Here is a 72,089-nt window from a genome sequence, read left to right on the forward strand (position 1 = left end):
CATCTTGGTTGTGACTGCATCACCTGCTTGTACTGAAAAAAAAAAAGGCCAGTGCTCTATTAGTGACAGTCTTATTCCTGAAGATCTGTGATTATGAATGACCCAAACAAAGAAACGTTGGAAGGCCTGAGGGCTACGGCACACAGTCCACACCAGCACTCAGCATCTAGCCTCTGAGCACCCGTCCTTGAATTCTTGGTTTGAAACCAGCAAAAGACAGAAAGGATGAATAGTGTCCAAATTTTGAATAAGCTCAAGTCCATTTCTGCCAATGCATGTAGTATTTATGTTTAGAATGACCATATTTTGTATAATTGAAATAACTAACTAACTAACTAACTAACTAACTAACTAACTAACTAACTAAATAGAGCACTTGTAAAAATTGCCAGTGACTAGCTGAGATTTGATCTCGTATTAGTATACCGTGTAATCGTATTGCTTCTGTGCACTTAAACATTGCCTTCTTAGCACTCCTATTGGGTGTTCCCCAGGCACGTTACACTAAGGATTTGTTATGTGACTTGGTCATGGTCTCTGACATATGCTTTAATAGCCAATATCATATCTAATAATTAGCCGACTTTACAGAACTCATTCTTCTGTAGGCAGACTGTTTATGTCCAATCCCGCTTCAGCTTCCCTAGTGATGGTATTAAAGGTATTAAAGGTGTTACCATACCTTACCATACACGGCTCATAGGATGAGCCAAAGGTTTCCTGATCACGTTCTATCGTAGTGTTTATAATTTCCACTTTCCTCGGCTTAGTATTGCTTTCTCTTCTATTATTTTGATACATTTTTCTTTGTCTTTACTTATGACCTTTGACCAATGAGATATGTTTGAGAGTTAATTAAGAGATATCAAATAGCAAAGACTATATATTTCTTCATTTTACTTGCAGCTATCAAATATTTTATTAATAATTATTCCAATTATATATGTATATATATCATAGTATTATAATTTGGTCTGTTAACATCCCATTTAAAAGGCATTGTATCCTGTATCTCAAATAGTTGAAAACATAATTTTAAGTAAATATGTGACTACAGTTGAATCCATGTCACCTGAGATCCTTTCATGAATTTAGTTTTGATACAGATTGTTATTTAAGATGGTATGCATGTCTCTTCGGATGTTTATGCCATTAGTTTGCAATACGAGGATGCTATTAGTAATACAGTGTCTTCCAAACATAATCAAATTAACTTTAAAATCTTAATGTTTTCTCGCATTGCTCTTAACTGCAGATCCTCTTGTTCGGCTTCCTCTAGCTCGCTCTTGGTGAACAGCTCTATAAGAGACCATTATTAGAAACTGACTAAACTCTCAATGACTTACATGATACCAAGAAACACAATAAAGAAGAATGACTAGCAGGGATCTTAGAAACTATAGGTTTACAGTAAAGACAGATATTTTATTAAGTATTTTATTAATACTTTATGTTTCTTTGCCCTCTTCAAGTTAGGTGTGGCCATGTAACAAGTGGTAGTCAATGACAGTTTAGCTGGTGCTACATCTTAAATATGCTAGCTATGCCACCACCACCATCAGCACCAAACCCATCCATTTCTCAGTTTCCTTCATCACCACTCTGGCAATTGGTGATGCTTTGTGGTAGGGCTGATGTACGTGCAACACGATAAGGCCTCTGTTATCTGGGGTCTCTGAGGATCTGTGTGGAGTACAATTCCTGTTGATCTGTGTGGAACACATAGGAAGAGTGGAGATTAAACCCATGTCATTAGATTTTTAAATAATAATAATGATTATTTTTATACAGTGGATTATAGGGTCTTGAGCTCTCTAGGCAGGCGCTACCACTTATCTATATCCCCAGGCTTCTGGTTATTACTACAACAGCTTAGTGCTGTGGGTTCTAATACCCGGTCAAGAGCAGCATTCTTGCTGCCTCCCCGCATCCGTGAGCACCGTATCTGGTAAGTGGGCGGTGGAGTGTTATTGGTTCCTTTTTTGACTTTACTTCCACCCACAGAAGTCACCGTCTGTGTGTTCTATCACCAAAATGTAAATCCCCAAATCTGTTTGTTTCTAGTAATCTTTATCGTGTTTTTACACCAACAACATGCTGTTAGCACCTTCTTCCAATAACTTACCGGTCATTCTGCATCCCCTTTTGCTTTGTAATGATTTAATTCCCACACACTAGTCCAATAGAACTTGTCCAATTGTAATCTGATATGTTTCTTTCCTTCTTACGACACCGCATACTTCTTATTATACTCAGAATGACCACATAGATCTCACTCACCCCTGCCACCTTTAGTCTTCTTGCAGCATGAAGCAAAAATATAGTTGGTGGTAATTTTTTTTATTGCATTTGCCTTTTACTTCCTCCTTGTCTTTAAGTATGATATGCACCAGAGCAGCTAGTTTTTCTGTTTTGTTCATTTCCATATTCTCAGAAGAACTGAAACAGCATTTGGTGCAGAGTTGAAATTGAATAGCCATGGGAAGAATGATAACTTTAAAGAGGAAGATGTCTAGAGCATGTTTAATAGCCTTAATGTAATATTTCTTTTTACTTATTTTTGTTTTTAATGTTTTCTTTCAAATATATAACTAGAAAATTAAAGTTTACTATAGCCAAACTCCAGAGCCTAGGTAATATTTAGTGTAGCATCTCTTTAGCTAGAAAGGAAGAATAAATGAAGTGAAGATGTTTTGTTGTATCATTTTCCTGAGAGTGCTCGTAAGAGTAGAGTCACCCCATGAAGCTATTTTTTGTATCAGTTATTGCTGCAAAAATATGTAGTTCTTTTGTAGACTGTGGATGTCCTTAAAATGGCCACTAACTCTAAACTTTTATTAAGTATTCCGTTCCACATAGTTAGGTTAAAAATGCGCAAAACCTTGCGATGTAGGACAGCAAACTGTTATTATCATGTGACAGTGATGAGAGCGTGGATGGGGAAGCATTGTATTAGTGTTAGGCTTATAATTAGGGTCCCCTCAACACTGAAGATGCTCCCAAGAAGTTACTTTATCTCTTTACTGAGTTAGGAAGTTTTCCAGGACCTGACAGAATGGCCTTCTGAGCAAGCTGCACCCGTGAGGACCATTTAGGTAACATTTCCTTTTCATTTCCTCTCTTAGTTGTTCTCTCAAAATATAGGCTTCTTTGTGGTACCATATAAGGCATAATTAAGGAATTATTCTCATCTTGATTGGTATATGTTAAACTTTTTATGGCATCTTTAATTCATGGGAGAATAAAACATTTCCCCCGAAAGTTCTCCTCTGAGATATGAAACGGCTCCACTTCAGTTTCCCACAATACAAGAAGAGGATTCAGCAGTCCTCATTACATGGCGTATGCCAGACAGACTGACTGCATTTTAAGGATAGATGCTGCTCATTGGGTCCAATTATGTATGTTCTACTTCCAATAAAATATGGAAACAGCTATTTATCTCAAAGAATGAATCAGCAGGCAAACAAAAGCCTGAGAAAGCAAAATGCTGTTATTACCCAAAGAACCCACAATTAGGAACTCTCTTAAGGCTGTTGAGGGTAAATGGACTTTTTATGCTGCAGATTAAATCAATGAGTGCTCTTCTCACACACATTATCAAAAATATAAGTGGAGTTATTAGAAGTCAATCACAATTGTTAATTTAGTAACCAATAATTATATATGCCTATCAGCTGAGATGGGAATTAGACTGAATAGAAAGCCTGTTCTATCTTGGCATAAGATATCAACAGTTTATAAAGCCGGAAAAACAAAACACACACACACACACACACACACACACACACACACACACACACAATTTGAATGTTAAGATGACAGCTTAAGGGGACAGCTTATATGTGCCCATGTAACAATTACAGATTATTAATATTTATTTATTTTTCTCTTAATCTAATTCTATGCCCTAAAATTGAAGGGAGTTATCCCCAACACAGAATGTGCATTTGCTTCACAAATCATGTTTCAAAACTCTTAATGTCTTCTAACTGCCTCTTGTGGGTAACCATGTGTCCTTAAATTTGATTGAAGAGAAATTAATGGCAAATATTTTCTGAGAAAAAGAAATTAAATTCAATTTTCTTATAAAGCTCTCATTAATAAGAACAGATCTATGGGCTAATGCAATTTGAAAATCCCTTTTGCTTAAGACAATTAAAAGTTTTGGAAATTGTGATGTCAATAGTTGTATCAACTTATAACAACACTGTCGATGGCGATCATGTTTACTTCGCAAAATGCCAAGTTTAGGGTTATGTAGCATTTATTCATGTAAGGTTATTGTATTTGATTAAACAATACCAGAGTTGTTTATGGGCAGTATTATTTTTAAGCTCCTTTTGCAATGTATGTTTTTGAGCCTCACTTTCTTGCAATACAGTCTGGCACCAACTCCCTATGTACCTGAAGATGACTTTGAACTCATGATGTTCCTTCATCCGCTTCCCCAAGTGCTGAGGTTCTCTGTGTGTATATAATGCCTGGTATGCTGTATTTTTCTCCTTGGGAAAAAAAGTCTAAAAAAGTTCTCTTTTGGAAAATGGAAGCTGAAAGTCAACTCTACAAAAGTAAACATAGGAAGTCGGAGGCTGACAGAATTTTTATGTGGTGTATGAGCAGACCTGTACATACGGAAGTTCTGGGCAACGGAGAGGCCATTAAAATGTTTCTTAATTGAGGTTTTTAAAAATGTAGACTCACATTGTGATGAGGCCCTTGCTAGCTCCATTGAAATGTCTTTTGGCACTTCAAACTCAGTCTAAAACACCTGTACATACTAGGTGCTCAGGAACATTTACTGAAGGAGTAGATGAACATATTGTTTCCAAGCCTCCTGAAATTCTTTTCTTTGTACTATCTTCCTTTCTTTGTTTCTTTGTTTCTCTCTGTTTCCTTGTTTCTTTGTCTCTCTGTTTCCTTCTTTCTTGGCAGGGTCTCATTACATAGCTTGAACTAGTGTCAAACATTTTATATAATGGAGACTGGTCTTGAACTTGTGATTCCTGTGCTCCAGTTTCATAAGTAGGAGGATTACAGATGTGCTTTACTACATCTGGTTTTCCAATTTTTCTTTTACAGAACTGTTCTCAAATCTCAAAACCATCCTTTGCATTAACAAACAGTTCCATAAATCACACACACACACACACACACACACACAGAGAGAGAGAGAGAGAGAGAGAGAGAGAGAGAGAGAGAGAGAGAGCTAGATAGTACTTCTCAACTCTGAATCACTTACCCAACTATGTTTTATTTCTTGTATGTTACTTGTTACAAAAAGGAGCACCATAGTTCATGGACAGATGTGACTTTTTGTAGGAAACCTGAAGGTGGCTGGGTGTAAAATTAACTCAAACAAATTAGTAGCCTTCCTCTACTCAAAGGATAAACAGGCTGAGAAAGAAATTAGGAAATGACATCCTTCACAATAGTCCCAAATAACATAAAATACCTCGGTGTGACTCTAACCAAGCCAGTGAAAAATCTATCTGAAAAGAACTTCAAGTCTCTGAAGAAAGAAATCAAAGATCTCAGAAGATGGAAAGACCTCCCATGCTCACGTATTGACAGGATTAATATAGTAAAAATGGCCATAAGCAATCTACAGATTCAATGAAATCCCCATCAAATTCCAACTTGATTCTTCATAGAATTAGAAAGAGCGATTTGCAAATTCATTTGCAATAACAAAAAACTCAGAACAGTGAAAACTATTCTCAAGAATAAAAGAACTTCTGGGGGAATCACCATCCCTGACCTCAAGCAGTATTCAGAGCAATAGTGATAAAAACTGCATGGTATTGGTACAGTGACAGGCAGGTAGATCAGTGGAACAGAATTGAAGACCCAGAAATGAACCCACACACCTATGGTCACCTGATCTTTGACAAAGGAGCTAAAACCATCCAATAGAACAAAAGATAGCATTTTCAACAAATGGTGCTGGTTCAACTGGAGGTCAGCATGTAGAAGAATGCAGATCGATCCATGCTTATCACCCTGTACAAAGCCTAAGTCCAAGTGCATCAAGGACCTCCACATCAAACCAGATCCACTCAAACTAATAGAAGAAAAACTAGGGAAGCATCTGGAACACATGGGCACTGGAGAAAATTTCCTGAACAAAACACCAATGGCTTACGCTCTAAGATCAAGAATCGACAAATGGGATCTCATAAAACTGCAAAGCTTCTGTAAGGCAAAGGACACTGTGGTTAGGACAAAACGGCAACCAACAGATTGGGAAAAGATCTTTACCAACCATACATTTGATAGGGGGCTAATATCCAAAATATACAAAGAACTCAAGAAGTTAGACTTCAGAGAGCCAAATAACCCTATTAAAAAATGGGATACAGAGCTAAACAAAGACTTATCAGCTGAGGATTATTGAATGGCTGAGTAGTACTTAAAGAAATGCTCAACATTCTTAGTCATAAGGGAAATGCAAATCAAAACAACCCTGAGAATCCACCTCACAACAGTCAGAATAGCTAAGTTCAAAAACTCAGGTGACAGCAGATTCTATCGAGGATGTGGAGAAGGAAGAACACTCTTCCATTGTTGGTGGGATTACAAACTGGTATGACCACTCTGGAAATCAGTCTGGAGGTTCCTCAGAAAACTGAATATTGCACTCTCTGAGGATCCAGCTATACCTCTCCTGGGCATATACCCAAAAGATGCCCCAACATATAAAAGAGACACGTGCTCCACTCTGTTCATAGCAGCCTTATTTATAGTAGCCAGAAGCTGGAAAGAACCCAGATGCCCTTCAACAGAGGAATGGATACAGAAAATGTAGTACATCTACACAATGGAATAATACTCAGCTATCAAAAACAATGACTTTATGAAATTCGTAGGCAAATGGATGGAACTGGAAAATATCATCCTGAGTGAGCTAACCCAATCACAGAAAGACATACATGGTATGCACTCATTGATAAGTGGATATTAGTCCAAAAGCTCAAATTACCGAAGATACGATCCATGGACCACATGGAACTCAAGAAGAAGAGCGACCAAAGTGTGGATGCTTCAGTCCTTGTTTAAAGGGGGAAAATATTTAAAGGAGGGGATATGGAGACTAAGTATGGAGCAGAGTCTGAAGGAATGGCCACTCAGAGGCTGCCCCACCTGGGGATCTAGCCCATATACAGATATATATCCACCAAAACTAGATAATATTGAAGAAACCAAGAAGTGCCTGCTGATAGGAGCCTGATATAGCTGTCTCCTGAGAGGCTCAGTCAGAGCATGTCACATACAGAGGCGAATGCTAGTAGCAAACCATTGAACTGAGAATGGGGTCCCTGTTGGAGGAGTTAGAGAAAGGATTGAAGGAGCTGAAGGGACTTGTAACCCCACAAGAACAGCAATACCAACCAACCAGAGCTCCCAAGGACTAAACCACCATCCAAAGAGTACACATGACCCATGGCTCCAGCTGCATATGCAGCAAAGGATGGCCTTGTTGGGCACCAATGGTAGGAGAAGCCTGTGGTCTTGCCAAGGCTGGAAACACCCCCCACCCCCCAGTGCAGGTTAATGCTGGGAGTTGGGGGTGGGGGTGGTAGCAGGGTGGTTTAGGAGGGGGAACACCCTTATAGAAGAAAGCGAGAGAATGGGATAGGGGTCTTATGGCTGGGAAACTGGGAAAGGGAATAACATTTGAAATGTAAATTATATACATACATACATACATACACATATACATATACATACACATACACATACACATACACATACACATACACATACACATACACATATACATATACATATACATATACATATACATATACATATACATATACATATACATATACATATACATATACATATACATATACATATACATATACATACATATACATATACATATACATATACATATACATATATATATATATATATATATATATATATATATATATATTGCTCTCAGCATCAATCAGGCCAGTATTTCTTCTCAGTTGAACTATTATGTCATCACCATCCACACTCATTTCTTGGTACGAAGCTTCTTTCCACTTACACCTTAACCAGTTAATCTTAGGAACATAGCTCCTGCTTTTCTTGTTTGCTTAAACTTTATGTATTTTATATGTATGTATGAGAGCCTGCACGATTGTCTATACACCACCTGCATGCAGTGCCTCTTGGGGCCAGGAGAGGGCGATATATCCAATGGAACTGGAGTTCCAGCCATTTGTAAGCCTGGGTCTTTTGGAAGATTTTCTAGTATTCTTACCACAGTGTCATCTCTTCAGCTCCTTACCACTTTATTCTGTAACATCGTATTCCTGTCACCGTGAGCAAATTTAGACAGCCCTTGGCTTGTTGTTTCATGGTCTGACTCAGCCAGGTGTGCTCATTAACTCTCCTGTTGTACTCTGTTTTGCAGACAAACCAGGCTTCTTGTCAATTCTTCAACATTTCATCAGTTCTCAGCTACTCTGTCTTTTATCATAATCCTTTCATACAATTCTGTTGTTAAAAGTCCTACCCTTCTTCCTACGCTGGCCACTCTGATGTTCTCTCCTGATTCCTTCAAGTAGAAACATTTTATCAGTCCTTTAAGTCCAATGGGAATTTATCTGCGTTTAGGCTGCTCCTTACCAGTACTGACCTGTGCAGCAGTCTGGGGTGTTATTTCTTCTCTACTGGACAACACTCCACACATTGAATCATTAGTCATATCGGCTGGTGCTGCACCTTGCAAACAATCTAGATGAAGGAGAGCCTGGCTAAAGCTGTCACTGTGATACATACTGTATTGTGGGGCCTGTGATTTAAACTACAACTGACCAGTTATATATGTATTGTGAAATTTGGTGTACCTAAGTTTTTATAGACGGCATTTAATTTGATTTTTAGAAACCATTTTTCAATAGGCAGAGTTTAGTGATTCCCTTGTGAGCTTTCATTTAGGTTTTATGCAGTACATTTGTTGTTGTTTGTTTGTTTGTTTGTTTGTTTGTGTGTGTGTGTGTGTGTGTGTGTGTACACACACGCATGCATGCGTGCTATGGTGAATCCATGAAAGGTGGGGAGCAACTTTAAGGACTCTGTTTTCTCCTTGCACTGTGGACTCCCAGGGTTAAAATCTGGTTGCCACGCCTGTAGAATGGGTGCACAGAGAAACCCACTGAGGCATCTTGTAGGCATTTGTGCATTATATTTTGAGGAAAAGTAAAAATCAGTTAAGTTAAAAATATTATAATTTGGGGGCAAGAGAGTGGGCTCAGTGGTTAAGAGCACAGATTACTCCTGCAAAGGACCTGAGTTTGTTTCCAGTGCCCACTTGGGCAGCTCATAGTGTTGTTGGGCCACTCTCAATCTTTCATGTTGCTAATGCCTCCCCTCCGATACTACTGAGTTATTACTTACTAAAATTTACAATCCATCTTTGCTACCCTAGACCCAGTGGGAGATCTGGGGCCGCTTTTCCCAAGGTCTTACATGATTGACATCTCTCTCTTTTGCAGCTCTTGAGCCTGGATCTTTCTCCTTCCCAGGCCTGGCAATTCTCTCTTCTTCTCTTGGTCTCCTTGTCCTCAATCATAAAGTCCCACCTTTTTCTTCCTGCCCAGCCATTGGCCACTGGCATGGGCAACTTTATTTACCAATCAGAACCAACTTGGAGCAGGGACCTCAGCATATTACATGCAAATTCTTGTGCCATTTTGGGAATCCAATTAACATAATATAAGTGTTAAAACAAATCCACAACAATAGATGCCTATAACCCCAGCTCCAGGGGATTCAACACCTCTTCTGCCCTCCACCATACTTCTCCTGTTGACTCACCCTTTACCCCAACATGCATGTAACTAGAAGTTTATAATTTAGTGTCACATAAGAGGAGCAAATGAACTATTTTCTTCTGATGGGGAACGCTGTAGTGAAATACAGCTGTATCTGTACAGAGCTAATGTGTGCCCAGGCTGAGTACGTTTGATAGATTGCTATTACAAAGGCTCCTCTCAGGTTTTCTCTTTCTACCTTCCAAGTGTAACTTAATTTGTCAGCGTCAAACTATTATACAACATACACGATTTTGGGGAATAACCTATAAGCGATCACTTGGAGGTTCTAGAATGAGAAAATACTCAACTTTACTATGATCCCCTTGAATGTCCCGAGAATAAAGTGGTGTCAGATCTATAAGTAGACCATCTGGAACATTCATTGCCACAAAAGAAAAATGAGTCACCAGAGACATGTGTTCATGTGAGTAGGTACGGCCCATGCCAAGGAGCATGAGGACAGTTGAAACCCCCTTCTTAGTAAACTTAATCAATTTCATCATTGGGTGGACTCCTTCCAGTGGGAACATAAGAATTTTTAGATGAGTCATTTGTAACATATGATCCTTGTTGCCTTCATACATGGTTTGGCCTAGCACACTTAGTTTATAAAGTATGGGATGCTGTCTTACTTCATGGGATGGCTTTGCCACTAAATTTCATAAGCTTACAGTTCATTTCATAGATGGATACTTTGGTTCTCCCGGAAACACTGCTAAAACTAATGATTATGTCATTGCTAAAATGTTTCCTTTCCCCTGGAGCCCAAGTACCTCTTTCGTGTGAATTGGTTTTCACAGAGTGTGGGAGGGTATAATACAAACTAATTCCCCCAAGTAGACCTCTGCCCAGATGCACTGTTCCACTGCCAAAGCCGCATGGTTTTCCCTGGGGTAAGCACATTGGTATCAGAACAATCACATTGCTTTAATTCTTTATTAATTTATTCATTGCCATGCTCCTTTACTAAGGCAACCAAAGAGAACACTGAAACACCCAAACCTCTGTATAGGAAAACCTACGTATGAATGTTCCTGAAAGGTAATCTCAATTCTTGTATGGTTAAATAAACACTTTGTTTATTCACTTATGGATTTACTTTTTCCAGGTGTACGAGTGTGTGTGTGTGTGTGTGTGTGTGTGGTGTGTTTTATGCATGTTTAAATGTATGTGGGTGCATACACACATGTGACTGTGTGTGCATGTGTGTGACATGGGTTTGGAGATCCAGACTGAGGTCAGGCGTTGTACTCCATTGCTGTCTGCTGCTGTCTGAACCTGGATGATTTTGGCTTCTTAGCTATGCAGCTTGTTCTGGAGGTCCTTGTTTCCACTTTTGGGGTGCTGGGGTTATAGGCTGGCCACTACATCCACTGGACATTTGTATGGATACTGGGGATCTAAACTTCAGACTGCATGCTTGATTTACCCACGAAGCCATCTTCCTAGCCCTTAGGTTAACAAATGCTCTTAAAGACAAATATGGTAAACCATTTTTGCCATTTGCATTGTGCTATTGTGGATGGCCATTTTGGTAAGAGGGTGAAATGTGATGGTTGCTTGGTTGGTCTTGGACAAGGGAGAGGACAAGAAGAATGCTTTACATTTCTTGTCACAGGCCTTCTATGGGATTTATTATCCTTTATAGTACAGACAGAAATGTGATTTCCAATGTTTTATTCTACAATATCATACATACTCAAAGTGATGGTCTGAAGTGCCAGTGATACCCACAACAAATCAATAAGTTAATAACTGGTACAAAATAATGGAAGCAAGCACTATTTTCTTTGTTACTTATATGGCCAAATTGGGGGATTATGAAGAATTCAGAAATATGAATATTTCTAACGTAATGATCTATTTTATGGCATCATGTAAAAGTCTCTACAACACAGAAGGTAGCAAGGCATTAGGCAATTTCCAATTTTAAATGCCTAACGTCTATAATCATGAATAAATTATATAGAACATGCAGAATACACTTCTCCCTCTGTTCTTGTCATAAGCTAGAATTTATGATAAATACATGTCTCTATCAAGTTGGAGCCATCAAAAGCGACAGTTTAAATGGTAGTGAGGAGTTGGAGAGGAGGGGGAGGAATCCCTGCATGGCTGAGCTTATGTGGTAATTATACTTTCAGTAATTCCAAATGCTGCAAATTAGATTCTTAAAGCCAGAGAAAAATGTCGGAATTTGAGCTTTTGAAGGTGTTTTATGGTCAGGTCCAGAGATTTCACTTAAGTTTTTGTAGCAGACATTTGTATCTTGCTCTACTGCATTCCTTCCCCTGCTGTCTGTATACTGGCTACCTCTTCGAAGGGGCTAACCCCAGTACCTGGGGGCTGGGTACACAGTAAAGATCTCAATCAGCAGTCACAGTTGGGGATGTGGTATAAGCTGAGGCCCTGAAAAGGCCTGGAAGTCATGGGACTTGTGATGTAACTACCAAGAAAGACCAACTCAGCTCATGGTGGGCTCTGAAGACTAATTTATGTGTGGCCATGTTTTTAGGAAAAGCTTGTCTGTTAAAGAAGGTAGCACAGGAGAAAGTTGAGGTGGGCAGGTGATGAGAGAGGAAGACAGATTGCATTGACATTCTGTGAGTCATTGGATCACCAAGCCTTTGAACTATCTGACCTGTGGACTTTTCATCTCTGTCAATATGTGCTTTTCACATTTAAGGCAACATAATTTCTGCCGTTTGCAACCGAGAGGTCTGATTAACAAATGTCCACACTATTGGAAATCTATGAAACAGACCAAACCCTCTTCAAACTCCGACAAATAATATACACCTACAGCGATCTCAGACTTCCAGGAATTCTTAGTGTAAACCTCGTTATGTGTACATACATGTGTGTTTCTACACCTGACGTATTTATAGGGTAAGTTAGACATTAGAGTCGGTGCTATCTATTTAGATGGACTTCATGTACTAAAAAAGCATGGATCTGTAACAATTTTTGATGAGAATTAGACTGAAGTCATGGCTAGAATAAATGTTGTGATACAAATTTTGTCACTGTTACGATGATGTCCTGGGTAGATTCTCATAATGCCCCAAACCTGCTTATTGATCATCTATTGATTGGTTTTTAATGTCCATAAGAAACAGTAAAACTGATTCTTAGACCTAAAATTTGCTATTCATATCAGGAACTTCACCATCGCCAACTGCAAGGCACACCACTATATCCACTTAGAATATATATTGACACTGTATCCATAAGTGTAAACTGGGGACATGAATGTGAGTTAGTCAGTAAAAAGAAACTATTTGCAGAATCTGTTTATCATGGGTTTTTACCATAGTTTAGCTTCTGGGTGTTCCACCAAGAAACTACCCACTGACCCAGACTCTGCTGACTGAAATGGAAATTTTAACAAACATGGACAGTCCTTAATGGATTCTTGCCCTATTTTACTGATCTGGATAGCTCATGAGGATATAAATCATTGACATTGTGAAACTTACAAAAGTACGTGTGTGAATGTCATACAAACCTGCATATAACTACAGTTCTTGTAACTATTTATGAGGTGGCATATAATGAAAACAAAACAGACATTTATTTAAAAATGAAATGACCGTCGACTGGATACTTGTGCAGAACCTGTGCAACTATTTTTCTTATGATGATTGGTTAACTATACTTCCTATCACCTTTTTTTTTAGTGATCCTGACATGAGAGATTATAACATATTCTATTGTTAATTATTAACTTTATCACTTTCCTCTTTTTGTGTGAGTGTAATTTGTGTACACATTCATGTGTGTGTTTGTACGTGTGGGCAAACATGTACACGTGTGCACGTTTGTATGAAATTTATATCATGTTTCTATTTCAACTGCTTTCCACATTATGTTTTTAAGCTAGAGTCTTACATTGAATATAGAGCTTGCCAGTTTGGCTAGACTTGGCTGAAAACAAGCCTTGGGTATCCACATGTTTCTTCCTCCCCAGTGCTGGAATTACAGGTATGCCCCAGCCTCAGTGACTGCTGTTGTACATGGTGCTGGGGATCCAAACTCAGGGTCTCGTATTTGTACAACGAACACTTTGTTGACATCTCTCCAGCCCCTAATTTTATCTTTTTATAAAACTGCTGGAATCCTCTGATGCTGTATTGACGTTCATTCTTCATTTACATTATTTCTGCCACATATTTTAATTGTATATGCCCTTTCCATCTAAGAAGTTATTGTTGTCAAGTTTATACTTATACACATTTGTCTCTCATTTGCACATTGTTCTTGCAGTGGTTCCCACACTTTATTTTTATTTTATATTTACGGGTGCTTTTCCTGCATGTACCTCTGTGCACCATGTGCCTGCTTGGTGTATGTAGAGGCGAGAAGAGAAATTTTGGGTCAGTTGGTTTTGGGTTATGACCCCCCATGTAGGTGCTTAGAACTGAACCCAGGTCCTCTACAAGAGTAACAGATGCTCTTAACATATCCCAGCCTCTCTTCCTGATTTTTTTGTCATATTTTTCCTTTGCTCCAAAGATAGCCATATATGATTTATTTTAGTGAATTTCTCACTGGGTATAAGTGCTTATCAATTTTACTTACTAGACTATAACCTCTATTTCAACTTTAAATTTGAAGGATTAATTCACATGGAATTAGAGGCTGGCAACTATTTTATTTTACTGGTTTAAAATAGTCTCTGTCATTTCTATTGAGAAATTTATTCTTATTTCTTTGAATTTATGCTTCCTCTGAGTTTAATAACTTTAATTCTTGAATGTCCTGACATTAGGTGAAGATACGTTCATAACAACTTCTAGTCACGTAAATAAGTAATATTATGTGATTGATCTCAACCTAAAGTGCACAAATAATTTGAAGTGTATAAAATGTTTTATATGACAATACATCAAATGTTAAAAGCAAACAAATGAACACGTGAATGATGCTCAGTGTGCTCACGTTGGACTGTGAGGCTACAGGACTGGCAAGGGGGCTGTGGCATCTTTTGTAGCATCTTCAACGGTACTATTACAGTTGGTCTTAATGTCAATTTGCCAGGGATAGAATCACCTGAATAGAGGTCTCAACTGCGAAGTTGCTCTGATTGTCTTGATTTCATGTAGGAAGACCCAACCTGAATGTGAATGGCACCTTCTGGTAACAGCGGAGACAATATAGGGCAGAGCAGAAGGAGGGCTGATGGCCTTAGTTGCAGTGTCTGTCTCCTGTTGCTGCTGGTTCTCCCTTGACTGACATTAGACCAGTGTTTCTATGTCTCCAAAGTAAGACAGATAACTCTCCAGGAGTCTCCCAAGCCTTGGCCTCCCCTCCAGATTGGGAATGCAGAGGCAACTAGATTTATGGCCTGAACCACAGTTCAGCTTCTTCATTCAGTATCTCTAATATCGTCAGGTACCTACTGCAAGTTAGAATTTCCCCATCTCAGCATCTCTCTATAACCTTGGGAGAAGCCAAGGTTTTATATATATTATATAATATAAGCTCTTAATATATCTAAATGTATACATATACATATATCTCTCTATCTCTATCTCTCTATCTCTTTCTCTATCTATCATCTATCTGTCTATCTATCTATCTATCTATCTATCTATCATCTATCTGTCTGTCTGTCTGTCTATCTATCTATCTATTTATCATCTGTCTGTCTATCTATCTATCTATCTATCTATCTATCATCTGTCTGTCTATCTATCTATCTATCTATCTATCATCTGTCTGTCTATCTATTTATCTATCTATCTATCTATCTATCTATCTATCTATCTATCTACCTATCTATCTATCTATTTATCTATCTCTATGGATATAACCGGAGCTTATATCTTTGCATGCCTGAAAAGCCAGCAAATGATGACTGTGATGATCAGAGTGGAAGACACTGGAATCTAAATAGGAGAGGAAGCTTTTAGTAAGAAAAGTCTTCACACAAATTACAAAGATCTCCAAGTGAAGGAAATACAATATGAAACATCTTCAGTTTTCATTGGTAAAAGGATGTGAGATGGGAGTCTGGTTGTAAGAGAGATTCTATCTCCGATGACAGGAAATATAGGGACCTAAGCTTTAGGGAATAGAGATGCATTGCAATTCAAAACAAGGATATAAAAAAAAAATCCAAGGGCTTAGCCAGAGGATAAAATTCAGAGCTCTTATTACCTCAGCCATGGAAGAGTTGACTTGAACCAGTAACTTCCTTAAACTTTGTCTAATTACACTTCCTCCTCTTCAGCATCTGAATGGTGCTAGTCTGGGGCTCCAGACAGTGGCAAGTATCTGTCTAAAGGACTTTCTTGTTCCCGTGCCAGCTGTATTATCAGTGCTGTGTATCAGGTTTTCCTCTCCTTTGGTACTTCTATTGATCCACTTTTCACCAACTTCCCCTGACAGAATTGACTTCCTCTTTTGTTTCACTATTGAATATGTGCATGTATAGGACCTTTTGCACTTTTTCTGTTTCCATTGTACAAGTCAAGGTGATTTATTAGTACACAAAGAGTAATAAAAAGCAGAGTTAGTAGGGTCATCGCATTGACTAGAGGCATAAAGGTATGATGGATTAACCACCAAGTCTAAGGTAGAATTGCCAACAAAATGCTTTTATTGGCTCTAAGAGGCTGCAGATTTAGAAAGAGATGTCAAGAAACGCAGAGGATTCCTTTTATTTGCTGGTCAAACTTAAAACCACCTATTATAATCAAGTATTTTAAAGTTATTTATTACTCAGACATCTATGTTCTCTCTCTCTCTCTCTCTCTCTCTCTCTCTCTCTCTCTCTCCCTCTCTCTCTCTCTCTCTCTCTCTCTCTCTCTCAAACTTATCAATCTTTGAGATTTTTGCTGTTTAAAATGATGTTACTCTGCCCTGTTCTTCTGGAGGATCTAAGCATATTTAAGCTGGAGAAGATCTTGGTGACACTAAGAGTTGCCTGAGCATCTCACAGTTTTTCATAATTTTTGGAAGTGGTCTTGACAAGATGCGAGAATAGGCCTGATTGGAAGTACTTACAGGAGGAAAGATTTCCCATTATGACAAATGTCGCTGATAGATGGCTAACACTTCATTACTCAGAAAACACCTCTGGAGATATTAAGCATGGCTTGTTTTATGCATTCTATGTTCATCCCAAAAATAAGCAAAAATTATCTTTTTCTTTTACCAAAGAAGTTGACAGAACTTCCCTTGAATTTGATATATTTATTTTTACCGTCAGGGAAAAAGTAACCAGTGGAGACTCTGGGAAACAGTTCCCAAAGTCAGGAAAGGAATATAGGCCCGGTGCTTAAGTGAATTTTCTGGTAAACTTGGTTTCTAGAGCTTTCATGGAAGTGTCAGCATGAAGAGGCAGAGTCTCTGGAGTTCTAGCTGACAAGAGGCAACAGAGAGGTAATTGTCTGAGTCTCAGGGAGATGCTGCTGTGGGCTGCTGAATTCTAATCCTCAATGGCTCTACTCTACATAGAGCTTTGTCATTTGGTAGACAATTTAGGAAGACAGGAGGCATGATTGAGAGATCAAATTTGGTTGCCAAGTTGAAATAAATTGTGTACATTTCTCCACATGTGTGATAGTTGGTATCATATATCTGCAGGAATTTTACAAGTGATGTGTTTTTTCCATTAGTGATAGACAGTGACTTTTGTCCAATCTTGGGGAATTTTGAAAAAAAGTTGTTACCTCATAAATATGAATTGTTTGCATTTTGAAATGGTTTATAGTATCTCAAAATTATAATAATAATTAGATCAGTCTAAGAATGAAAGATTCTTGGAAATTATTTAATGTTCTGTCAGTGACTGGTCAAAGAGAAGCTTCCATCAAGTAAATTCCAAAAAAAACCCAAACCTGCATGTAATGGAAGGTTCAGATACAATTTTTGAAAAATGTTTGTATCTCCAGTCTCTAGGAACTTTAATGCTCTAGGATCATTTAAGAATATAAGAAGTCTCTCTGCTCCCAAACCCCGTGGGAGAGAGACCTCACTGCCTGATCAGGTGGGCACTCCTAAGGCTGCAGAGCGGAGGAGACCACCAACACTGCCCACCCCTGCCCACATCCCTGGCCCAAGAGGCAACTGTATAAGGCCTCTGGGTTCCCGTAGGGGAGGGCCCGGGAGCGGCAGGACCCCTGCGCCTGAGACACTGCCAGAACCTGAAGGAAACAGAAGGGATAAACAGTTCTCTGCACCCAAATCCCGTGGGAGGGAGAGCTGAACCTTCAGAGAGGCAGACACGCCTGGGAAACCAGAAGAGACTGCACTCTGTGCACATCCAGGCGCCAGAGGAAAACACCAAACGTCATCTGAAACCCTGGTGCACGGAGGCTCCCGGAAGGAGCGGCACAGATTTTCCTGGTTGCTGCCAAGGCGGAGAGGACTTAGGCAGTACCCCACGAGCAAACTTGAGCCTTGGAACCACAGGTAGGACCAATTTTTCCCCTGCAAGAAACCTGCCTGGTGAACTCAAGACACAGGCCCACAGGAACAGCTGAAGACCTGTAGAGAGGAAAAACTACACGCCTGAAAGCAGAACACTCTGTCCCCATAACTGGCTGAAAGAAAACAGGAAAACAGGTCTACAGCACTCCTGACACACAGGTTATAGGACAGTCTAGCCACTGTCAGAAATAGCAGAACAAAGTAACACTAGAGATAATCTGATGGCGAGAGGCAAGCACAGGAACCCAAGCAACAGAAACCAAGACTACATGGCATCATCGGAGCCCAATTCTCCCACCAAAGCAAACACGGAATATCCAAACACACCAGAAAAGCAAGACCTTGTTTCAAAATCATATTTGATCATGATGCTGGAGGACTTCAAGAAAGACATAAAGAACTCCCTTAGAGAACAAGTAGAAGCCTACAGAGAGGAATCGCAAAAATCCCTTAAAGAATTCCAGGAAAACACAATCAAACAGTTGAAGGAATTAAAAATGGAAATAGAAGCAATCAAGAAAGAACACATGGAAACAACCCTGGACATAGAAAATCAAAAGAAAAGACAAGGAGCTGTAGATACAAGCTTCACCAACAGAATTCAAGAGATGGAAGAGAGAATCTCGGGAGCAGAAGATTCCATAGAAATCATTGACTCAACTGTCAAAGATAATGTAAAGCGGAAAAAGCTACTGGTCCAAAACATACAGGAAATCCAGGACTCAATGAGAAGATCAAACCTAAGGATAATAGGTATAGAAGAGAGTGAAGACTCCCAGCTCAAAGGACCAGTAAATATCTTCAACAAAATCATAGAAGAAAACTTCCCTAACCTAAAAAAAGAGATACCCATAGGCATACAAGAAGCCTACAGAACTCCAAATAGATTGGACCAGAAAAGAAACACCTCCCGTCACATAATTGTCAAAACACCAAACGCACAAAATAAAGAAAGAATATTAAAAGCAGTAAGGGAAAAAGGTCAAGTAACATATAAAGGCAGACCTATCAGAATCACACCAGACTTTTCGCCAGAAACTATGAAGGCCAGAAGATCCTGGACAGATGTCATACAGACCCTAAGAGAACACAAATGCCAGCCCAGGTTACTGTATCCTGCAAAACTCTCAATTAACATTGATGGAGAAACCAAGATATTCCATGACAAAACCAAATTTACACAATATCTTTCTACAAATCCAGCACTACAAAGGATAATAAAGGGTAAAGCCCAACATAAGGAGGCAAGCTATACCCTAGAAGCAAGAAACTAATCATCTTGGCAACAAAACAAAGAGAATGAAAGCACACAATCATAACCTCACTTCCAAATATGAATATAACGGGAAGCAATAATCACTATTCCTTAATATCTCTCAATATCAATGGCCTCAACTCCCCAATAAAAAGACATAGATTAACAAACTGGATACGCAACGAGGACCCTGCATTCTGCTGCCTACAGGAAACACACCTCAGAGAAAAAGACAGACATTACCTCAGAGTGAAAGGCTGGAAAACAATTTTCCAAGCAAATGGTCAGAAGAAGCAAGCTGGAGTAGCCATTCTAATATCAAATAAAATCAATTTTCAACTAAAAGTCATCAAAAAAGATAAGGAAGGACACTTCATATTCATCAAAGGAAAAATCCACCAAGATGAAGTCTCAATCCTAAATATCTATGCCCCAAATACAAGGGCACCTACATATGTAAAAGAAACCTTACTAAAGCTCAAAACACACATTGCACCTCACACAATAATAGTGGGAGATTTCAACACCCCACTCTCATCAATGGACAGATCATGGAAACAGAAATTAAACAGAGATGTAGACAGACTAAGAGAAGTCATGAGCCAAATGGACTTAACGGATATTTATAGAACATTCTATCCTAAAGCAAAAGGATATACCTTCTTCTCAGCTCCTCATGGTACTTTCTCCAAAATTGACCATATAATTGGTCAAAAAACGGGCCTCAACAGGTACAGAAAGATAGAAATAATCCCATGCGTGCTATCGGACCACCACGGCCTAAAACTGGTCTTCAATAACAATAAGGGAAGAATGCCCACATATACGTGGAAATTGAACAATGCTCTACTCAATGATAACCTGGTCAAGGAAGAAATAAAGAAAGAAATTAAAAACTTTTTAGAATTTAATGAAAATGAAGGTACAACATACCCAAACTTATGGGACACAATGAAAGCTGTGCTAAGAGGAAAACTCATAGCGCTGAGTGCCTGCAGAAAGAAACAGGAAAGAGCATATGTCAGCAGCTTGACAGCACACCTAAAAGCTCTAGAACAAAAAGAAGCAAATACACCCAGGAGGAGTAGAAGGCAGGAAATAATCAAACTCAGAGCTGAAATCAACCAAGTAGAAACAAAAAGGACCATAGAAAGAATCAACAGAACCAAAAGTTGGTTCTTTGAGAAAATCAACAAGATATATAAACCCTTAGCCAGACTAACGAGAGGACACAGAGAGTGCGTCCAAATTAACAAAATCAGAAATGAAAAGGGAGACATAACTATAGATTCAGAGGAAATTCAAAAAATCATCAGATCTTACTATAAAAACCTATATTCAACAAAACTTGAAAATCTTCAGGAAATGGACAATTTCCTAGACAGATACCAGGTATCGAAGTTAAATCAGGAACAGATAAACCAGTTAAACAACCCCATAACTCCTAAGGAAATAGAAGCAGTCATTAAAGGTCTCCCAACCAAAAAGAGCCCAGGTCCAGACGGGTTTAGTGCAGAATTCTATCAAACCTTCATAGAAGACCTCATACCAATATTATCCAAACTATTCCACAAAATAGAAACAGATGGATCACTACCGAATTCCTTCTACGAAGCCACAATTACTCTTATACCTAAACCACACAAAGACCCAACAAAGAAAGAGAACTTCAGACCAATTTCCCTTATGAATATCGACGCAAAAATACTCAATAAAATTCTGGCAAACCGAATTCAAGAGCACATCAAAACAATCATCCACCATGATCAAGTAGGCTTCATCCCAGGCATGCAGGGATGGTTTAATATAAGGAAAACCATCAACGTGATCCATCATATAAACAAACTGAAAGAACAGAACCACATGATCATTTCATTAGATGCTGAGAAAGCATTTGACAAAATTCAACACCCCTTCATGATAAAAGTCCTGGAAAGAATAGGTATTCAAGGCCCATACCTAAACATAGTAAAAGCCATATACAGCAAACCAGTTGCTAACATTAAACTAAATGGAGAGAAACTTGAAGCAATCCCACTAAAATCAGGGACTAGACAAGGCTGCCCACTCTCTCCCTACTTATTCAATATAGTTCTTGAAGTTCTAGCCAGAGCAATCAGACAACAAAAGGAGGTCAAGGGGATACAGATCGGAAAATAAGAGGTCAAAATATCACTATTTGCAGATGATATGATAGTATACTTAAGTGATCCCAAAAGTTCCACCAGAGAACTACTAAAGCTGATAAACAACTTCAGCAAAGTGGCTGGGTATAAAATTAACTCAAATAAATCAGTTGCCTTCCTCTATACAAAAGAGAAACAAGCCGAGAAAGAAATTAGGGAAACGACACCCTTCATAATAGACCCAAATAATATAAAGTACCTCGGTGTGACTTTAACCAAGCAAGTAAAAGATCTGTACAATAAGAACTTCAAGACACTGAGGAAAGAAATTGAAGAAGACCTCAGTAGATGGAAAGATCTCCCATGCTCATGGATTGGCAGGATTAATATAGTAAAAATGGCCATTTTACCAAAAGCAATCTACAGATTCAATGCAATCCCCATCAAAATACCAATCCAATTCTTCAAAGAGTTAGACAGAACAATTTGCAAATTCATCTGGAATAACAAAAAACCCAGGATAGCTAAAGCTATCCTCAACAATAAAAGGACTTCAGGGGGAATCACTATCCCTGAACTCAAGCAGTATTACAGAGCAATAGTGATAAAAACTGCATGGTATTGGTACAGAGACAGACAGATAGACCAATGGAATAGAATTGAAGACCCAGAAATGAACCCACACACCTATGGTCACTTGATTTTTGACAAAGGAGCCAAAACCATCCAATGGAAAAAAGATAGCATTTTCAGCAAATGGTGCTGGTTCAACTGGAGGGCAACATGTAGAAGAATGCAGATCGATCCATGCTTATCACCCTGTACAAAGCTTAAGTCCAAGTGGATCAAGGACCTCCACATCAAACCAGACACACTCAAACTAATAGAAGAAAAACTAGGGAAGCATCTGGAACACATGGGCACTGGAAAAAATTTCCTGAACAAAACACCAATGGCTTATGCTCTAAGATCAATAATCGACAAATGGGATCTCATAAAACTGCAAAGCTTCTGTAAGGCAAAGGACACTGTGGTTAGGACAAAACGGCAACCAACAGATTGGGAAAAGATCTTTACCAATCCTATAACAGAAAGAGGCCTTATATCCAAAATATACAAAGAACTCAAGAAGTTAGACCGCAGGGAAACAAATAACCCTATTAAAAAATGGGGTTCAGAGCTAAACAAAGAATTCACAGCTGAGGAATGCCGAATGGCTGAGAAACACCTAAAGAAATGTTCAACATCTTTAGTCATAAGGGAAATGCAAATCAAAACAACCCTGAGATTTCACCTCACACCAGTGAGAATGGCTAAGATCAAAAACTCAGGTGACAGCAGATGCTGGCGAGGATGTGGAGAAAGAGGAACACTCCTCCATTGTTGGTGGGATTGCAGACTGGTAAAACCATTCTGGAAATCAGTCTGGAGGTTCCTCAGAAAATTGGACATTGAACTGCCTGAGGATCCAGCCATACCTCTCTTGGGCATATACCCAAAAGATGCCTCAACATATAAAAGAGACACGTGCTCCACTATGTTCATCGCAGCCTTATTTATAATAGCCAGAAACTGGAAAGAACCCAGATGCCCTTCAACAGAGGAATGGATACAGAAAATGTGGTACATCTACACAATGGAATATTACTCAGCTATCAAAAACAACGAGTTTATGAAATTCGTAGGCAAATGGTTGGAACTGGAAAATATCATCCTGAGTGAGCTAACCCACTCACAGAAAGACATACATGGTATGCACTCATTGATAAGTGGCTATTAGCCCAAATGCTTGAATTACCCTAGATCCCTAGAACAAAGGAAACTCAAGACGGATGATCAAAATGTGAATGCTTCACTCCTTCTTTAAATGAGGAAAAAGAATATCCTTGGCAGGGAAGGGAGAGGCAAAGATTAAAACAGAGACTGAAGGAACACCCATTCAGAGCCTGCCCCACAGGTGGCCCATACATATACAGCCACCCAATTAGACAAGATGGATGAAGCAAAGAAGTGGAGACCGACAGGAGCCGGATGTAGATCGCTCCTGAGAGACACAGCCAGAATACAGCAAATACAGAGGCGAATGCCAGCAGCAAACCACTGAACTGAGAATAGGTCCCCCGTTGAAGGAATCAGAGAAAGAACTGGAAGAGCTTGAAGGTGCTCGAGACCCCAAAAGTACAACAATGTCAAGCAACCAGAGCTTCCAGGGACTAAGCCACTACCTAAAGACTATACATGGACTGACCCTGGACTCTGTCCCCATAGGTAGCAATGAATATCCTAGTAAGAGCACCAGTGGAAGGGGAAGCCCTGGGTCCTGCTAAGACTGAACCCCCAGTGAACTAGACTATGTGGGGAGGGTGGCAATGGGGGGAGGGTTGGGAGGGGAACACCCATAAGGAAGGGGAGGGGGGAGGGGGATGTTTGTCCGGAAACCGGGAAAGGGAATAACACTTGAAATGTATATAAGAAATACTCAAGTTAATAAAAAAAAAAAAAGAAAAAAAAAAGAATATAAGAAGTAGATAGTCTTGGGTTTAGTGGATTGGTGAATCAAAGTGAGCCTCGCTGTTCTTATACGATGAAGATATGGGCAAGTTCCACAGTTTTAAAGTATAATTTATATACATGCTGTTATGTGTTTCTGGGTAAGATTAAATACCCCAGTATTTACAGCTATTTGTTAACTCACAATAACAATAACAGCTCTTAGTCATGCTCCAGAAGCTGGTTTATTGCGTCAGTATGTGGAAGTTGGGAGTCTGTAGCGCTCCACCAACTTGGCTGCTTCTGAGCACTTAGTTGCTGGTGACTTTGTCCTTTCTTTTTTCTTTTTTTTTATTTGCTTTTTTTAATTGGATTTTTTAAATTTACATTTCAAATGTTATCCCCTTTTCCCCACCCAACCACCCATCCCTTCCTGCCTCCCTGCCTTGACATTCCTCTACACTGATTGGTCCAGCCTTGGCAGACCAAGGACCTCTCCTCCCATTGGTGCCCAACAAGGCCATCCTCTGCTACATACACAGTTGAAGCCCTGGGTGTGTTCGTGTATAGTCTTTGGGTAGTGGTTTAGTTCCTGGGAGCTCTGGTTGGTTGGCATTCTTGTTCTTATGGGGTTGCAAGCCCCTTCAGCTCTTTCAATTCTTTCTCTAACTCCTCTGGGGACTGTGTTCTCAGTTCAATGGTTAGCTGCAAGCATTTGCCTCTGTATTTGTCAAGTTCTGGCAGAACCTCTCAGGAGACAGCTATATTGGGCTCCTGTCAGCTTGCACTTCTTGGCGTCAGCAATATTGTCTGGGTTTGGTGGCTGTATGTATATGGGCTGGCTCCCCAGGTGGTCCAGGCTGCTCATATCATTTCCATCTGTATCTTGCTCACAGATATTTACAAGAGGCTTCTCTTCTGCAAGTTGACCCTCACACCAAGGGCATAAAGTGAAAATACTTTCTCATTTAGAGCTAAATCAAAGATCCCAATGAAATCGAACGACGAGCCTGTTTCAGTCAGATCTTTAGTAATACCTGTTCCTTGACTGGGTTTGTATTTCTAGCTACTCTGGACACTGATGGAAGGAAGGCTCACCCTTTGTGGACTTCTTTGCAGTATAACTGCTATAAGGCGTATTTTGTTTAGATTAAGCAAGACATTGTAGAAATGCCTTGGTCTGGAAATTCTAGTTGAGGTTAGATGGACATTAATAGCCCATTCCGTCTTAAATAGTCCGTGATCAAGTATGCGTTTGACACACTGCAATAAAAGATGTTTTTCCAACACCTTTGGTAGTTTTTGCACAGTTTGGACTTTGAAAACCTGGTTCAAATTTGTTCATGTTAGCTGTAATCTTACAGTATAATTTTTCTTCTAAACTCTATCATCCTTCTTGTTCTGAGTGAACAGTTTTGCTTTATGTTTTGCTACATGTTTTCTATCACTTCAATGTAAGCGTATCCCTCTGTGATAATTTTAGAGTTGATTTTAGAGTTGATTCTGGAAAACATCCTTTTGTCCCTTCCTATTATTCCCATTATGAAAAATCCTCTGAATATGGGGCCAATGGGCATGAGGTGGGTAGAGTATATAGAAATAAACTCATTCAGCCAGAGAGGATAGCTGAAGGTTTTTTTTTTTTTTTTTTTTGCAAACTACTTTAAAAATCCATTTTACTGTTTCTTCTTCTGAAATCACCCCAGTGGTGTTTTTGAAAATTAGCCATTCAAGTTTGATTGAGCACATCTTGTTACGCTTACTATACGAGGCACCATTTTCATCAGAACTCTTAGCAAGTCTTCCATCATGCTGAGCTGCCTCTTGTGAACTTCTACGCCTCGTTTTTAATTTTCAGATTTGGAGCTTTACAAGATAATTTTAATCTCACTTCTATGTTAAACAATTATATAATATATAGTTTATATACATATATATATATACGATGCAATTTACTTAATAACATATATTTGAACAACAATGAAGTCTTTAATGGGTTATTTTCCTGCTTTCATTTTAAGAACACCTTCATTCAATTTCTAACCACTTTGGCTATCCTTTGGAGGTGCTTCAACACATTAATATCTTTTCTTCTTGTTTTTGTGAAATATGTTAAGTTCATAATAACTTGCAAGGAAATGTATAAGAACTTCCACTCTTCCTTTTTCTATCTTACATCATGTTAACATTTTGTATAGTTATAACGCACTCTCAGATATGTGTCTTGCGCGCGCGCGTGTGTGTGTGTGTGTGTGTGTGTGTGTGTGTGTGTATCAAGAGTATTAAAATCCAGTGTAGAACCAGGATAGCAAAATGAAACTTGAGTTTCAAATAGTTTGTTACATATGCATTTTTGAAACAAGTTTCAGGTGTGCATACCTTGGCTTATAAATTTCAATAGCGTAGTTTCATAATAAAAGTTTAAAGATTTTAACAGTATACTTCTCTAATTGTTGCTAAGATTTTATACTGTTCTGGAAAGCCATTATCTACCATGGCAACGATGGAACCCAACTGGTGATCACAATAAGAGGTTCTCGACAGCAACATTACTCAGAGTCAAAGTTCAAGTAATTAGTTTATTCAGAACAGGATAGTGGCCATCACTTAAGAATGTGAGGAGAGTACAAAATTTCTGTCACACTGAAGAGATAATTAACAAGAGCTATACTAAAGTTCAGTATATAAACAATGTTTCACTCTCACCCAAGGAAGTATTTCTAATGGGGACAAAAGCAAAAAGACCACTGCAAGCATGATAGTTACTACATGGCTGTCTACAGAGCTTTACGATTTAACTGGCACAGTTAGTGCTAAAAGGAGGCAAAGTATGAAGACCCCATCCATCAACATGATAAGTTTTATCTTCTAATCTCTAGCAATGCCCTGGCTAGTAATCATTTAGACATTGCAGATGGATGTTGAAGGCAGAAGTAACATGTCCTAAGCACTAACTTTCAGACAGTGTTGCTATGTATTCATTGTCATTCAAATTCCAATAACCAGAGGGAATGCATTTGCTATTTGCATTGTATAGGTGTGGTGGGCAAATCTATGTGGTTGTGCAGCACAGTAAGAATTTTGTGCTGCAGTGCTGACTCAGGCTGCTTCACACAGAAGCCAGCTCTGTCTTCTAAGGTATTCTGTAATCATAGCAATGTAGGGCTGAGGAATTATGATCAACGCCTGTCAGCATTTCACAAAGATGCATGATGCCTGGAGTTTTGTTGAAATCTTTAAAAGCCATTGCCAGAGTTTTAGGGTTAGACTGGAAGGAATTGAAAGACAAGAATGAATACCATATAAGTCTTGAGTTTTAATAGTTCCCACATGCATCGTTTTGCCATCATATATATCACTCTGTAAGAAGATGTGCACCAAAGGAAATGATTGAAATGACTAGTCCTTATGAATGCTATGCGCATAGATCTATAGCTAGTCACTGAAGTAAAATTTCTGATCTTCTGGAATTTTCAACTTATCCACCTAATAGCTTACTTTGAAAAATAATGCTTAGTCATTATAATAATCCAGAAAAAGTACTAAAATGGTTGAATGACTGCTGTATATAAAAACTATGATAGTTTAAAAATGACCTAATCTATGACCTAAAAATTATTGAATCACTACTTCTGAGGCTAGGGAGGTCCTTTGTGGACCCTCCAGGAATCTAGAATGAGGAAACTGTGTGTGTATGGGATAAGAGAACATGCAGAATAAGTTCTTTCTTGTTTTATTTAAGTTTATTTGGGACCTTCGATCTTCTGTGTGGAAGTTCAACTCAAAGCTTTATTTTTCTCTAATCTTCTTATATTCTTACATGTAAAAATCAGTGTTTGAAGGTTTTTTCTTTTCAATGTGATTTGTTCTCCCTTAGACTTTTAATACTTCAGCAGCCCCTTTCACCAGCTCTTACCAACTTTCCACATAAGGAGTTACCAATAAGTATCCAGATGATGGGTGATGAGGGTGAGAATGCCATCAGGTGATATTCTCAGAAGATGTCTGTTTGACTGATTGATAAGCTATAGCTGATCTTGAAGTACTCTTGTTATTTTACCCTACAGACCAGTTTACATCAGGGAATACTGCCATGACAGTACATTTGTAGGTACATAGTTGTCAGTAAATAAAAACAAATCCTGAATGTGTTTTGAATGAGTTGTGCACTTTGAAAGTATTTAAGATTGATTTTGTATTTATCATTGGCATATAATTCCTAATATATGATAGGAGAAATTACCCATTTGCTTTGATTTACAAATGATGTTCTACAACTACACAATGGATGCATAATCTACAACGAGCCCTGCAAGTACAGTAATGTGGCTACACTGACCATGTGTGGTGTGCTTGGCCGAGCCTTAGGCATACATAAGGGATACAGATGGATTGAAATTGCACATCTGTAGTGCGCGGTGCGGCGAAGTAAAGATGGCGGCAACAGCCAGCCCCGTTCGAATGTGAATAACTTACTGTGCATTCGCAGGCTTATCCCCTGGTCAGGGCAGCTGTATGATAATGAGGTCATCCGGCGCCCTCATGTGGTGAACAACAGTACTGCGCATGCGCGGGGTTTTGCACCTGAGGTCAGTCTGGCTGGGGCGGTACTATGCTAATAGAGGTTCATGCAGCGCCAATCCCTGGAGGACAGGTAGTGGGGTGATAGTGGGGTGACCCGTGCCCCACCAATCCCTGAGAGATTATTAGCATACTGTTGTGTATATAAGGTGAGCGAATTTGCCGCTCGTGGTCCCCGTGTCAACAATGAAGGTGTCCTGCAGTAAAGGCTGTTGAGAAGAATCCAACCATGTTGCGTCTTCCCTGCCGGCTGAGGTGGGCGTGACACACATCCTGTTCCACAAGTATGTGATTTTGAGCAGACATAGGCTCACTAAAGAAAAAGGCAAAGTTCAAGGAACTTTTGTTTTGGTCCCCAGACCTTCTGCTCATTTTAGATCCTTACCCAAGAGTATTTCATGGTATAAAAGGAGTTGACAATTTAAGTGTCTGGAGTGTTTGTAATGGACAGAGACCTCCAGTGGTAGAATTTGATCTTTCACAGATGAAAGGAGGTACTTCTCAACTTCAGTGCAATTTCTTGTCATTGCTAAACTAAAACTAATCATTCTGTGGTATGTGAGCCACGGATACCCAAAAAATCAGCATCAGAATATTTCTCATTATATTTCTTGAAAAGAAATCACACCTACTTATTCCCATAGTCAACGCTAACTGGAGTCTAACCTGCCTCAATGACCATGCATTTTTCTTTCTGGGTTGAGGTCCTAAGGACATTTAAAATTTAAAGTCTCCTCTCTCTCTCTCTCTCTCTCTCTCTCTCTCTCTCTCTCTCTCTCTCTCTCTCTCTCTTCTTTCTCTCTGTCTCTCTGCCTCTCTCTCCTCTCTCTCTCCCCCCCTTTCTCTCTCTCTCTCTCTCTCTCTCTCTCTCTCTCTCTCTCTCTCACACACACACACACACACACACACACACACACACACACACACAAATTACCTTTGTAGTACTTAGCAAAAATGCACATGTATTTTTAGGGGAGGAATGCCTTGTGGCCTTCACACTGTGGATTAGTAGAAAGTAAATGCCCATCAGAGGGGTAAACATGTGTAACTGACAGTATGCAGTTATTCTGCAAATGCAATTCTAGAGAAAGATATCCTCTGGCAAGCACTCAAATGATTTTAATGCAAAATTTAATGCAACAAAGCTGACATATTTTAGTACAAATTAATTAGATTAGTCAAATGAAATGGCCTGAGTCAGAAAAAAACAAAATGAACTGCGTATATGAGACACTTTGCTGTAATTCTTAGGCTATCAGTTCTGTTATTTTGTAATTTGAATTCTATATAGATCATTAAAAATCATCTAAAACCAACTCCTGCTTCTTCTGGTTGATTACATAAAAATATGGCAATGAGTTTCATTTGTTTGGAACAGGAGCAGAACATGACTTTCTGTAGTAAAAAAATTCTGTTTTGTAAAATAACTTTAATCATTTTAGTTTTCTCAACATGTTTATTCTGTGCACCTTCTGATTAAGTTATATGCTTATATAACTTGCTGTACAAGTTAATCACCCCTCAGCTTGTTTTTTTAAAGTAATCTCTATGTTTTACAATTGAAACTAGACAAGTTGTCATGAATGGATACTAAATAGCCATACCCAGAAAAAGCAGAAACTTCTGTATTATTAAAATCAGTACAGATGTGTTGGCCACTGGAACATACAAATTTTGTGGTTGAATTTGATCCCAGGGCAGGAGGGATGGCTCAGTGGTTAAGAGCACTGACTGCTCTTGCAGAGGAACGGATTTCAATTTCCAGCACCCATATGGCAACTCATAACTATCTGTAACCCCAGATGTATTCAGTGCCCTTCTCTAGATTCCTCGTTAATCACAGGCAGGTGACCAAAGACATACATTCAGGAAGGACACTCATGCACATAAAAGAAAATTAAGTAAACTTATAAAAAGAAAAAAAATTGACCCTAACTTCCTGGTAGTAAAAACAGAGTGTAATATAATTACTCATATAGTCTTCTTGACTATAAAAGATAATTCTGTTTGTTTAAGTGTGTCACAATATTTTGAATTAAAAGTAAAATAGAAAACAAATCTCAATCTGACCTACCGAGCTAAAAATAGCCACAAAGCCCACAGTGGTAGAGCTGATTTAATTAGACCTTGGTTTGACTGGCTCTGCTGCGCTCAGCATTTCTCTTTCTGAGTTGATTTTGTGTCAGCGCTGTCACAGATCTCACACACATGGATGGTCTCTCCTTTCTTTCCATTTTGTTCAGTAGTCAGCCTTTCATCTCCCTGGACTAATCATGTCATCAGTAGCCTACAGTTAAAAAAATGCTCTGGGTGGATTGCTTTAGGCTTAATTTCTTCAACCATCCACGTCGAGAAAACTGATCATTATTTGTCTGACCATTGTATGGTCAATATTCTTGAACAACCAGTGATACAAACACTACACACACAGACACACACAGACATATAGACATGCACAACTTCTAGGAATGCGATCTGTGACCTTAAAAACACTAACTTTTTGTTGTTGTTGTTTGGAGACAGAGTTTCTCTGCATAGCTTTGGCTGTCCTAGAATTTGCTTTGTAGGCTCGGGTGGCCTCAAATTCAGAGGTCTACCTGCCTCTTCCTTCTGAGTAATAGGATTAAAGCTGTGTGCCAGTTCTGCCTAGTATGAAGATACTAATTTTTTTTCATCTTTACTAACTTGAGTATTTCTTATTTACATTTCGATAGTTATTCCCTTTCCCGGTTTCCGGGCCAACATCCCTCTAGCCCCTCCCCCTCCCCTTCTATATTGGTGTTCTTCTCCCCATCTTCCCCCCATTACCGCCCTCCCCCCAACAATCACATTCACTGGGGGTTCAGTCTTAGCAGGACCAAGGGCTTCCCCGTCCACTGGTGCTCTTACTAGAATATTCATTGCTACCTATGAGGTCAGAGTACAGGGTCAGTCCATGTATAGTCTTTAGGTAGTGGCTTAGTCCTGGAAGCTCTGGTTGCTTGGCATTGTTGTTCATATGGGGTCTCAAGCCCCTTCAAGCTCTTTCAGTCCTTTCTCTGATCCCTTCAACGGGGGTCCCGTTCTCAGTTCAGTGGTTTGCTGCTGGCATTCGCCTATGTATTTGTTGTATTCTGGCTGTGTATCTCAGGAGAGATCTACATCCGGCTCCTGTCGGCCTGCACTTCTTTGCTTCATCCATCTTATCTAGTTTGGTGGCTGTATATGTATGGGCCACATGTGGGGCAGGCTCTGAATGGGTGTTCCTTCTGCCTCTGTTTTAATCTTTGCCTCCCTATTCCCTGCCAAGGGTATTCTTGTTCCCCTTTTAAAGAAGGAGTGAAGCATTCACATTTTGGTCATCCTTCTTGAGTTTCATGTGTTCTGTGCAGAAGATACTAATTTTTAAATAATATTTTTTTGTTTGAAGTCTGTGTACCTTTCCAAAATGTAAGGCTATTGCCTTGAAATGGAATTAAAAATGAAAAAATGTTTTAAATAAAGTAAAATTTAAGGCTGACTTGGTAATAAACTGATTCTGACATCACAGATTGTATCTGTGTCATTACCCCATGTCTGTCTTCTGGGACAATGTTTATGTGTAGACAGTGGCTCCTAATTTTTTTAAGCATGACTTTGGTTCAAATGATTCTCTCTCTCTCTCTCTCTCTCTCTCTCTCTCTCTCTCTCTCTTTCTTTTTCTTCCATAGATATCAGTCTTGGTAGGTTAACTAACTCACTGCAGTAGTTACTGAAATGAAGGTTCAGTATTTTCTGTGGTAGCAGTACCAGCCAGTATTTTTAATATTTTTCTTTTCCAAATCATGGCACCCAGTGTAATGTAGGATTCGTTTTAAGATAAATTTACTTTCAATTCTGAGATAGAAACATAACTGGAAATGAGTGGTTGCACCATAAATGGATCAACGAAGTTGCTCAGGGAAGCTTGGAGATGGCAAAGTGATGTCATAGCCACAGCAACTGCATTCATCTTCTTTATGACCAATGCTCTAATGGCATCCCAGGCTGGGCTCATCTTACCGTTGGTACCTGGCCTCATTTTCCAGCACGACTGCAAAGTAATGTTCCTGGTTTGACCTGTTGTCCCAAGCTAGGTAGAGTGTTTCTTTGGCATGGGCCCAAAGGACAATAGGGATGCAATCTAGCTAAAATTACATATTGATCTCCCTTCACCCAGCATCCTCTCCAGTTAAATTACTCTTCTCTCTTCAAGGAGTGACTATGAGTTTGCAAAATTTACTCACTCAGCTTCTTGGGTGGAAATTTTTTGTCCTGTCTTCTGGTTTAGATTCTTGTATTTAAATACATCTCTTGTTACAAGAAGAACACAGAAACTTTAAAGTGATAGTGGCAGAGGCAATCAGTAAAGGTATTTTAAAGAGGACACATTAAATATTTGCTGATGAAGAGCTCTAATACAAAAATCACTACTGTAAGGGACTCGAATATCTTCTTTTTCGTTCTTACTTTATACAACGGTTAGTAACTAAGCTTTCTTCAGCAAGTTTTAATAATTTCTAAGCCCTTTGAGGAATGAAGGAATATTGATGTGTTTTTCTTTTATGACTTCAGGTGCACACACTTGAATTACCCATATTTCTGGGCATATGGTCCATACACTCCCTTCCCCTGGTAGATGCCATAGGTGCTATATCGTTCTTTTACACTGATTCAAGTTTTGCCGCTTCAGACACTCACTTCTCTGTCACATGGCACAGAAAAGAGGACTGAAAACTAATGAGAATTACTTGATTTGCCACACATATGACTGACAGTCTCTTAGTAGGACATTACTGGAGTTGGGTATGAGAGCTGTGGCTTTTTCCCTCTCTTTATCATTACAATGCCATCTATAATGATGAGAAAGGACTTATTGTTGGATGTGATTCAAATCCCAGAGTGCTTTAGTATCAGCTACTTTAAGCAGTTTCACAGGCGCCTCATCTGGGGAATCCCATCTACCTGCTTTTGTGAATGGCAGAGGAGGAGGAATTAGTGAAGCCATATGAAGCAGTCTGTCTTAATGAGTCTTATTTCTGTCTAGATTCCATAATTTTATGGGAATTTCCTAGACTTTATTTGATGTTGTCTATCATAATGGTTGGACAAAGCAAACAAGGCCAAATCACAATAAGCTGGAAAGAAAATACCCCTTGCAAATCTTGTCTTTCTAGCAAAGAGGTTTCTAGGGCAGTGCTTCTCATGTATTTTTTTGTTTGTGGCAATAAATAAAGATTGCATTTCTCTGTTAGTCCACCCATGCTATAGATTTGTATAGCTTAAACAGCTTCAGAAATGACACTTTCCACTATGATATCTGCTTTTATTCTATTCAATTAAAAAAAAAGGGACAGGCTTGGGAAATCAGCTCAGTGAAGTGCTGGCTGAGTGTCTTGGTAATTTTTAATACTGCTGTAATAAAATACTCTGATAAAATGAACTTAAGGAAGAAGTGATTTCTTTGGCTGGCAGTTTGAGGATATTTTCCACTGCAATGGAACAGCCAATGTGGGGGCTTGAGGCAGGTTGTACACTGACTCCCCAGTCAAGGGGCAGGGAGCAATGAACGCTGCTCCCAGCTTAGCTTTCCCCCTTTCTGCAGTTCAGAATTCCATCTCAGAGAGCAGTGGAAGGCACTGTGATCTCCCCACTACCACTAACCCAATCAAGATGTGCTCTTACATGTGTGCCTAAACGTTCATCACCCCGGCGGTTCAAAATTCTCACCAGGCTCACAATCAAAAGTAACAATTACACTGTGCAAGCATGAGGGCCCAAGTTTAGAATCTCCAGCCCTCATGTTAAAAGCCAGGCATGGAAGTAGATGCCTGTACTTTCAGCACAGAGGAAGCAGGGACTAAAGGGTCTCTGGGGCTTGCTGGACTGCCAGCCTTGTTCTGCTGTAGAGCTCAAAGTTCAGAGGAAAGTGTTCTCAATTCTAACCAAACAATTGAAAGATCTTTATGATAAGAACTTCAAGTCTCAAGAAAGAAATCAAAGAAGATCTCAGAAACTGCAGAGATCTCCCATGCTCATGGATTGGCAGAATTAGCGTAGTAAAAATGGCCATCCTATCAAAGGCAATCTACAGATTCAATGCAATACCCATCAAAACTGCAACACAATGCTTCAAAGACGTGGAAAGATCAATTTTCAAATTCATCTGGAAAGGCAAAAAACCCTGAATAGTGAAAATAATTCTTAACAATAAAAGAATGGCTGAGGGAATCACCATCCCTTACCTCAAGCTCTACTACAGAGCAATAGTGATAAAAACTGCATGATATGGGTACAGAGACAGGTTGATCAATGGACTAGAATTGGAGACCCAGAAATAAAACCACACACGTACACACACTTGATCTTTGACAAAGAAGTCAAAAATATACAATGGAAAAAAGAAAGCATTTCCAATATATGGTGCTTATCTAACTGGCTGTCTGAATGTAGGAAAAATGAAAATAGACTCATATTTGTCACCATGCACCAAGCTCAAGTCTAAAAGGATCAAGCACCCCAACATAAAACCAGAAACACTGAGTCTAATAGGAGAGGAAGTGGGAAAGCGCCTTGAACTCATTAGCACAGAGGGAATTTCCTAAACAGAACTCTAATGGCTTATGCTCTAAGATCAAGAATTGATAAATGGGACCTCATGAAACTGGAAAGCTTCTGTAAGGCAAAGGACATAGTCAATAGGACAAATAGTCATCTTATAGATTGGGGAAAAAACTTCACTAACCCCATGTCTTGGTCAGGGTTTTTATTCCTGCACAAACACCACAACCAAGAAGAAAGTTGGGGAGGAAATGGATTACTCAGCTTACACTTCCACATTGCTGTTCATCACCAAAGGAGGTTAGGACTAGAACTCAGGCAGGTCAGGAAGCAGGAGCTGATGCAGAGGCCATGGAGGGATGTTACTTACTGGCTTGCTCCCATTGGCTTGCTCAGCTTGCTCTCTTACAGAACCCAAGACTTCCAGCCCAGGGACCACACCACCCACAGTGAGCTGGGCCCGCCCCCCTTGGTCACTAGTTGAGAAAATGCCTTACAGCTGGGTCTCATGGAGTCATTTCCTCAACCGAGGCTCCTTTTTCTGTGATAACTGCAGCTTGTGTCAAGTTGACACATAAAACCAGCCAGTACATCCCACATCTGATTAGAGGGCTAATATCCAAAATATATAAAGGACTCAAGAAAGCTAATCACCAAAAGAACAAGCAACCCAATCAAAAAATGGGGTAAAGAACTAAACTGAGAATTCACAACAGAGAAATCTCAAGTGGCTGAGAAGCACCTAAAGAAATGTTCAAAGTCCTTAGTGATCAGAGAAATGAAAATCAAAACGACCCTGAGATTCCACCTCACACCAGTCAGAATGGCTAAGAGCAAAACCTCAGGTGACAACACATGTTGGCAAGGATGTGGAGAAAGAGGAATACTCCTCCATTGCTGGTAGGATTGCAAACTGGTACAACCACTATGGATATCAATTTGGAGTTTCCTCAGAATATTGCAAATAGACCTACCCAAAAACCCAGCAATACCACTCTTGGGCATATACCCAAAAGATGCCCCACCATACCACAGGGGCATGTATTCCACTATGTTCATAGCGGCCTTATTTGTTTATAGCCAGAAGCTGGACACAACCCAGATGTTCTCCAACAGAGGAATGGCTACAGAAAATGTGGTTCATTTACACAATGGAATACTACTTAGCTATTTAAAATGAGGACATCCTGAGTTTTGCAGGCAACTTAGATCCTATAATAAGCATATAGCTCAAGACCTTTTGGCCAGTGTAACTCAAACCTTATACACAAAGGAATATGTTCCAATGATTTTCTTATAGAATTGTATGTTAAAGACAATATTTTAACAATTTACATAGAATTTGGTAAAAACAAAAATCATGTTAATAGATATACAATTACAATAGTTAATTGCAAAATGTTTGTAATAGTAAAATTTAAGAACCATATTGCACATATAAGATTCTATATGTATAATGTTAAGTACATACCGACTATTTGACTCCTATAGTCATGTGATTTGCCTTTCAGAAAGCATGTAATTTGTATTTCTTCTCTGTTCTGAGTCCTGTTCTAGATTTCTTTCTATTTGTCTAGTTGGCAATTGCAAGGTTTTAAACACTTCCTTTGTTCTGGCCCTGATGTCACCATCTACTCTATCTCTTGCCTTTCTCTACATAATTCAATATTCATTTCCTTTAAGCCCCACCACAGATGTCATATTCTGAAGTCTGCCATGACTTGAGACTAGATTGTCTGTTATAGTCTTAGCAATGCTTCTTGTAATCTCCATAGTGTTGTATTCATTATGGTTCATGTATTATTTTCAGTAACTTATGAATTGTCCAATCCATACATAGTTGGCCCTGAGGTATCTGTTGCTTAAGTCAATGCATCCCAATAATTCATATGGCAGTTTCTTGGAAAAAAAGTTTAGGTCAGCACTCATGACCTATTGATTATTTCCAGATCTCACCGCAATCTCCTAAATCAGAGAACAAACATTTTCCTCTTTTATATTTTTAACAGTTTGGGCACTAACTTGCAGAATAAATACTTGTTAAATAGTCTCAGGAAAAACCAGAATCTATTATCTATCATCTAGCAATCATTTCTTAGTAGTCTACTCAGGGTCATGTAATGGGACTTGTGAAAAGGAAAGTGCTTTAAGCACAACATTAGAACAAATTTGCATAGTGTTATGGCTTTGTTTATTGATTCTCATGTTTTGGAAGAATTCTAAAAGAAGCAGGAAACATGGTTAGGTACTAAAACGCTTATGTCACAAAAACATGTTCAAGAGCTCCTGTGGAAAATCAATGCAATGAGAAATGTGTGTTTACTATGTTATTTATAGTTAACTGTTAACCAATATGAGAAACTAAAAATTACAAGCCAAGTATCCAACTCTGGGAAGAGAAGGGAGAGCAATCATTTACCTCTCACAGCTACAACAGTGGCAATCAGAAGATGTGTGTGTGTATGTGTGTGTGTGTGTGTGTGTGTGTGTGTGTGTGTGTGTGTGAGTGTGTGTGTGTGTTAAGTCAGGAAATAAAAACAAACAGTAGACTTATGTTATTATTGCCCAAACCACCTACAAACTGGAGCATAGGTGACATTATCTTTTACTCTATTCTTGGAAGGGAAGAAACTAGACTGGCAGCTGTTCATCGAAGATCTTTTGTGTTAAAAATATGAAAATCTGAGGAGAGAGGTTACATACAGCTGCATTTTAGGATTCCTTAAGTATATTTTTAGGGCCATGTATAGTTCCTCTTACTAGCTGTTTTTCAATATCTTATTCTGAAACAATTACAACTTTTTTTTCTTGAGATAGGATCTCACTATTTAGCCTAGGCTAGCCTCAAACTCATGGTCCTATGTACTGGGATTTACAGAGACTATGTAATTTGTTTTTTTTTCCAAGCAGATATTGTGTTGCCAAGATAGACACCCTCAGGCATAGCGTCTGGCTTCCTGGAAAACTGGCAGCACACGCTCTCTGGAGTTTAGGATTTCCACAAAAAAGGACAGCCTAAACTTTGGCTAGCCTAAACTTTCTCTGAGATTTTGTAGAAAAGTAGGATTATTTTCAAACCCACTTAGAACTCTCCTGTAGTTCTTTCTAAGGAAGCACAGTATTATATTTTTGTTTGTAATGTGAGCGCTTTTATTAAACTGGTCTCAAGTCAGTGAACAGGCAAGCCCTGGCTGCTTCTATATCCCAAGGGGACTAATACTTTCATTCATCTTGAGTTGGGAGGACAGAAAAGGGAGGTCACAATGGCTGACTGTTCACAAGAAAAACAAAGCTAAAAGCGTATCAGGGCAGAAGATTAAAATCTGTTTTTGCATAATTTACACAAAAGCTATTCTTTTTGGACCCGGGGCATGGACTGGGCCATTCTACTTTTAAGAGGGGTGGTGGAGGTGGCTTTTTAGCAGCACAGAGGACTTACTGTAGCCATATACTTCATGGCTACTTGGAATGTCCATTAAAAAAAACAAAAACAAATAAAGAACAATGTACAAAGTCCTCAGCCACACCATGACTTTGAAGATGCTTGCTCTAAGCTACCACTGTCACCTTCACTTATTTAAATTGAGTTCAAAAGTCACAAACCAACAAAAAGAAAAACAAATCTTAAAAAATTAAAATAAAAAAAATCTGTGCCAATATTTTCTTCCTCCTTGTCTTGCTGCACAAGTTACATTTTGTCAAGCTCAGGAACAGTCTTCCTACAAGTGGTGTCAGTTCATGACGGAGGGATGGGACTTGTGGTATTCCTGTTTGCTGGCCCATATCAGATGGGAGGTAGACAGTGAGGCCAGCATGGAGATGCCAGCCCACATAGATACTTGCTTTCAGGAAGAGCAATGGTCATTCTGCTGGGAGTCAGAAAGGAGATTTCTTGCATCCTGGTATTCACGCCTGGATACACAGTGGTGTTACCAGACAGCACTGGGTGGGATACAGGTCTTTGTGGATGTCAACATCATGCTTTTGATGGAACTGAATTTGGTTTCATGGATGCTGCAGAAAGGATGTCTGGAAGAACACTTGATGCAGCAGAACCACTCATTACCATAGCGATGACCTGGCCAGAGGGCAGCTGTGATGGTTTGAATATGCTTGGCCCATGGAAAGTGCTACTATTAGAAGGTGTGGCCTTATTGGAGGAGGTGTAGCCCTATTGGAGGAAGTGTGTCACTATGGGGGTGGGCTTTGGAGGTCTCCTCCTATGCTCAGGCTTTACCCAGTGTGGTGTGGAAGAGATCCTCCTCCTGGCTGCCTTTGGATCAAGATGTAGAACTCTAGGCTCCTCCAACCCATGTCTGCCTGGATGCTGGAGTGCTTTCAGCCATGATAATATTGGGCTAAACCTCTAAAACTATAATCCAGGCCCAATTAAACATTCTTTATAAGAAATGTAAAAAGAAAAGAAAAGAGATGTTATGTTTCTTCACTGCAGTGGAAACACAAAGACAGCAGATCATGGCTTTTCTCTAGGAAGGAGGAGGACGCAGCAGCAGCCATCTCTTGCTCAAAGTCCAGGGCCACATAGCACAGCTTCTCTTTGATGTCACACAAGATTTTTCAGCTCATCTGTGGTGGTGAGGTTGTAGCTACACTCTGTCACAATCTCCATGATGTTGTCTCAGGTCCAGCCTAGTCCAGGAGCACAGTGGTATAGGGGAAAGCTGTGGTAGATTCTCATGTTGTTGGTGATCCGTTTTCTGAAATGTATCACCACGCAGGTGGTATGATCAGAGGCACACAGGAACAGCACCACCTCAGTGGCTTCTTACACATCTGGGGCGATGGAGGTTTCAAACACGATGGGACTTTGTCAGTGCTGATCATTGCAGGTCTGGAAGTTTAGGAGTATATTCAAAGGGAGGGTAGTTTACTTTTTGGTTTCCCAGAGGTTTTCAGTTTTTTTTCCCAGTTGACTATTTTTAGAACCTTGGTAGACTCAGAAAAGTTGAACATGAGGTGCAGAAATGTCCAGGATTCTTTATTGTGACACATGCATGGACTTCCCCATGATCAATGCATTCCACAGAGTAGTTTATCAGATGCAGCTGCTCAGCCTTTCCAGTCACATCTATCACTCAGAGGCTGGAGTTCCCAGGAGGCATTTGTCTTGGTGCTATATGTCCTATGGATTAGTAGAAATGTAAAATTCTGTCTTTCATCATTATGGTAACACAAAGAATGGTTTTACTTCCCAGAGAACCCTGTGTGCTCTGTCCATTCACCCATCCCTTCTCATAACCAACTTCAGGCATAAAATGACTTCATACTATTCCCCAAATGGTTGCTGTTTCCAGGATGTCATGCAGTTGGGATCATGTAGCACATAGTTTCTTTAGACTAGCTAATTCCACTTACTTGTTTCTTTTATAGATGATACTTTCAATGTTATAGCTTAAGAGGTGATCACTTTGGGTCCGGATCTCTGTGCATACTTGCCTGGCATATCCAAGTCTCTGGATTAATTCCCTTAACTCCCTACTCCCAAACTTGATCATCAGGCTACAGGTTATCTAGGGTTCAGTTGTCTTCTGTTCATTCTCAGTTTTGTATTTTATATTTTGATTTCCATTCTATTTCAAATTAATTTTTGCAAGGCTGTCAGGTCTCTGGTTAGTTTCAGCTGTTTGTTGTTTCTGCCCCAGCAGGTAGCCCATTTTAGTGGTAAGCTCTTATTTCTTAAGAGAAACTTCAAGATGGAGAGCATAAAACATCTAGCTATCTATCAGCAAGAGCTCTCGGCAGTCCTGAAAAGCCTTTTATATCTTCTGCTCAATTTTCTTGGAACACATAGTTTTTACCCTTGCTTGTCTCTTGATATCATCACTGGGTTGTCTTCTTGGTCACAGAACTGCTGCTTCACTCTTAGTAGGGAGCAGGAGAAATTGAGAGTGAGTCTTTGCCAGATAAATTATCCCTTTGAAAGAACTTTCCTAGAACCTCTATTTGAAGACTTTAGCTTACAATCCCATTAGGTACCTGAATAGTTCATCTATGCGGTTCATCTTGGTTGTCAATTTATCTGGTTTGAGAGATACTTAAAATACTTGCAAAGCAGGGGCTAGAGTAGTTCAGCAATCAAGGGCACTTACTGTTCTTCTGGAGGTCCTGAGTGTGGTTCTCAGCACCCACATGGGGCAGCTCACCAGTGTCCATAACTCTAGCTCCAGGCAGATTCAATGCTGTTGGCTTCTATGGATATACTCAGGTGCTCATACTTACATATATACACAATTACAAATAGTAATAAAAAGTAAATTACAAAGAAAATTTGGTAAAGTACATTTCTAGGTGTGTCCGTGAGAGTCTTCTCAGAGATGATTTTCAGGTGTATGTGCAAGCTGGGGGAAGACCTTCTTCGATTGAGAGCTGCAACCTTCTGTAGAGGAAGACCTGCATGAAACAAGAGCCATAAGCAGGGGATATGGCAGGCCTGCTGGAGGGGCCAGGCTAGAGTCATCCTAAGTATGTTGTTCTTTTGTTTCTGCCATGGTCTGGAGATACCAGACTTCAAATTTCACAGCTATTGAATGCAGATTTACTACCAGACTTCTCTAGAGAGCTGCCAGGCTTTCAACCCCAGACTTAGCTGGATCCTTGGTCACCTTTCCTCTTAGCTTTCCAATTCTTGGATGGATCAAAAACTGGCTTTCTCAGCTTTCTGGAGTGCAGACAGGTATTGTAGGACTATCCAGTTTCTAATCATGTACTTCAATGAAGCTATGAATTCCTTCATATATAATCCAAAATATAACACATGAATACATTATATGCAACACGTTGGTTTTCTTTCTCTATAGGATCAAATTTAGAATCTTTATCTACAAAGACAGCATAGGAATTACAATTTTTTGACTAGAAAATTTTCTACCCCAATAGTATAGGAGTAGGACAGGTCAGAGATGAACTTTGACTGGCACCTTGCTATTTCTGTAAAGAAGTCTTTACTGTTGGGGCCTAATAATGTTTCTGTTTCAACTATATCCTCTGTGTGAAAAGTAAAAAGAAGTGGTTTAGTAAAATGCCATGCATTGCTTCATATAAGCCTCCTTCTCTAGGGTGTAAGAATAAAACTTTAAGTGTAAAACTCATTGTTTTAAACATAGGATGACTGTTACTTATCTGGAATATGTGGGGTATTTAAAATATCCTTTATGATCTGGAATATCTGCATACTCACAGAGACATCAGTTTTAACTGTGAAATTCATTATGTTTTGTGCACAGCCTTTACAATGAGCCCATGATAATTTCAACCCTAGCTTTAGTGAACTTACATTTTGAAGGTAAACCAGCACAGGAGGTGCAGGTAAGGCATCTTCTTCTGCTTATGACATCACATTGGTGCCCAGAAAGTTTCAGCATTTGCAATTTTGACTCCCAGCCTGTATTACACATAATAAAAATATTCCAGGGTCAGAAAATGCAGCCCATGGGACTGTATCCCATCTAAATCTCATTGCCTCCTGAACCTGGCAGAACTCTGGCCAGATGGATAGCAGTGTTTTCTGTTCCTGCTGCAACAGCTTACATGAGCTTTTTAACTAATCACAGCATGAACATGACTATCCGTCTATGTTAGAAGCCAGACACAGGACTTAGTGGCTTCAGAAGCCCTAAGGGTGACTGTCCTTCATGCTCAGCTCCTAGTAGCCATTTGCACTCTTGGGTGCTCCTTACTTAATTTTTGGAGCCAGGAATCTTGAATTTCTATGCAATTTGTTCACATTCACAACTTCTTCTGATTTTGCTCTCTGGCCTTCGATTTTTAAGTACCCTTCTGATTACATCAAGCCCAATCAGAAAATCCAAGACAGTCTCCACATTTTAAGGTCAATGAATTAGCAATCGTAACTCTGTCTCAAACTTAATTTCTCTTCGACATTTAAAGTGACTTATTCATAGGTTCTGTAGATTAAAAAAATGGATTTCTCTAGGGATGAGGGCCCATTATTCTGCCTACCCCAATGATGCTGGAATAAATTCTGTCTATAAGTAATAATTATAAACATGTAACACAATGCCCTATAAAACTCTGAGACATTGGAATCCAGACTTTAGAAATTGGGGTTAATATGCATAAAGTTGGGATCTTGTCCTCATCTGACGCTAAAAAGCTTTGCTCATAAACACTCTGTACCTCCCGTTAACAGGGAATAAGAAAATTCTGCAGCAAGCCTGATTCGGGACAAAAGCACAGTGAAGATGGTGCTAAGTCAGGTTAAGTTTGCACCTTAGCCTAGGCCAGCTACAACTGTGATGTGATGTGATGTGATGTGACATGATGTGATGTGGTGTGTGTGGGTGCATGTGACATGTATGTATGGGTGTTCATGCACGCATTTGCACATGTGGTGGACTGAGATCATCTTTGCTATTGTTCCCAAGGAGTCATTCACGTTGGTTTCTGACACAGGGCCTCCTGTGGTCTAGGGATTGTGCATGAGGATAGGCTGGCTAGATGAACAGCAAGTCCAAATATCCAAGTATTCACCTGACTCAGGCCAGCACTGAGAGGACAAGCATGTGCTATCACATATGGTTTCTTCACATGGGTTACAGGGATTAAACTCAGTCCTTATGCGTGTCTGGGGAGTACTTTATTGACTGAGCCATTTTCCTAACTCTTCTGACCTTTTAGGTGCATGGTGCTGAGGTGGAAAGAAACCTGCACTCCATAATATTACGTCTGTTCTTTTCTCTCACCATTTGCAATCTGTGAAGTCCCTAATCCGCATGGATCCTCAGACAAGGTCACTCATTTGACTCACAGTAGACATTCTTAGTGGTTTCATTTTCATCTGACCATTTTTCCTTGCACTCTTGCCTTTTTAAAGCTATTCCTATAAAACAGCAGAACCCAAGATATTTTCAGCATTTGACTGTATTTGAGTGCCTTTTTCTCTTAATAACAACAAAATCATGTAAGGGATTTTGAATATATTTTCAACCACCATTTACACATTTAATTTGCATTCACATGATAGGTTGGAAATATCTATAGCTGTGAAAACCTGTGCTTGAAAGGTGTTCAAACCTGGTTTTGGATGATGATTGAATGCTAGAGTATATACCAGAGAACTTTATCCTTTTCGATCTCTTTTATGACATGTTTTGGGTGGCTGACACGCTCATAAAAAAACATTTATTTAGTGAGTATTCAGTAGGAACATATTTTATGTGAATATGGAAACTTAGCGAAAGTGTTGATTAAAAATGTGAATTTACCACCATTGAGAAGTGAGGTTAGAAAATTAAAAAAGACAAAGGGTGGAGGCTTAGAGTTGTCTCAATGGGAAAAGGTGCTTGTTTCTAAGAGTGATGACATAGGTTTGATCCCCGGAACCTACATGTGCAAGGAGAGTAGGATTCTCACCTGTTGTCTTGGATCACCACAGGCAAATGTCAGGGGCGCCTTTCCCCCTAGCACACACACACATGCATACATACACACACAGGCACACACACATCCAACAAACAAATAAATGTATCAAAAGAGCAAAAACATTAAAATAAAGAAATTTAGACTGTAGACAACCTTTATAACAACAAAATTTCATAGTGTTAGGTTATTTATTTATTTTCATTTCTATGGTATAGCATAAGCTATATTTGTGAGCATAAGTTTTTTTTTTTGCTGTAGTTACTTTTTAACTATTTTCTTGAAAGTCATAAGTGTGGTGTACACCTCCACTCTTAGTCAGAGGGTGGAGGCAGAAAAATTATGATTGACTGCAGCTAGGATCTCTCTCTCTCTCTCTCTCTCTCTCTCTCTCTCTCTCTCTCTCTCCTCTCTCTAGCTGTCTCTCCTCTTCTCTTTCCTCTCTTTTCTCCCTCCTCTCTCATGTATATATTAATTTTATACATAGTATTTGTTTTGTTTTAGGTTACAAATTATTTTTCCTTTAAAACTGTTAAGAATGTTCTATTACTGTCAAATAATGAATTCTATAAAACATGATGTAGCAGAAAGATCTGGTTAGAGCAATTCTATATGATGATCATCTCTCCACGTAACGAGTGGTAAAAGTCCGTTATTGTGGTTTTAGAGGCTTAGCTGTTCAGAGATAGAATAGAAAGAGCTGAGGACAACTAAGTTAAATTTTTGTTCAGGATTCCTGGTAATCTAGAAATGTAATACTTTTGAAATTCAATATTTATAGTATTTATAGAGAACAGTATGTTGTGAACATACTGTTGTATTAGTGTGTGGTAGAAGGAATACTAAAAGAGTGCAAACATAAGATGTATGGTATCACTCGACCTTTTAACTAAGATGAAGTAGAGAGAGTTTACTAGTAGCCACTTCTTTTCCTCCTCCTCCTCTTCCTCCTCCTCCTCCTCCTCTTCCTCCTCCTCCTCCTCCTCCTCCTCCTCCTCCTATTGCTCATCCTCCTTTTGCAGCAAGAGTAACCGTTTCATTGTTGCAATACTCACTAATATTTCCCTACCCATAATCCTTCCTTTTTGTTCTTGTTTGTCTATAGTTCTCAACTGATGCTAACATGGCATCATCAAACATTAATAATACTGCTAACTACTTTTACATTCTGTGAGCTAATACCTCACAGAAGCAACTTAACCAAAGAGAAGTTTATTTTGATTGGTTTCCATGGATACAGTCCATCATGGCATGCAGCTATGGAGTCTGTGGTGCTCCTTCAAATCTTGATGGGTGTGGAAGGGGTGAGAGAAAGGAACTATAAGCTGTACTCTGCATGGCTCAGGTCCCCGAGCCCTGACTAGGGAAATGAGGGAATTAAGAAACAACAGACACAGAAAATCTGGGATTAGGGTGGTCTGGGCTCTTAGAGGAAGAAATCACAACATCCCATAAGCTCAGGGTATTTATTGTATATAGTTGTACAGTGAGGCAGGGCTATTTCATACATCTAAAGAAGGAACCGGGGCTAATAGATGCAGACAAACAAAAAAGCAGGACTGTTCTACACAAATGAACAAGAGGAAAAGTTTATTTAATCTCCATAGGGGTAGAAGTGATCTCCATAGGGGTGCAGTTTTCAGGCAGTAGACATGAACACAAAAGCCAGAGTGAACATATTGTATACACTGTCAACATTTGCACTCAGACCCATGGAAAACTTTGGCATCTCCCTAAGTTCTACTCAAGGAAGGTTTTGCTGCTATCATGACACAGAGGCTTTGGGGTCTTTGATGTGGCTATGTCTGTGTCAGCAGTAAGAGTTCACTTGGGACTTCACTGAATCCCTACAACTCTAAGTATGGCTGAGATAAAACCCTCAAAGGCTTGCCTTTGGTAACTCACCACCACCAGCTAATCATATAAACAGTGCCACCCATTGACTTCCAGATGTTCAAATACACGAGCCTCTGGGGGAACACTTCAGATGAAACTCATAATGGTGACACATTTACAGTCTGAACATATTGACATAAATGCACAGGGCTGTGTTTTATTTATATGTTTATCTTCTAGGTCTTACTCTGAGGCATTAGGACTACTCAATACACAGTTATTGCATGAAGAATGTAATTTAAAACAGCTTTCTCATGTATTTATATACATTAGACTATGTAATATGTTACACACTACATCATATGAATTTGGAACCTGTATTGGATTGTTTCTAGGTCCTCTATAGTTAACATTTTATAGCTTCATGATTCTTTTCCTCATCTGACTGTTGTAGGAATGGGAACCCACTCCTTTCTTTGGTTGGTACCTCTGCAGGATGCATACAGAGGCCACTGGGCAACAAGTCTCTTAGCTGTCACAAATTATTTGTGTATGCTTGATGACAGAAATGGAGGTGGATGCTTGAGGAAGAGGCATCTCATGGCTTCTAGGTTTTTGGTTCAGGGTGATTGCATTTTTACTAGAACATTTTCAGCACTTTCTCATTTTTCTGCTGAGCCTTTCAGAGAGGATAGAATGCTGAATGGCTCTTTCAAATAGGCAGCTTTGTCAGGGATTTTATTCTAAGCTACCTGGCATTGCTTTAGAACTACTGTGCAATGGCTTTTCTCCTGCTATGCCCCAAGGCTTCAATTTGCTGACTTTAAAAAAAGATACACATATAGAATTGGGATAGGTTCCAGTTTCCCCGTGACAGTTCTGGTTAATACCTGCTGCATGGTATAAATGTCAATGGTGTCTCTTTGACTTTCTTAATTCACCTTGATTGGGCAATAAAGTGTAGCAGTGTCTGTTAATTTGATTCTTTTACTCCTAAGTGTTCTCTTGCCTATCTGTTGAGAAGTACTAATTCCTCACAGTGCTAGAATTAGGTATTGACAACTCTTCCATGTGCCTTATCCCATGGTTCTTCTCAGTTAGCAAACACATAGGGAAACTGTACATTTACTTAAATCGTTTGAAGGGGAAAATCAGTTGAAAAATCTATGTCTTAAGAAATAGGTGACCTTTCCCTTTCAAGGTCCAGTGTAATTGAGTAAAAAGGTTATTTTGATATATAAATAAACCCTACTAGTTTTTTGACATATACGGATTTGTGTAATATCATTGCAGGCGTTATGAGACTGACGAACCTTTTACCTCCCTAGAACTGTCTTCCTTATGCATTTCCACAAGTCTCCTTGTACAGTCCACCTCAGGGATGACTTAATAAGAAAAGACTTAAGGCTGTGAAGGTTATATCAAGTACACACATAGTGCAGTCGAACAGGAACAAGAGCAAGGGAGTGCCAGAAGAAAGAGACAACCCAAGTGCAGCAGCATTCCCAGAGACTTGGAATTGGAAGAGGTAGACATTGAAGGGTAGGTGTAATTTCTGCAGGTATGCATGTCTGGTAAGTTATCTTTCAGTGAGCCTGGCCAATTTGAGGCAGAATAGAGAAAAGTGGGTGACTGCTATTGGGGTGGCACCAATGAAGTAGGCAAAAACTCACTTTTTAGAAAATAATTGGAGATTATTGAATGGGATACACACACACCATGATATATGTTTAGGAGGCGGGGAGAATTGGTTTTTCAGCAAGCTGAGCTGAGTCACATGGTTCCTGCACAACCCCCACAGTAGAACAAAGGAATACAGTCACTAGTGGGGATTTACCCAGGAAAGGTTTCTAGCTGCCTTAGAGAGCTGGGAGCTGGGAGCCCCTGCTATGCAGAGACAGGAAAGCTACTCCAAGACAGAGAGAGAGAGAGAGAGAGAGAGAGAGAGAGAGAGAGAGAGAGAGAGAGAGAGAGAGAGAGAGAGAGAGAGAGAGGCAGAGAGAGAGAGAGAGACAGAGACACAGAGAGAGACAGAGAGAGACAGAGAGAGATAGTAGATACTGCCTGCTTCCTACAAGAAAATACTCAAAGGATAGGGATAAATAGTTTGATTTAATTGTTTTTAAGGATAGAGGGAGTTTAATGATAACTGTTTAAACATTCTTAAGTATACACAGAATAAAGAAAACCAGGCCTTTGATCTCAAATGTAAGAAATAAAGGCAGGGAGGGAGAATAGAAAAAATGAGAAAAATACATTAACAGAAATTTAAACAGGTCTATGCCAGGGTAAATATTCAGATTCTTTTGAATGTGGTCTCCATGGGAATTCTGAGATTATTCTGTGTGGTATGACAAAAATAGAGCCTGGAAATAGGCCTATACAGTAAATAGAAGGGATTTAATTAAAGTTAAATACATTGATGAATAAATACTTGAGGGTTTGATCTTAAACTAGAGATCTAAGACCAGAGGATAGGTGAAAAAATTTATCTCAGACAGATAAAGAAACTTACATTAATTTAAGTTACATAAAGAGAAGAGGACATATGTACCCACAGAGATTTTAATCTCCACTGAAGGGAGGATTTAAATATACATAGATGAATAAATGATTTAGGCTTTTGATCTTAAATTACAGGTAAAAAAGTAGGGGATAGGCAGCTTAACCTATTTCACTATTAAAAATCAATTGTGTAAGAACAAAACAAGAGATAGTGGAGGAGTACTTTCCCAATGGATATTGGTTTAGATTATTTTAATTGCTTTCAATTATTTTAATTATCAAAATGAAGATGATTCTAAGTTTGGTGGTATTTATGCTATTAAAAACCTTCTGGGAGAGAGGTCAAGAAATTAATTTAATTGAATCTATACCTTTGATGATTTCTTGTTACTGGACCAATGGCAGGCTATTTTGGCAGAGAGGATCTGTACTCATGTTGACAGAAAAGGAGAAAAGGCTTTGGACCCCCTCCGGAGTAATATGGATCAGATATGACAAAGGAAGACCCTCTGAAAGTCTTGGTTATAGAAAAGAAAAATTCGAGGAAATCAAACAGGACAGGTAACTTGATCTGCTGATTCCTCGACATGGGAACAGCCCAGTAACTGGCTTAGACATAGACTAAACCAAAACTTCAGCTAAATTTACACAATAAATCTTAGTTGTGGAATCCTTAAGATTTCTTCATGCCCTCCTTCATATGGCACAAATGAATATTTATTAGAATTGGTTATTGATCAAATTAACTCATAAAAGGATAGCTGTCTTTTACCTGCTTAAAGAAGGAATAAAATTCATCCTTAATTGATGTATGCATTTTGCACAATCCATACAAATATCTTAATAATACTAAAATTTTGGTTGTGAGATTCATATACTACAGAATGTACAGCTTTGGCAAGATTCAACCTCAACGATGCTGAAATGACCTGCTGTTCCAGCTCCCTGCCTCATCTGATGCTGTTGCTAGACACTTGCTCCCAGAATAGCTTTAGGAATATCTGCTGATCCCCAATGACCTCGGTTGATCCAGCATTTCAGATGGTCCCAGTCAAGACTTCAGTTAAGCCTTGAATGTTCTAAGCATACAGAGACTGGATACCAAATGCCAAAGCTAGCTTTTAAAAGTCTAGCCAAACTCATTGATAAGTGGCTATTAGCCCAAATGCTTGAATTACCCTAGATGCACAGAACACGTGAAACTCAAGAAGGATCACCAAAATGTGAATGCTTCACTCCTTCTTTAAAAGGGGAACAAGAATACCCTTGGGAGGGAATAAGGAGGCAAAGTTTAGAACAGAGGCAGAAGGAACACCAATTCAGAGCTTGCCCCACATGTGGCCCATACATATACAGCCACCAAACTAGATAAGATGGATGAAGCAAAGAAGTGCAGGCTGACAGGAACCGGATGTAGATCTCTCCTGAGAGACACAGCCAGAATACAGCAAATACATAGGCGAATGCCAGCAGCAAACCACTGAACTGAGAACCAGACCCCCATTTAAGGAATCAGAGAAAGGACTGGAAGAGCTTGAAAGGGCTTGAGACCCCATATGAACAACAATGCCAACCAACCAGAGCTTCCAGGGACTAAGGCACTACCCAAAGACTATACATGGACTGACCCTGGACTCTGACCTCATAGGTAGCAATGAATAGCCTAGTAAGAGCACCAGTGGAAGGGTAAGCCCTTGGTCCTGCCAAGATTGACCCCCAGTGAACCCGATTGTTGGGAGGAGGGTGGTAATGGGGGGAGGATGGAGAGGGGAAGCCAATATAGAAGGGGAGGGGTAAAGGTTAGGGGGATGTTGGCCTGGAAACCGGGAAAGGGAGTAACAATCAGAAAGTAAATAAGAAATAGTCAAGTTAATAAAGATTAAAAAATAATAATAAAATAAAAAAATAAAAGTGAAAAAAAAGTCTAGCCAAATTTTCTAATTTTTCTGCCTCTCTCTATTGCTTTAAAGAATTTTCATTACCTTATTTAGCAGGAAGAAGTTGTGGAGAGTCCAATCCCAATCCTTTGGGTTTGGATGCTGGATTATGGTTATTTATATTCTATAGATAGGTTGGCATTTTAAGGGATAACTTGGAAATAGTCATAATTTTGAAAGAAAGTAAAACATTATATAGGCACAATCTTACATTGGTAGAAATCTTTTTAAGTGATACAAATTGAAGTTATAATTTTATATTAGTATAGAAAGTACAGATTGATGCAAATTTAAGGTTTTCATTGGTATAAATATTTTTTTTTTTTATTAACTTGAGTATTTCTTATATACATTTCGAGTGTTATTCCCTTTCCCGGTTTCCGGGCAAACATCCCCCTCCCCCCTCCCCTTCCTTATGGGTGTTCCCCTCCCAACCCTCCCACCATTGCCGCCCTCCCCCCATAGACTAGTTCACTGGGGGTTCAGTCTTAGCAGGACCCAGGGCTTCCCCTTCCACTGGTGCTCTTACTAGGATATTCATTGCTACCTATGGGGTCAGAGTCCAGGGTCAGTCCATGTATAGTCTTTAGGTAGTGGCTTAGTCCCTGGAAGATCTGGTTGGTTGGCATTGTTGTACTTTTGGGGTCTCGAGCCCCTTCAAGCTCTTCCAGTTCTTTCTCTGATTCCTTCAATAGGGGACCTATTCTCAGTTCAGTGGTTTGCTGCTGGCATTCGCCTCTGTATTTGCTGTATTCTGGCTGTGTCTCTCAGGAGCGATCTACATCCGGCTCCTGTCGGTCTGCACTTCTTTGCTTCATCCATCTAGTCCAATTGGGTGGCTGTATATGTATGGGCCAAATGTGGGACAGGCTCTGAATGGGTGTTCCTTCAGTCTCTGTTTTAATCTTTGCCTCTCCCTTCCCTGCCAAGGGTATTCTTTTTCCTCATTTAAAGAAGGAGTGAAGCATTCACATTTTGATCATCCGTCTTGAGTTTCGTTTGTTCTAGGGATCTAGGGTAATTCAAGCATTTGGGCTAATAGCCACTTATCAATGAGTGCATACCATGTATGTCTTTCTGTGATTGGGTTAGTTCACTCAGGATGATATTTTCCAGTTCCAACCATTTGCCTACGAATTTCATAAACTCGTTGTTTTTGATAGCTGAGTAGTATTCCATTGTGTAGATGTACCACATTTTCTGTATCCATTCCTCTGTTGAAGGGCATCTGGGTTCTTTCCATTTTCTGGCTATTATAAATAAGGCTGCGATGAACATAGTGGAGCACGTGTCTCTTTTATATGTTGAGGCATCTTTTGGGTATATGCCCAAGAGAGGTATAGCTGGATCCTCAGGCAGTTCAATGTCCAATTTACTGAGGAACCTCCAGACTGATTTCCAGAATGGTTTTACCAGTCTGCAATCCCACCAACAATGGAGGAGTGTTCCTCTTTCTCCACAACCTCGCCAGCATCTGCTGTCACCTGAGTTTTTGATCTTAGCCAATCGCACTGGTGTGAGGTGAAATCTCACGGTTGTTTTGATTTGCATTTCCCTTATGACTAAAGATGTTGAACATTTCTTTAGGTGTTTCTCAGCCATTCGGCATTCCTCAGCTGTGAATTCTTTGTTTAGCTCTGAACCCCATTTTTTAATAGGGTTATTTGTTTCCCTGCGGTCTAACTTCTTGAGTTCTTTGTATATTTTGGATATAAGGCCTCTATCTGTTGTAGGGTTGGTAAAGATCTTTTCCCAATCTGTTGGTTGCCGTTTTGTCCTAACCACAGTGTCCTTTGCCTTACAGAAGCTTTGCAGTTTTATGAGATCCCATTTGTCAATTCTTGATCTTAGAGCATAAGCCATTGGTGTTTTGTTCAGGAAATTTTTTCCAGTGCCCATGTGTTCCAGATGCTTCCCTAGTTTTTCTTCTATTAGTTTGAGTGTGTCTGGTTTGATGTGGAGGTCCTTGATCCACTTGGACTTAAGCTTTGTACAGGGTGATAAGCATGGATCGATCTGCATTCTTCTACATGTTGCCCTCCAGTTGAACCAGCACCATTTGCTGAAAATGCTATCTTTTTTCCATTGGATGGTTTTGGCTCCTTTGTCAAAAATCAAGTGACCATAGGTGTGTGGGTTCATTTCTGGGTCTTCAATTCTATTCCATTGGTCTATCTGTCTGTCTCTGTACCAATACCATGCAGTTTTTATCACTATTGCTCTGTAATACTGCTTGAGTTCAGGGATAGTGATTCCCCCTGAAGTCCTTTTATTGTTGAGGATAGCTTTAGCTATCCTGGGTTTTTTGTTATTCCAGATGAATTTGCAAATTGTTCTGTCTAACTCTTTGAAGAATTGGATTGGTATTTTGATGGGGATTGCATTGAATCTGTAGATTGCTTTTGGTAAAATGGCCATTTTTACTATATTAATCCTGCCAATCCATGAGCATGGGAGATCTTTCCATCTACTGAGGTCTTCTTCAAATTCTTTCTTCAGTGTCTTGAAGTTCTTATTGTACAGATCTTTTACTTGCTTGGTTAAAGTCACACCGAGGTACTTTATATTATTTGGGTCTATTATGAAGGGTGTCGTTTCCCTAATTTCTTTCTCGGCTTGTTTCTCTTTTGTATAGAGGAAGGCAACTGATTTATTTGAGTTAATTTTATACCCAGCCACTTTGCTGAAGTTGTTCATCAGCTTTAGTAGTTCTCTGGTGGAACTTTTGGGATCACTTAAATATACTATCATGTCATCTGCAAATAGTGATATTTTGACCTCTTCTTTTCCGATCTGTATCCCTTTGATCTCCTTTTGTTGTCTGATTGCTCTGGCTAGAACTTCAAGAACTATATTGAATAAGTAGGGAGAGAGTGGGCAGCCTTGTCTAGTCCCTGATTTTAGTGGGATTGCTTCAAGTTTCTCTCCATTTAGTTTAATGTTAGCAACTGGTTTGCTGTATATGGCTTTTACTATGTTTAGGTATGGGCCTTGAATTCCTATTCTTTCCAGGACTTTTATCATGAAGGGGTGTTGAATTTTGTCAAATGCTTTCTCAGCATCTAATGAAATGATCATGTGGTTCTGTTCTTTCAGTTTGTTTATATAATGGATCACGTTGATGGTTTTCCGTATATTAAACCATCCCTGCATGCCTGGGATGAAGCCTACATGATCATGGTGGATGATTGTTTTGATGTGCTCTTGAATTCGGTTTGCCAGAATTTTATTGAGTATTTTTGCGTCGATATTCATAAGGGAAATTGGTCTGAAGTTCTCTTTCTTTGTTGTGTCTTTGTGTGGTTTAGGTATAAGAGTAATTGTGGCTTCGTAGAAGGAATTCGGTAGGGCTCCATCTGTTTCAATTTTGTGGAATAGTTTGGATAATATTGGTATGAGGTCTTCTATGAAGGTTTGATAGAATTCTGCACTAAACCCGTCTGGACCTGGGCTCTTTTTGGTTGGGAGACCTTTAATGACTGCGTCTATTTCCTTAGGAGTTATGGGGTTGTTTAACTGGTTTATCTGTTCCTGATTTAACTTCGATACCTGGTATCTGTCTAGGAAATTGTCCATTTCCTGAAGATTTTCAAATTTTGTTGAATATAGGTTTTTATAGTAAGATCTGATGATTTTTTGAATTTCCTCCGAATCTGTAGTTATGTCTCCCTTTTCATTTCTGATTTTGTTAATTTGGACACACTCTCTGTGTCCTCTCGTTAGTCTGGCTAAGGGTTTATCTATCTTGTTGATTTTCTCAAAGAACCAACTTTTGGTTCTGTTGATTCTTTCTATGGTCCTTTTTGTTTCTACTTGGTTGATTTCAGCTCTGAGTTTGATTATTTCCTGCCTTCTACTCCTCCTGGGTGTATTTGCTTCTTTTTGTTCTAGAGCTTTTAGGTGTGCTGTCAAGCTGCTGACATATGCTCTTTCCTGTTTCTTTCTGCAGGCACTCAGCGCTATGAGTTTTCCTCTTAGCACAGCTTTCATTGTGTCCCATAAGTTTGAGTATGTTGTATCTTCATTTTCATTAAATTCTAAAAAGTTTTTAATTTCTTTCTTTATTTCTTCCTTGACCAGGTTATCATTGAGTAGAGCATTGTTCAATTTCCACGTATATGTGGGCATTCTTCCCTTATTGTTATTGAAGACCAGTTTTAGGCCGTGGTGGTCCGATAGCACGCATGGGATTATTTCTATCTTTCTGTACCTGTTGAGGCCCGTTTTTTGACCAATTATATGGTCAATTTTGGAGAAAGTACCATGAGGAGCTGAGAAGAAGGTATATCCTTTTGCTTTAGGATAGAATGTTCTATAAATATCCGTTAAGTCCATTTGGCTCATGACTTCTCTTAGTCTGTCTACATCACTGTTTAATTTCTGTTTCCATGATCTGTCCATTGATGAGAGTGGGGTGTTGAAATCTCCCACTATTATTGTGTGAGGTGCAATGTGTGTTTTGAGCTTTAGTAAGGTTTCTTTTACGTATGTAGGTGCCCTTGTATTTGGGGCATAGATATTTAGGATTGAGAGTTCATCTTGGTTGATTTTTCCTTTGATGAATATGAAGTGTCCTTCCTTATCGTTTTTGATGACTTTTAGTTGGAAATTGATTTTATTTGATATTAGAATGGCTACTCCAGCTTGCTTCTTCTGACCATTTGCTTGGAAAGTTGTTTTCCAGCCTTTCACTCTGAGGTAGTGTCTGTCTTTGTCTCTGAGGTGTGTTTCCTGTAGGCAGCAGAATGCAGGGTCCTCGTTGCGTATCCAGTTTGTTAATCTATGTCTTTTTATTGGGGAGTTGAGGCCATTGATATTGAGAGATATTAAGGAATAGTGATTATTGCTTCCCGTTATATTCATATTTGATGTGAGGTTATGTTTGTGTGCTTTCATTCTCTTTGTTTTGTTGCCAAGACGATTAGTTTCTTGCTTCTTCTAGGGTATAGCTTGCCTCCTTATGTTGGGCTTTACCATTTATTATCCTTTGTAGTGCTGGATTTGTAGAAAGATATTGTGTAAATTTGGTTTTGTCATGGAATATCTTGGTTTCTCCATCAATGTTAATTGAGAGTTTTGCTGGATACAGTAATCTGGGCTGGCATTTGTGTTCTCTTAGGGTCTGTATAACATCAGTCCAGGATCTTCTGGCCTTCATAGTTTCTGGCGAGAAGTCTGGTGTGATTCTGATAGGTCTCCCTTTATATGTTACTTGACCTTTTTCCCTTACTGCTTTTAATATTCTTTCTTTATTTTGTGCGTTTGGTGTTTTGACAATTATGTGACGGGAGGTGTTTCTTTTCTGGTCCAATCTATTTGGAGTTCTGTAGGCTTCCTGTAGGTCTATGGGTATCTCTTTTTTTATGTTAGGGAAGTTTTCTTCTATGATTTTGTTGAAGATATTTACTGGTCCTTTGAGCTGGGAGTCTTCACTCTCTTCTATACCTATTATCCTTAGGTTTGATCTTCTCATTGAGTCCTGGATTTCCTGTATGTTTTGGACCAGTAGCTTTTTCTGCTTTACATTATCTTTGACAGTTGAGTCAATGATTTCTATGGAATCTTCTGCTCCTGAGATTCTCTCTTCCATCTCTTGTATTCTGTTGGTGAAGCTTGTATCTACAGCTCCTTGTCTCTTCTTTTGGTTTTCTATATCCAGGGTTGTTTCCATGTGTTCTTTCTTGATTGCTTCTATTTCCATTTTTAATTCCTTCAACTGTTTGATTGTGTTTTCCTGGAATTCTTTCAGGGATTTTTGCGATTCCTCTCTGTAGGCTTTTACTTGTTTATTAATGTTTTCCTGTGCTTCCCTAAGTGTGTTCAGGTCTTTCCTGAAGTCCTCCAGCATCATGATCAAATATGATTTTGAAACTAGATCTTGCTTTTCTGGTGTGTTTGGATATTACATGTTTGTTTTGGTGGGAGAATTGGGCTCCGATGATGGCATGTAGTCTTGGTTTCTGTTGCTTGGGTTCCTGCGCTTGCCTCTCGCCATCAGATTATCTCTAGTGTTACTTTGTTCTGCTATTTCTGACAGTGGCTAGACTGTCCTATAAGCCTGTGTGTCAGGAGTGCTGTAGACCTGTTTTCCTCTCTTTCAGTCAGTTATGGGGACAGAGTGTTCTGCTTTCGGGCGTGTAGTTTTTCCTCTCTACAGGTCTTCAGCTGTTCCTGTGGGCCTGTGTCTTGAGTTCACCAGGCAGCTTTCTTGCAGCAGAAAATTTGGTCTTACCTGTGGTCCCGAGGCTCAGGTTTGCTCGTGGGGTGCTGTCCAGGGGCTCTCTGCAGCGGCAGCAACCAGGAAGACCTGTGCCGCCCCTTCCGGGAGCTTCAGTGCACCAGGGTTCCAGATGGTCTTTGGCTTTTTCCTCTGGCGTCCGAGATGTGTGTGCAGGGAGCAGTCCCTTCTGGTTTCCCAGGCTTGTCTGCCTCTCTGAAGGTTTAGCTCTCCCTCCCATGGGATTTGGGTGCAGAGAACTGTTTATCCGGTCTGTTTCCTTCAGGGTCCGGCGGTGTCTCTGGCAGGGGTCCTGCCGCTCCTGGGCCCTCCCCCACGGGAGCCCAGAGGCCTTATACAGTTTCCTCTTGGGCCACGGATGTGGGCAGGGGTGAGCAGTGTTGGTGGTCTCTTCTGCTCTGCAGCCTCAGGAGTGCCCACCTGACCAGGCGGTTGGGTCTCTCTCTCACGGGGTCTGGGAGCAGAGAGCTGCTGCGGGCCGGGATCCGCGGGTGTCAATATTGTTACTCTTAATAAGCATTGTGCCTATGCAACTCATTTGAGAATACAAGGCTTGGATGCAGTTCTTCTAATACCTGCTAATACAAACTGTTTAGAATGATTAAGTAATGCAGGTTAAAGGCCAGGTAATAAGCTCATGATTATATTGAATTCTGATCTAATTATATTATGGTGCTTTTTACAATATTCAAATAGAAATAGCTAAGAATAGTCAAGGTCTAACAATTCAGATATACTTTATATAGATAGATAACCTTCAGAAACATCAGAAGTCCACAGAATATGACACTTAATTCATTATTAATGATTATTTAATGATGAAGCATTGAAACCTCCATATGGAGTTACTTAAGTTATGCCAAGATAGCCACTGGACAAAAACTACTCTTTTATCTACAGACAAAATAATACTGTCCAGTAAAGGACACACTATGTAGGATAGTTGACAGTTTAGCTCTGCCAAGACAGAGTAAACAAGTTCTTCATAGTTCCTGGTTCATTTCAAGGTCTGTCAGATGGGTCTGGGCCAGAAGGCTGAAGACTGATGCTCCAACATTTTGAGGAATCAGGGACTGTCCAGGTAGTCAGCTGTCTCTGCAAATTGGTTAAGTTTTCGAAGCTATGATTTATGCTTCCTATATTTTCAAATAATATTTAATGACTGAATACACCATTTTCAAATAATATTTAATGACTGAATACATCAACTAATTTTGATATGCCTTGACTAGCTAGGAAATAAAAATTTTCTGACAGGGCTGAAGACTAGTTATAGTCCATAATCAAACTCAAGTTGTTTAACCTTAAGGGAGATGATATAGAACAGATGGTTTTCAGATGGTAATACAAATTGAAGTCAGAACATAATTCAGATATAGAGTTGTAAACTCTTTAAGTCAGAATAAATAGTAGAGTACTTTAACTAATTGACAAATATGATGGATTGGATATTAACATTATAACTTACATAATTACATAATTGTCATTATTATGCTCAATTTATGTCTGAGAGGTCTTTTTAAAAATATTTGGACAGGAAAGGTAATATATTGGGAATTGGTTCTAATGCTTAGTCTTATTTTGGCCTCAAAAGTCATGCTTCCCAACCTGAGGGTCCCTTCCCACAGCTGGCTTTGATTGGCAATAAAGAATTGCCATACAGCCAATGGCTGGGTAGGGAGACCGGGCAGGACCTTTAGGTCACTTGGGCAAGGGACCAAGAGAGAGAGGAAGAACAGGAAAACTGCCATGACTCAGAGGCAGAAGAATCAGATTTAAGAGCTTCAGGGGAGAAGTTATCTGGAAATGTATGTGGAAAGGGAATGCAGCACTATTGTTGTGGGGGTCCCCAGAAGGTAACAGGGCAGCAAAGACAAAATGTAAAGACATTAAGCCAAGAATACTGGAGGGATGTGTTTGCTACCCATGGAGAGGTTTGAAAGTTCCCAGCCATTGGGCTAGTCAAGGTATGTCAAAATTAGCTGGCGTATTCAGTCATAAATCCAGAGCACTTGGGCAGGTGCACTGCACAGGACCTGCTAGGAGTCAAAGCTGTAACTATTCACTGCTCCAGACTGGGTCAGAGAGAACTTGAGATTTCGAGAGGTGAAGTGGTTTGATCTTGCAGGCACCTGTTTTTCCATGACATGTGATTTAATACTAGGTTTTTGAAATAGTACTTCAAAACTCATACGTCTTTACAAAAGTTTTACCCTTAAGACATGTAAGTATCAAATTGAAAGTAAAAAGAAATGCAATGATTCTTCAAGTCTTTCTCTCTTTCTCTCCCTTGTCTCTGATCCCCCCCCCGCCACCTTCACTGGCAGCACAGAGAACATAAGAAAGATAAAATATTGTACATGTATATAATTTGGCCACTGATAGCTTACATGAACTAGCTTTGTGTGCCCAAGAAAGCTTTGACATAATCATGAGACTCCAGCTTTGGACACATTTCTCCGGGTTCTGTAGAGGACATGAGAATTCTACAGGGACATTCATTATAATCTGTGGTGGAGGTAAGGAGAGAACAAAGAATGAAAGACATCTCTGGGATGCTCACTTTGGCATGTTGGAACTGTTTAATCAAGTCAATTTGTGTGGCTTTTGGGCATTAATGCTGGTTTGGATTTCTCATCCCAGTGGACCTACTTAACGCCCAAGTTGGGAGTCCTATTTGCTTTCACTACTTATATCTCCTTCAAATTTTTGGAGATCTTCGTACTTTAGCTTCTATAGAAAAAATTCCTCCGAGCACTCTTGCACTATATAATTATGTTTATTTGAATTTATTTTTATGTTATTTTTCTCTGTCATAAGTGATGCTATAAATATGGGTTTATATTGGCATAAAAACTGTAAATTTCTCAATTTAACAAATATCTATGGACCATCTTCCTGTATACATTTTTCAATTTAGGTGCTATAATGGAGATATGGATTTGAAAAAAATCTACATTCATGGGGAGGGAAGAAAGTGTGGAGTCATCCAACAAATGAGAGTTATGCAGACAGGTATTGGAGTAGAAAGACCCCCGGAACAGATCAAGAGGGAAGAGGAAAGGGAAGGAAAGGGGCAGATTCAGCAGTGAATGGTGTGATAAGGAGAAGCTTATTGGCAAGGTTAGTTTAAAGGCAGGACTGGAAAGAAGCATATGACTGGCGAATGAGTTGCCTCCCAGAGAATTCATCAGGAGAGTGAAGAAAATCAAAGCCTGGAGGGAGAGCTGGCATCCTGTGCTGGTCCTGCTGGACCAGCAGCAGGGAAGCTAGAAGGCTGGGTTGAGTAACTGAGGTGCATTGCCAGGGCATAGGACAGGGGTATACCTTGGAACCCTGAAGACCTGTGCAGGTTCTATGGTGCTATGGCTGCTATCTGGGAGAAGTGGGAGCCATTTTAGAGTTTGTGGCATAAGACGGACATCACCTAGTTATGCTCAAAAGGGGTCACTTCAACTTCATGTTACAGATAGACTGGGGGAGGGGGTGTGGAGATAAATAAGGACAGAAGCAGGAAGATTTATCAAGGGTTTATGTAGTACTCTGTTGAGAGGGGTTGATAGGCTGGATCGAGAAAGTACAGGCCAGTCAGGGGTGATGAACATTCTTTTCACCTTTCATTTATTATATTTGCACATGTATATGTATATGTATGCCATGGTGCATGAACAGAGGTCAGAGGACAACTTGAGGGTCTTTATTCTTTCTTTTTGCCATGTGGCCCTTGGCAATTGAACTGAGGCCATCAGGCTTTATTGCAAGTGCCTTCACCCTCTGAACATCTCATGCTTTGAACCTGAAGATCAAATATATATATTTTAGATGAATTCCATGTTGGATATAGGAGAGAAAGAAGTCAAGGGAAATTTTAGGTTTTGGCTTATGTATTTGAGGTAGTGGAATGAACAAGGATGTTAAATGTTTTAATAACCTGAAAAATATTTCCATGAATTTTCCCCACAATATTGGAATGGAGGGAGCCTGGACCAACATGAAAAGGAACATGACAGGCTGGCTAGTCTCTGGCTTCCTCATTTGACAGCTTGCACCTCCAAGATTAGGACTATACACTTCTTTCTCTGTGCTTTTGCTATTGACTATAGTGGCTGTTATATATATTATTTAATCAAAATATTGATTTCTAAGATGAATTGTATTATTTAGCACTTATGTATACTACTTATTTAAATGTTTTCTTTATGATGTAATATGTAAACATAAATATAAAGGTAAGATGTAAAACTATTTCAAAAATATATTATTATTTTAATCTAAGTATTTTTATTTGATTTTGTGCCTATTATTCAGTGCTGGGAATTAAACCTTCAATCTCATGAATTCTAAACATATTTATATTTCCTACCACTGAGCTCTACCTTTGATATTTATTGACAGAGGTGTTTGGAACTATGTGGAAAAGTATTTACCATTTAGTGTTGTCATTTTTAGGGATATTGCCAAGCACTTGAGGAAAAGCATTTCTCATGCATCAATAATCAAAACCAAATCCAAACAGTGTCTATCTACCAATCCAGCCTTATAGAGGATCCTAGAAGGGAAACTCCAATACAAGGAAGATACTTATACCAAAGAAAACACAAGATATTAAGATTCTCACAACAAAGCTAAAAGGGGAAAACCACAGGCACATAAAGCTACCTACAAAAGCAAATATAAGAGAAACCGACAATCGTCTGCCCTTAATATCTCTCAATATTAATAGACATAACTCACCCATACAAAGACATAAGCTAACAGACTGGTCACACAAACAAGATCCAACATTTTGCTGCATACAAGAAACTTACATCATTAACAAAGATAGACACTATCTCAGAGTAAAAGGTTGGAAAAAGGTCTTCCAAGCAAATGGTCCCAAGAAACAAGCTGGAGTTGCCATCCTAATATCCAATAAAATAGGCTTTAAACCAAAAGTTATCAAGTGTGATGAGGAAGGACACTTCATGTTTATCAAAGGGAAAATCTACCAAGAGAAAGTCTCAATTCTGAACATCTATGCCCCAAATGCAAGGACACCCACATTTATAAAAGAAATTTTAGTAAATCTCAAAACACACATTGAATCTCACACAATAATAGTGGGAGACCGTACTCTCACCAATGGATAGGTCATTGAAACAGCAACTAAACAGAGACAGAGTGAAATTAATAGAGGCCATGAACCAAGTGGATTTAAAGGATAGCTACAGAACATTTCACTCTAAAACAAAATACACCATCTTTCCAGCACCTTATGGTACCTTCTCCAAAATCGACCACATAATTGGTCACAAAACAACTCTCAACCAATACAAGAAGCTTGAAATAATTCCAGGCACTGTATCAGACCACCATGGCCTGAAGCTGATCTTCAATAACAGCAAAAGCAACAGAAAACCCACATACATGTGGAAAATAAAGAAAGAAATGGAAGATTTCCTGGAATTTAATGAAAATGTTGACACATCATACCAAAACCTATGGGACACAATGAAAGCTGTGCTAAGAGGAAAACTCATAGCTCTGAGTGCCTGCAGAAAGAAACAGGAGAGAGCATACATCAGCAGCTTGACAGCATATCTAAAAGCTCTAGAGCAAAAAGAAGAAAATACACCCAGGAGGAGTAGATGGCAGGAAATAATCAAACTCAGGGCTGAAATCAACCAAGTAGAAACAAAAAGGACCGTAGAAAGAATCAACAGAACCAGGAGATGGTTCTTTGAGAAAATCTACAAGATAGATAAACCCTTAGCCAGACTAACCAGAGGGCAAAGAGAGTGTATCCAAATTAACAAAATTAGAAATGAAATGGAAGACATAACAACAGAATCTGAGGTAATTAAAAAAGTCATCAGATCCTACTACAAAAGCCCATATTCAACAAAACTGGAAAATCTGGAGGAAATGGACAATTTTCTAGACAGGTACCAGGTACCAAAGTTAAATCAGGATCAGATAAATCATCTAAACAGCCCCATAACTCCTAAAGAAATAGAAGCAGTTATTAAAAGTCTCCCAAACAAAAAGAGCCCAGGTCCAGATGGGTTTAGTGCAGAATTCTATCAGACTTTCATAGAAGAGCTCGTACCAATATTTTCCAAACTATTCCACAAAATAGAAACAGACAGAGCACAGAGCACTACCGAATTCCTTCTATGAAGCCACAATTATGCTTATACCTAAACCACACAAAGACCCAAAAAAGAAGGATAACTTCAGACCAATTTCCCTTATGAATATTGACACAAAAATACTCAATAAGATTCTCGCAAATCGAATCCAAGAACACATCAAAATGATCATTCATCATGATCAAGTAGGCTTCATCTCAGGGATGCAGGGATGGTTCAATATATAGAAATCCATCAAAGTAATCCACTATATAAACAAACTCAAAGTAAAGAACCACAGGATCATTTCATTAGATTCTGAGAAAGCATTTGACCCCTTTATGATAAAAGTCTTGGAAAGATCAGGAATTCAAGGCCCATACCTAAACATGGTAAAAGCCATATACAGCCAACCAGTAACTAATATTAAAGTAAATGGAGAGAAATTTGAAGCAACCCCACTAAAATCAGGGACTAGACAAGACTGCCCACTCTCTCCCTACTTATTCAATGTAGTATTCAAAGTCCTAGCCAGAGCAATCAGACAACAAAAGGAGGTCAAAGGGATACAAATTGGAAAGGAAGAAGTCGAAATATCACTATTTGCAGATAATATGACAGTATACTTGGTGACCCCAAAAATTCCACCAGAGAAGTAAACCTGATAAACCCCTTAAGCAAAGTTGTTCAATATAAAATTTTCTCAATCAAATCAGTAGTCTTCCTCTACTCAAAGGATAAACAGGCTGAGAAAGAAATTAGTGAAATGACACCCTTCACAAGAGTCACAAATAACAGAAAATACTTTGGTGTGACTCTAACCAAGCAAGTGAAAGATCTTTATGACAAGAACTTCAAGTCACTGAAGAAAGAAATTGAAGATCTCAGAAGATGGAAAGATCGCCCATGCTCATGGATTCCTAGGATTAATATACTAAAAAATGGCCGTTTTACCAATGCATTCCCCATCAAAATACCAAATCAATTCTTCACTGAGTTAGAAAGAACAATTTGCAAATTCATTGGGAATAACAAAAAACTCAGGGTAAAAAAACTATTCTTAACAATAAAAGAACTTCTGTATCTATTGTATTACAGAACAATCGTGAATGTGTTATAGTGGAACAGAACTGAAGACCCAGAAATGAACCCACACACCTATAGTCACTTGATCTTGACAAAGGAGGGAAAACCCTCCAGTGGGAAAATGATTGCGTTTTCAATAAATGGTGCTGGTTCACTTTGAAGTCAGCCTGTGGAAGAATACAAATTGACTAATTTTTATTTCCCTATACTAAACCTAAGTCCAAGTGGATCAAAGACCTCCACATCAAACCAGATATACTCAAACTAATAGAAGAAAAAGTAGGGAGGAGCCTTGAACACATGAGCACTTGGGAAAATTTCCTGAACAAAATACCAATGGCTTATGCTCTAAGATCAAGAATCAACCAATGGGACTTCATAAAACTACAAAGCTTTTATAAGGCAAAGGACAAAATGGCAACCAACAGATTGGGGAAAGGTCTTTACCAATCCTACATCTAATAGAAGGCTAATATCCAATATATACAAAGAACTCAAGAAGTTAGACTCCAGAAAATCAAATAACCCTATTAAAAATGGGGTTCAGAGCTAAACAAAGAATTCTTAGCTAAGGAATATCGAATGGTTGAGAAGTAGCTGAGGAAATGTTCAACATCTTTAGTCATAAGGGAAATGCAAATCAAAACAACCCTGAGATTCTACCTCACACCAGTGAGAATGGCTAAGATAAAAAACTCAGGTGACAGCAGATGCTGGTGAGGATGTGGAGAAAGAGGAACACTCCTCCATTTTTGGTGGAATTGCAAGCTGGTACAACCACTCTGGAAATCAATCTGGCAGTTCCTCAGAAAATTGGACATAGTACTACCTGAGGACCCAGCTATACTACTCTTGGGCATATACCCAAACGATGCTCCAACATAAAACAAAGACACATGCTCCACTCAGTTCATATTAGCCTTATTTATAATAGCCAGAACCTGGAAAGAACCCAGATGCCCTTCAACAGAGGAATGGATACAGAAAATGTAGTACATCTACACAATGGAGTACTACTCAGCTACCAAAACCTATGACTTCATGAAATTCATATGCAAATGGATAGAACTAGAAAATATCACCCTGATTAAGATAACTCAATCACAAAAAAACCCCCATGCCTGATATACACTTACTGATAAGTGGATATTAGGCCAAAAGATTGAATTACTCAAGATACAATCCATAGACCACATGAAGCTTAACAAGAAGAATGACCAAAGTGCAAATGCTTCAGTCCTTTTTAAAAGGGAGAAGAAAAATATTCACAGTAGGATCCCCTACTATGGAGACAAAGTTTGGAGCAGAGACTGAAGGAAAGACCATTCAGAGCCTACCCCACCAAAACTAGACAATATCGATGAAGCCAAGAAGTACATGAGGAAAGGAGCAGTTGTCTCCTGGTAGGCTCAGCCAGAGCACGATAGAAACAGAGGTGAATACTAGTAGATAACCACTGAACTGAGTAGGGGTACCCATTGGTGGAGTTAGAGAAAAGATTGAAGGAGCTGAAGTGGTTTGCAACCCCATAAGAACAACAATACCGACTAACTAGTGTTCCCGTGGACTAAACCATCATCCAAAGAGTAAACATGGACAGATCCATGGCTCCAGCTGCATATGTACCAATGGGAGGAGAATCCCTTGGTCCTGCCAAGGCTGGACCCCCTAGTGCAGGGGAATATCAAGGGGAGGCAGGAATGGGGGGTGTTTGGGAAGGGGGAACACCCTCATAAAAGAAGAGGAAAGGGGGATTGGATTGGGGCTTATGGACATGATAGGGGCTTTATTGATGGGAAACTGGGAAAGAGGATTACATTTTAAATGTAAATAAACAAATATCTAATTAAAAGAAATGTCTTATTTATAGAAAAAAGAGTGAAGAGAGGGAGGACAGAGTGAGAAAGAGAGAGAATGAGAGAAAGTTCTAAGAATAAGGAATACTTACCTAAATACTTACCTTCAGCTCTGATTTCAACTCATTTCTTGACCTGGGTGACAATTTTATGTACATTTTTATAATCAATTATTAAGCAATTCATTTTTATTTTTCTGCAGATGTTTTATTTTATACATTAATTGTCACAAATCTGGAAATAATATACTTAAAAGAGCTAAGCTCAAACTGAGTTTTCCAAGCTTCTGCTCTCATCACAATCTGTCAACATCCTATTAGCCAACACAAGTCACGTGGTACAGAAGGTAAAAGTTAGCAAGTCTACCTCACCTTGGCTAAGCCAGGGGTTAACAAATATTTTGGTAAAAAGCTAGACAAAAATAAATCTTGGAATTTGCAAGCCACATACAGTTCTTCTGCATATCATTCTGTGTACATTTCGAAGGCATTTAAAAAAGAAGACACAATCATTATTAACTCAGCCCTCTATTCATATCCCTCACACCAAAGCTGCAGTTGAATTTTTTTTCTTTTTCTTTTTCTTTTTTCTTTTTTTTTCGGAGCTGGGGACCAAACCCAGGGCCTTGCGCTTGCTAGGCAAGCGCTCTACCACTGAGCTAAATCCCCAACCCCTGAATTTAGTGCCTCAAGCTATAAGTTTGTCAGTCATTTTATTACATCATAATAATGTTACTATAGGGAAGTTATTTAAAGTGGGAAAACCAATTTAATTTACACAACTTATCTTCTTTATAATAATTCATATTACTACTGCTATGATCTGGATGTGTCCTCCTAATGCCCATCTGGATGTATTAATGCTATAGTTTAAAGGCCTTGTGGGAGTTGGTTTGCTCTCCTTTTTACTTTACAGCTGGGTGAGGACACAGTGTTTGCCCCCTCCCACTTGCCTTTCTTTTCCTCTCCAGTGTGAAGGAACAGAAGCATCAAGGCAGTTCTCACTAGACAGCAGGAGGTAACATCATTGTCTTGGTCTCCCAGGTCCCACAACCCAGCATAACAAAACCCTGCTATTTATGGATTACTAGTGTGTTCTATTTTGTTGTGAGCTCACACACCAAAAAGATACCTACTAATAGCCAAACATATTCCTCCTCCCCTAAAGGCTCTCTCTCAACAGTTCAGCCAAATACATCATCAGACCAAAGTCCTGTCCAGCCTCACATCCACTCTGATCTGCAGATCTAGAAATTTAAAAAGGGTGCTCCTGTGACGTTAAGGCAGTGCAATAAACACTCCAATCCAGAAACCGAGAAGATGGCAGACACATTGGTGGTTCCTAGACAGGCTGAAATTTTATGGGGCAAATGTGAGCATTTTCATCCTGCTCCATAAAAGGGGTCAGTGCCTCCCTGGGGACCTCAGTGTGTTTTGTTGCTTATTTCTCCCCAATCCGGTCCAATCAAGTTATGTGGCCAAGTCCTAAGCCAGAAACAGAGAAGTACTTTATAGTGAACCCAATACAAGACCACGGCAAGTAGAAGTTATATCACAGAACAAGAGTAAAGTAACAGAGCCAGCCATTCAGTCTGCCAGAAAGACCTCACTTTATAACGAAGTACACATAAAACCAGGTTTGACCTCTATCTACTAAATCCACATTAAGGGTGTTAATAAAGGAACCAACTGGGTTCCAAACTTGGGTTGATTGAATATCAACACAAAGAACTTCATTTAAAGCAGTGAGTATTAAACTTTAAAATCACTAAATAAGAAACTTCAAGTGGTTATTAATAGTTAATATTTGTTGAGGACAGAAAAGAGAGAAGTGCTTAATGATAAGAAATTATATACATACATAGAATCTAATTTATGCAAAAATGGATTTTAGTTGATGCAAGGCTCATTATGAGGTGACATTGTAATGAGCCTTCCAAAATCCCTAATGGAGTCAGGGTGCATTATAAAAACAGAATTTCTCACTTTGGAAATATTGTCATTATTATTCTAGCTATTCAAGTCACATGTTGTAAAGCATATTCTTTTCTGAGAACATTTTAAAAGGAGGTTGATAAAAATTAAATGTATGTATACGAAGACAACCCAGAGAATGAAGGGTCTTGGGTTAATACTAGATAATATACATTTAAAGCCATTTGGAAGCTCATTTTAGAAAAGGGAAGGACGGGTTAGGGAGACGGCACTGTTAGCAAAGTGTTTGCCATATAAGCAGGAGGGGCTGGGATTGGACCTCCAGAACCCTAGTAAAAGTCTGGGTATGATAGTGAAATCCCAATGATGGATAAACAACAACAAAAAAGGATTCCTGAGGCTTGCTGACAAATTAGCCTTGCAGAATCCACAATATTCCGGATCAGTGAGAGATCTTGTCTCTAAAATGATTCTAAAGAGCAAAAGAGAAGGACTCCCAGTGTCAGCCTCTGGTTTTCACTTACCTGTGAATTTGTTCATGGACTTCTGGGCCAGCACATATGCACTCAAGCATATACTACGAGAGAGAGAGAGAGAGAGAGAGAGAGAGAGAGAGAGAGAGAGAGAGAGAGAGAGAGAGAGAGAGAGAGAGGGAGAGGAGGGTTGGGGAGGGGGAGGGGAAGAAAGAACACATATACACATTCATGCTCAGGGAAAAGGAAAGGAAAAAAATCATGCAATGATTCCATTCTGTCATGTAGAAAGTATATTAGTTGTTGCTACAGATCAGGGATTAGACTGTCTCTGCTGTAACAGGCTGTGGAATGCACTACATGTAGGACAGTCTCATACAAGGAACTGGTCACCCAGTCTATAAATAAATCTGAGTTCAAATGTGAGGATGATCTAGGAGCCTCTATTGCCATCTAATTGTCTAAGACTGTCATTGTAACACTTTGTTTCTTGGTCAAAATGAGATTCTAGAGATCCATAAGATCTCAAAAATTGTGTACAGAATTTTTGCCAGATTCTGATCTTGCGTTTTGGTGATATACCTGCAGCTTTCATAAATTTGATGAAGAAATTTGTGATAAATAACAAATGAGAATTGATGGCACTCTTTAGCAGTTTTACCTCGGGTTTGAATCTTTAATCTTTTTTTTCCTCCTCCATGGTGTTAAGAAATGCAAAACTGGCTTCTTAAGCCTGACAGCAGTTCTTCCTGTATGTGCCATCCTGGTAGGTATATGAAGTAGGCAAAGAAGAGACTTAATTTAGTTAATTATGCTACATTTAGAGGATGCAAACTTCCTGGCAATCAGTCTGGCACTTTTTTCAAGTATTAATAAAACAGTTTTTTAACTCTTGATTAATATAGCTCAGCAAATACCAGCACATATTGAGGATGGAGCTGGGCAAATAGAAACTGATGAGAGCAGCTCTTCTGTTTTTTTTTTTTCTTTCTTTCTTGAGCCCATATCTTCTGAACACAAAGACACTGCCAACAAACTGCCTAAGATAAAGAATTGGCGTAGGCCTTTCCTTCTGTACTTTTCTTAAACCAAGGCCATATAAATCAAATAAGATTACTTTATCTGCAGCTAAGAATTCCATAGAGACATGTTGAACCTATAAGAGATGGCAGAACCTGGCCAACTTCTGTCTTTTAGGTAATAAATTGTACCACCACTCTGTCTCTTCCCTCGGAATTTTCTCTATTTTTATTTCAGTGAAAAATATGTGGATTTGTCTGCAATATTAGAGGGATTTTAGTTTTTAAAGGATCCCAAGTTTTCCTTCTTACATTAAGGAGGACTGCTTTTGAGTTTGGGCATTTTGCAAATTGGAGAAAAATGAGAAAAGAAATAATAAGTAGATGTTCACGATATAAAACTCAAGATAGAATCAGACAGGCAAGTGTTTACACGAAATGACATGCAGTTTTCTAATGGTAGCTGCCATTTCATGAGAACTTAATTTCATGGATGAGAAAAATTCAGAGGGATAAACTTCAGAAACATACACTGAGACAGATTATTGATAGAATCATAGATAGGCAGAAAATAGATGATAGATAGAGATAGATGGATAGATAGATAGATAGATAGATAGATAGATAGAGGTGGATGGATGGATGATAGAGGGAAGATTACCTGAGCTAAAAATGTTCTCCCTAGCTTCAAACATTATCACAATAAAAAATCTTACATAATTTAACTCCAGGTATGAAAAGTGGAGTGAAATCTCTACAATACAAACACTCGAATCGAGAGGGAGGGAGGGGGGGGAGAGAGAGAGAGAGAGAGAGAGAGAGAGAGAGAGAGAGAGAGAGAGAGAGAGAGAGAGAGAGAAGTAGGCTGAAAGTTTTGACCTTGGGATGACATGGCTATCACTGGTCTCCATGTTTTGCAAACATGGTGCTGAGAGTTTAATAAGGTGCTTGTCACCACAAAGGGCCAGTGCTCTGTGGAAGCCTCAAAGAAACATTTATGATCCTAAGGAAAGGAGTCTGTTTCTGTCAAAGGAAGCCATGCAGCCTCAAAATAAGTCGGTACTAAGAACCGGGCCCAGAAGAAAGATGATGCTACTGCCATCTGGTTTTGAAATGAGCTTTAAAATCAGTGTACAATAGGAGAACAATTCAGAGAAATGGGTCAAGGATAGGAGTGAGACTTTGAAGGCTTGGAGCCATGCAGAGTGAGGACCATAATGGAATATGAGCCCATATCCTGCAGGGGACATTTCCTGTGGAGATTGGGAAGCCGAGTAAAAAAGAAAATGTTTCTGTACTGATGTGAGGAAGGACATCTTCCGTTTTCAACTAAAGTGACTGTGATCTGCCTGATTTAGAATGAAATGCATTAGCCACGTAAGCGACATAATCCTTGTTTCAGTGCAAGCTAGACGTAGATCAGAGGCAACTGCTGGTGTGCTTTCTCCCAGATCCCAGTTCTGCTTGCCTGGAATGCTCTTGTATCAGAAAGGAAGCTGCCAAAAGCTGCCAGCCCTCAAGGTCATAAAAGATTATTGTTCCCTAAATGAAAGAAAGCTCAGGTCCTCATTGTTTTGGTACAAGTCAGGGTCTGGACCGGCTTCCATCTGTAACATTCCCTAAAGCAATTACTGTCATCTATGGAGTCGGCTGGCTGATCCCACGGCACGGCCTTCTAGTCACAGTGTAGAAAGCATTTGGATTAAAATTGAGCTACAGGGACTAAGCATAGGTGGGAAGGATGGTTCCCATGAGATAGAATGCTGGGCAGAAAATAAAATAAAATAAAATAAAAGTGTTTCAATGTCAGTAGCAGGGCTTGTTTGCAAGAACAGCCCTGCCAGGGTTAAATGTAAGAACACACCTGAAGCACCCCAAGATTTGTAGGATATCAACTATGACATCTCACTGATTTTAATAATCATTTCACTGCTTACAACTCAGTTATCAGAAAGTTTCCTACCACGAATGACATTCTACAATTGCTGCCAGTCAGGAGCAGCTCTTCAAAGTCACACAGAAACTAGTCGGCGTACATCCAATTGTCAACTTTTTAATTGAATTTTGTGTGTGGTTAATACAGTACCTGTAGAATTTGATGATCGCTTAAAATATAGATACTCATGTCTGGGAGTAATTACAATTCTTGTATTTAAATGAATAGTACTGATTGTTTTTTTGATCAGTAAGAATGAATGATATCTGCATGGAGATAAAGTTGTATAACGTTTTTTTAATTTTATTTATTTTTACACTCCAGATTTTACTCCCCTCCTGGTCCATCAACCCAAGGGTTCCACATCCCATAACTCCTCCCCACCCCGAGTACTTCCAAGCCCTGCCATCTCCACAAGGATGTCCTCACCCCACCCACCCCACCAGACCTCTAAACTTCCTGGGGCCTCCAGTCTCTTGAGGGTTAGGTGCAT

This window comes from Rattus norvegicus, chromosome 3, assembly GCF_021556685.1.
Source record: "Rattus norvegicus strain SHRSP/BbbUtx chromosome 3, alternate assembly SHRSP_T2T, whole genome shotgun sequence".
In the NCBI taxonomy this organism is placed as follows: Eukaryota; Metazoa; Chordata; class Mammalia; order Rodentia; family Muridae; genus Rattus; species Rattus norvegicus.